The 72,089-nt window shown below is 37.4% G+C and overlaps 1 protein-coding gene across 1 annotated transcript; it reads right to left on the bottom strand.

Annotated features, from left to right (window-relative positions):
- Nucleotides 1–37,060: 37,060 nt before the first annotated feature.
- Nucleotides 37,061–63,332, bottom strand: znf644 (zinc finger protein 644). The gene is made up of 6 exons (XM_031901336.1): nucleotides 63,293–63,332; nucleotides 62,552–62,585; nucleotides 46,336–49,265; nucleotides 44,522–45,100; nucleotides 41,042–41,138; nucleotides 37,061–38,236 (listed from the first exon to the last, which is right to left on the bottom strand). The coding sequence occupies exons 1-6, from the start codon at nucleotides 63,330–63,332 to the stop codon at nucleotides 38,047–38,049; spliced, it is 3,870 nt and encodes a 1,289-aa protein (XP_031757196.1). The 3' UTR covers nucleotides 37,061–38,046.
- Between the last annotated feature and the right edge of the window lie 8,757 nt (nucleotides 63,333–72,089).

The following is a 72,089-nucleotide window of genomic DNA, read 5'->3' as shown; positions in this document are numbered from 1 at the left end:
GTCTATACCCCATAAATCTAAAAATCTAAGAAAATAATCCTGCATATTTGTATTCCTGCCAGTAATGTGTAAGGCAACCATAAAACTAAGGTTCAAGGGAAATATTGTTTTTATGAGAAGGAAGTTAACAAAATGTTTTCTCTATTTTATATGAATACTCAGTACATTTCTATGCAATTTGGCACCTCTACCCAACACAAAAAATGCCTGAAATGATTGAAAAAGTAAAGTTAACAGAATGAGGATCACAACAGAACAGAGGATCAAGTTCATCAGTAAATAAAATAAACTTTTAGAGTATGAAAAGACAGTGTAATCACCTCAACCAGAACTAGGTGGCAAAGCCTTATCCTTTGTACCCAAAAAGTAAATAGGGCAAAAGTCTACTACCAAAGCCAACACTAGGCACATCTTGTTATTTTCTTATGCCAGTCATGTCTACACAGCTCTTCTTCAGCAAAGTGCCAACCCAAGGCCACTGTGCCATCCATTTACCCCAGTAAAATCATTGGCTCAAACTGTTTTAAATATATCAGCCTAATCAAGGTTTTATACTTTTCCTTTGGGACAAAGCTCCAAAAACAACATTTTTGCCATGTAAATCAGTAGGGAAGAACATATATTTTGAGAATTAAATCCCATCTGGTGTAAATGCAATGCCTTAAATGGCTAACTATATAGTCACATTAAGGTAGGGGTGAGCAGGCGGTATCCACACTGGAAGGCCAAGACACATCAACCATAACTAAGTAATAGGTGCCATGCCATACCTGCAGAATAACCTAGAGCCTGTTTTAGCAGCAAGATTTATTTTTAATCCCCCACCTGGCAGGGATTATCAACACTTCATTGGTTAAATAGTGACAGATTTGTAACCAAGATGAATGATTGTTGCTTGGAAGCGTTAAGATGTTGGTTTGAGAACTGACTTGCTAAATGATTTAATGAATCGTTGGTAATTAGCTGTTAGGAGGCATCATAGATAACAGGCAGGTTTTGTGATTAAATAAAAGTCATGTATGAACAACTGTGTTATGCACTGATTTAGTTATATAGCACTGCTGGTCACACACCAAAAGAAATAAGGGAACTAGGGACACTATAATTGTATTCATTATATTCATTTATATGTAATACCTTATATATTTCATTTTAAAATTTGCCTACCTAGTGCAATACCACTTTATGATACTCCAGATATGCAGTACAGGTATCGGACCTGTTATCCAAAAAGCTCCAAATTACGGGACAGCACTTTAATCAAATAAATTAAATGTATTATATTATAACATTTTATTATTTTCTCTGCCATAATAAAACAGAACCTTGTACACTGTACTTGATTCCAACTAAGATATAATTGATCCTTATTGGAGCCAAAATAATCCTATTGGGTTTATTAAATGTTTAAATGATTTTTAGTGGATATAAATTATGGAGATCTAAATTACAGAAGGGCCCCTTCTCTGGAAATATCTGTATTAATAAAAGTAAATATATTAACATAAATTGATTGGTTTGCCATCTTAGTATCCCTTTGTAGATAAGTTTACTAATGAATCTTTTTAAGGGCACTAAATCCCATACCTGTACATAGTGCTATTTATGTGCTTTTGTTAATAAGTGCTGATATATGGTAACTGACAATAACCAAGCTGCAATGAGTTTCAGAGTTTGGGACGAAGACACATGGGGCGATTAGCTGCCGCAGCAACTAATCTCAGCGACTTAACCACCATAGACTAATGTACAAGTCGCCGTGACTAATCGTCCAATGATTTGCAGTGCGGTAATTAGTTGCTGCAAATTTTTAAAAAGTAGCTGCGACTAATCGTGTGTCTTTGCCCTTTAGGGTGCAACATGGGAAAATGGTTTTAGAGGCAAGAAGTTCTTTGCACATCTTTGAAATACAGGGCAATGAAGAATGCCGACACAGTACAGAACTGTTGGGTCTACATCAACACTAAGCACAAGCATTATGAATTTAAGCAAGAAGCTAGCAAACATATTGAATGGAAACATGTCAAATTGTCATACTTACTGCAGTGTTTTGTACTGACTGATAACCAAATATAAACGAGAGAACATTAAAGCAAGATATACCAAAGAACTGTATTCATGACTAGACAGAGCAGCACCATTTATAGATAGTTGGCAGGATGGCAAAGAACATCAACATCATGGAGAAAAAATTAAGATGGAGTGGTTAAGTGTAGCGATGAGCGAATCTGTCATGTTTCACTTAACCACAAAAACTCGCAAAACTGCTAAAAATTTGTAAAACAGAAAAAAAAATCGAGAAACGCTGCTACCGTGCAACATTTTTGACGCGCACAACTTTTTCTAAAGCAACCATAACTTTTTTTTACGAAACTGCAATGTATTTGATGTGACCGTGACTTTTTTGACGCGACCACGACTTTTGCCTCACTCACCATTTTAGCAAAGTTCAAGCGATTTTTACAATTCCAGTTTTTAAAATTTTTCTTTTGAAAGTTGTAAGACTTATTGAAAATTATGAAGAGACTGCAAAATTTTTTTTTCATTGAAAAAACCTAAAAAATGCCCAAATTTGAATTTTGATAAATAGGCCTCCCTGAGATTTAAAAAAAAACTTTTTAGGATAGACTTACCTCTATATGTAGTAAAAGGCATTAACTTTGCCCAGAAGCAGTAATCCATAGCAACCAAGATGTTTACTGTTGAACAGGTGACTAGTAAATTCTACCTGCATATTGGTTGCTATGGGTTACTGCTCCTAACCAAACTTAGTGCCTTTTATTACATAACCCCATTAGTCACAATTACTACCAGAATAATATATTTTATTGGATAGTAATATAACTATGTTAGTATAGCTGTGCTGAGTTCTAGCATTCAATGGTATATGATCTTAAATACAGGAATAACAGAACTGTCATCTGAGCTCTCAAATACAAACAGAAAAAAAATCTACCTGCAACAACACAATTGGTTATTTAAGGTGAGAGCATTGGGGTCACAGAATGCCCTGCCAAGTGATTTTGTGGTGGCAGACTCCATGAAGGGTTTTAAAAGTGACTTGGATGGCTTTTTGGACCAGCATAGTATGTAGGGCTAGTCATAGTAATCTAGCTATAGTAAATCTAAAGCCATTTCAAAGTAATCCTTTAACAATTCAATTCAATGGATGACCCTCAATGCATTTTAAAACTGATGGTATGTAGTGGATATTTTGGAAGTTGGAACAAATATAAAAAAACAATTACAAAAATCATTCTTAGGTCCATGGCATACAGAGGTTTGTGACATCAGTGCCCCCACCCCCATTAGGAAGAATGGTAGTAAAAGGCATGTCTCCCTCAGAAGCAACTTTCCATTCCTGATGACAACCTTCCTCCTGAGAGATTCTGTACCTTCCTTATGGTGGTAGTGCCTGAAGCATGCTTTGAATTCAAGAGAATGGTCAGTGACCAGTAAGAGGGCCACATACACGTAACTTCCTGGGCCTTACCCTCAATCTCTCTGTATTTTAATGAGATTCTTACACTATACATGGTCAATGCGCACATTTACTGGAAGAACTGTACTGAATCTGTCAGGCACCCATAAGGCCAACAGACATGGAATAGAGAATAGGATAACAAGTTGAAAGAAGTTTCTGATTGATTGTAGTGATGTACTTTAGTTGCTCATCGTATTATCATTTAAATCTACATGGGCTAATAGATGCAAGAACATTTTTAATAAATGCTTTAAAATATTTATGAGTACAATAGTAAATCAATAGTACAATAGAAGAGTTATGAGCTCTTTGTGTTACTTTTCTTCTTTTTTATTGAAAGCTGTGCAGTTTTCACTATCTATATAAATCCATGGCACTGGTAGAAACACAGCTATGCTGTACGCTTCCTTATAAGTATATGCAAGGATTTTTTTTCTTAATTTGTTCCATCCATGTTTAATTAGATGAAGATTATGAGAATGTAAATCATGTTGGGCCTGGATCATTTACAGTAATTATAGGACAACAATTCTTCATTTTTTTTTAAATAGGATGGATTGTTAAGTGACACTCAATGTACTCTAGACTTAACAGACTGAAAATTGAAACTGGCATACTTGCCATCCTTGTTATTGGAATTCTTTTTCTTCTTAATCTCTGGCAGCAGCACTTGCTTTTCCATTCCGGTATATGCAAATAGAGTGTCCTCTGGTGTTCAGTCCGAGGTTTGCATCTGATCAAGAAAAATAAAAATCAGAGAAAACAGAAGACCAAACCATGGGGGTTAATGCACATATGGTCTGCAGGATGAATATAAAGCAACAGGGAAAGCATTATCCTAAAATGAACTGTGATATCCCTTTGATGGCTTTATTTATTTCATATAGTCCCTGGATTGATGAATCAATTAGCAGTTTCAAACACATAAATTGTCACATTCTCTATTACAGCATATTTATCATATATTTATAAGGTGTGTTTTGTGCAATCTGAGCCAAGGTGTTAAGTTATCAGCAGTAAACTTGCCTCTGAAAAAAAGTGCAAGATAAGTAAATATGAAACATAAACATTTTGTAGTATGCAGAATGTGTGCAATGTGCATAAAACATCTTGCAATGTTAAATTATCAAGATGAGAACAACCACGTTTCTTTAGCTGCCCACGAGAATAAACATTCAAAATGCAACATTAAATAATGAGATCTGCAGAAATCTTGCACAACATAATAAAGGATAATTCTTATACATTTTATTCATACTGACTTGCTTGTTTTATAGTAATTCTGTTTTTTTCTAGAGAAAAATCTAGTTTTGCTGCAGAAAATGATGTGCATATTAATAATCCTTTTCAGATCTCCTTCGTGTCATGACCATGTGCACTGAAGAGTGTTTCTCAGTTCCTGAAGTCCACATGGGTAGATAAACCATCAAAACAGAAAGACAGTGCAGATGAGAAGAAAATTGAAATGACATTTGAATTGAAAGAAAGGAGGTTAGGAGACAGTAAAACAGGGAATACCAAAGATAAGAGAACAATAGAAAAGAGAGAAGATGAAAAAAGGAGGTCAGACAAGGCCCTGGGGGTTGAAAGGCAAGATGGGGCAGCTGTTTGCTGACCAGCTCTCTGTCACACCTTGCTTTCTTTTCTCAGGCATTCTTAAGCGTGTAATTATTATGAAATAATGGCATCGCTAGAGGAGCAACACCAGTCTCCAGCACATTACAAGCCGACCAGGACTCTGCACATAATTAGCATTTTGATGATTTCAAATAGCACTTCAACAAGAGAACTTAGATGGATTTGACACCAACTCTGTCTCCCAGTCCGCCATGTAGGGAGATGGGATGTTGGCGCCATATGGGAGTGATGATAAACATAGAACTGGGGCACTGGCTAGTTACTTTGGATATTTAAATAAACAAGAGACGTTCATTTAAACTGTAAAGCAAAACGGCATTAAGCAATGCATGATAAAAGTGATTGAAAACCATGCGGACTGTGCTGTAATACAAAGCTATATGGCTATAGGTGTATTTATATATTAAGTTAAAACTATGATGGCAAAAGAAACATAAACAATAAAATGTAAACCCCTTACAACTCTTTGAGTAATGATAATATGCAATGCATGGAAAGGAGAGACAAATGCAAATACAGGATAAGGCTACTGGAATTCTTAAGCTGGCCATACACGGGCAGATCCGCTCGCTTGGCAATGCCGCCAAGCGAGCGGATCTTCACCCGATATCCCCACCTACGGGTGGCGATATCGGGGAGGCATGTAGGCGAATTCAATCGAGCCGATGCGGTCCCCGATCCGACTGGATTTTCTCACCTGGCCGATGGATATCTGGCCAATTTCAGGCCAGATATCGGTCGGCCAGGCCCCTCAGTTCTGCCCCTACACGGGCCGATAAGCTGCCGAATCGGTCCAAGGGACCAATATCGGCAGCTATAATCGGCCCGTGTATAGGGTCCTTTAGTTTTAAAGTGATATCTGTAAACATCTCATAGATAGATTCTTGCATATATACATAAATACCTAGAAACACCCGAGACTCTTTGTGAAACTTATGTAAACCTTATGTGGCAGCTACTTTGTGTGTATGTATGAAAACTGCAGTATATACACATATAAGCCAAAAAGATAAAGTGTATGAAAGCTAAAATTAATTTATGTAATTAAACTGGTATGGCATAAGGATTTCTCATGGTGGAACTAATTAAGAAAATTGTTTAGCGTATACAAAATTCTCTTGAAAAGAACAGTCCGTTTCTTAAATAATGTGATCTTTCATTAAAGATGCCAACACATGTCATGAAATGGGAGAAAAACATTTTTATAACTGGGAATTTTTAGGTCAGATTTAAATTGTATAAATGGAAATTTCTAATTACAAGCGATAAAAAACTTCATACACACAATACTTGGAATTACTGTGGGCAGAACACAAATAATTCTGTTTTATTATTGGCAATAAACATAACATTTTAAAAAATGAAGGTACAGTGGCCTTTAGGATGACAGCAGGCAGAGTCTACAGAATAGCAAGCACACTTCCTGTGACACCTCATTATTTATATTGACCCCATATTTTCAAAACTGGCAGTGACGCCAGTGAGTGTCAAAGTGGTTGTCTTTGAATAGGGAGGTAAAGTTTCTTTTTGATCCTGTTTAAAAAAAAAAATGGCTTTGTATGGGATTTTGCCTTGTTTTATTGTGGCTGTGGCCTGGATTGGCAATCTGTGGATGCTCTAAGATGCCATAGACAGTCACATCACTATTCATGCCACAGACAGTCACTATTTAGTGGCATGGTGGGGGCTATTTGGGCCTCTGTGTACTTAAAACACCAGGGCTTATTTTGAATCCCAGTCCTGACCTGGCTGTAGGCCAGCTGCTGCATTTCACAAAATTCTTGCAGATGATTTGACAAAATCCTCTGTCCCCTTAATGGAGCTCATGGGAAAACAAACGGCACATGAAGTTACCTATTGTGCGCCACTTAGCACTCAGTAATTGAGAAGTAATGATATATTTGTATGGCTATGAAGGTCAAATCAGAACAAATCAGAACAATAAAAGCATGCGATCATGATCTTAGTTTATTTGTCATCCTTATGTAAAAAAAATAGACGTGCACTTAATAATTGTTAACATTTCCATTCAATGATTTCTAAACATATGCTGTAGCAGAAGAATAGAGGTTATATCTGCATAAAACAAGAAACACTCTCCCCAGGCTGAACTCCAGCTACTAATGGACTTCAAATGATAAACATTGCTAAACTCTTTATAGGCTTGTAGAAATGTGCTCTCATCTCCCCCTACATCCATAATTTGTAATCAAGAGCATAATTTTGTCATTTTAAAGTACTAATTATCTAATCATGACACGCCATATAATGTACATGTCTACCCAATTAGCTGGGACAATTATTAAAATTTGGAAGCCTAATTATGTCTCAATTTAATGCTGGCAAAACTCTTGTCTAGTTCTGTAATTAAAATGCTGTCTTTGCCTCTGCCTGGAGGGCAGCGGATGATTAGGACCTGTCAGGGGGTGTACTCAACCAAACCAGTCAAGCGTATGGAGCAACATGACCCTTCATTGTTAAGTGTGTCAACATATTAACCTGAATTCCCTTCAGCGCATAAAATCACATTTGGTGGAGCTATAGAGGCTAAAACATGAAGCAATTTATTAAAAAATAATACATGCCTTTTAATTAATGCTTTAAAAGAATTGACACATCAAGTGTTTGAAGTCACAGAACCGCTTCATCTAATTAGAAGCCCATAAGTGTTTGCTTTTGTCTAGGAGGGAAGCTCCTGTTTCTCTTATTCTTTTTCTAGGTTTATCATAGCTGTTTTTTCTCTTTCTAGAAACTCCTTTTGCGGCAAAAACGATTAAAAAAATATCTTACATTGAAAAATAACAATTAATAAATCGTTAATAAAGATTTATGAATAGTTTGTTTTAGCAAAAATATAATAACAATATACATATTGTACATTTTATATTGTTGGATTTGAGAAAATATTCAGGGATAAAAGGCATTTTTTTTTATCGTGGTCAGTTTTTAAGAATACAAGTTTTAGGTTTCCTTCAGTGAAAGAATTATGCGTGTGTTTTCGGAACTCCTATTTCAGAAGGTGTACATTGACTTTCTTTGTGTCTCTGTGATGTTCAGTGAGTACTGTAGCGTTCCAGGCCTCCCCAGTAAATTGAAGAAGACCTTTGCTTCCCTCCTGTTGTGTGTCCTTACTTCTTGAAAATGGTCTTGCATGGAATCTCCTTGGATGGCTCACTGGAAGCGCAAATCTGTGTTCTGACTTGTTTTAGTGGCTGACAGCATGTTTCCCTCCTGTCAGCAGCAATTGACTGGTCATATTCACCCTTGTACAGCAATTACGACAGCTCATTGACGGAGTGGTGACCCAGCTGGACCTGATAATAGAAACCTATTGATTTTTGTTGGCTTGGAAGATCTAAAACAAACCAATGTATTGTCATCAATTGCATTAGATTCTGACACTCATGGTGAATCAGAATTTCAATAGACTCCCACAGAAGTAAGTTGAGGTTGATCGAGACTGCAATACACTGAATATCTCTTTTTGTATTTACTGTTTACTGTTCAGGGGTGTTGTAGAAAAGGGTCATGATATAAAAGTAACGGGGACAGGTACAGTTCTACCAAAACAGAAGCACACATATTATCAAGTGCTTGTATATAGGATGCACAGTCATAGTATCGCTCTGTGTAAAATTCTTGCCCAACAGTATTTGATGATACTTGATGATGCCGCTTGTTTATTCTAAGGATCAAATAATTTTAATTGTCATTTTATGCACCTTTGTGTACAATTGTCCCTGATTCCATTGCCATTGATTTAAATGCTAACATCCCCAAATTCACTTTTGCTAATAAAACCTCAGCAGTGTGAGAAGAAGTCTTTGTCACTGTAGCTCCTGCAAAATCACCATGATAGTAATTGAGTAACTATGCCTACATGGTATTTCCATACATGACCCTTAAAATGTTAACTACTTAGTGAACTTGGGACAGCTGCTAGAGATATCAGACGCGTTTCAAACAGCAAATCTAAACCCAACTGACAGCACTAGTGTCAAACCATGTTTCTTATTCTAAAAAACAGCTGCCAGTGGTCAAAGGAATTTTGTTACTCTGTTTTTTCTTGAGACAAATTATATTAAAGTCATGGCACTGGTGGGGCTTATATGAGTACTGAAGAGAGGTAGAAGCAGAGACATGTGCATTCTTGAGAAGAAGACTGAAAATAATGAAAAAATCATAATATATTTCAAAAAGAAGTTTATTGGCTGGGTCTAGCTAAGGGCATCTTTTACAGGTAACGGCCAGATTATTCAACATATGACATTCTTGGGGGCAGATTTTAATAGTGTAGTGATGTCATACAAATAAATCTGTGGAGTGCATGGCCATCCAAGGAACCATGAAAAAGCCTTGGGGGGTTGCATCCGCCCTACAATTGAAAGCCCTGGCCTAGATAATATCTGTCAGTCTGATCATTTTCTTTGCTGACTCAGATGAATAAACAATGCCTTGTGGCACTGTAGTTAAAGATTTCATGTACATGGAGTAAGCAGTCCAGTTTTGGTCTCCATGACACCAACAAGTATTATAAAACTAGAAACAGTTGAGAGAAGGACAGTTATGTCAATTAATTAAGGGAATTAAGGATCTGAGTGCTCACTTGGCCAAGCTGGACTTGTTTGGTAGGATAAGGGTCACTTTATTATCATAGTATATCAAATATAAGGGGATCATACAATAAGCTGTGAGGCTCCTTAATCTGAAATAGACATTACAAGAGGACATGAGGGCACTATTTTAGATCACAAGTAATATTGTTTCATCTTAAGATACTGGTATTATTCATTATAATGTTAAATCAGGGTCCAATTGATAGGGGATTCCGCCTTCATCTCAAGTAGATCTTGTTTAGTTGTTTGAACTAGTAATGAGCAAATCAGGCATGGAACCGCTGTGAAATTCTGCATTTTGCCATTGGCAAATATTTTTACAAAACATCTGCAAATATTTGCCGCAACAAAAATTCATAGAAAAAAAACACCCATTGACTGTAATGTATGTGGAGAGAGAAAAAAAATCACATGAAAAAGTCTCAATAGCATCAGAAAAGTCATGGTAGCGTCAAAAAAAAGTAGCGTGTGTCAAAAAATTTGCACCTACTCAGATTTTGCTAATTTTTTGTGTTTCATGAAATTTTCAGCAAAGCGAAACAGGACAGATTTGCTCATCACTAATTTGAAAAGAATTTGAAAATTCCTGTACTTGTACACTCACTATGCATTTTCTGTCCTGCCTGGTTGGATGAAGGGGAGATAATGGCAGTAGGGAAGAGTATGGGAGGTTAGTATGTAAGGCATAGCATTAGAGTATTTATGCAGTAAGGAGGCGCATGCAGTGGTTTGTTAACTTTAAAAGATAGTATAAATTAAGATAATTTCCTCCCCCATCAAGAACAGTGATTATGTTGCAGTTAATAAAGTTTCTCACTGACAGTCTTAAAGGAACAGTAACACCAAAAAATGAAAGAGCTTTAAAGTAATAAAAATATAATGCACTGTTGCCCTGCACTGGTAAAACTGGTGTGTTTGCTACAGTAACACTACTATAATTTATATAATAAGCTGCTGTGTAGCCACGGGGGCAGCCATTCAAGCTGGAAAAAAGGAGAAAAGGCACAGGTTACATAGCAGATAACAGATAAGCTCTGTAGAATACAATAGTGTTTTATCTGTTATCTGCTATGTGCCTGTGCCTTTTCTCCTTTGAATGGCTGCCTCCATGGCTACATAGCAGCTTATTTATATAAATTATAGTAGACTTTCTGAAGTAAACACACAACTTTTACCAGTGCAGGGCAGCAGCACATTATATTTTAGTTACTTTTATACACTTTCATTTTTTGGTGTTACTGTTCCTTTAATATGTTTGTTCCTAGTGGTAACACCAATAGGCATGTGTCAATATCTCAGCCCTGCAACTTCACTGGCAGAAAGGCAGCCTTACATAGCCCAACAAAATTCCATGACAACTGGTATAAGACCAGATATTTTTATGCTTCCTAATGTTTTAGCTCACACATTTTGAAAAAAATACAGTATTTACAATACATGGACTTACAGAAAATTTGCCCAAATTCACACTCATCCTCTCTCAGTAGGACATGGCATAACACTTATTGTTTTTGTACACTAGATTGAAGTGATACCTGCCAGAGTAGTAGCAAGTCAGCACTATATCATTACCAGGCAGCTACATTCTCATCTTTAAACACAGTAATTGTTGGTTACCCTGAACAAGCTTCACTTCACAAAGTACCAGGGTTCTCACTACTCTAATTACTGCTAGTGATGAGTGAATTTTTTTGCCAGGCATGAATTCACAGTGAATTTACTAATTTTTCCATTGACAAATTGTTTCTCAAAACTTCCACAGAAATTTGCTATGGAAAAATTTGTCATGCGTCAATAAAAAATAGCGGGCAGGTCAAATTGGGCTTGATCGTGTCAAATTAGGTGGAGTTGCGTCAAAATTGATACGGCAAAAAAATGCGCGCACCAACAAAAGTTGTGGACGACAAAAAAAAATCATGTGACAAAAATATAACGCAGGCAAAAAAAGTCACGCAACAAATGCGTTCCGTGGATTTTTCACCGTTTCACAAATTTTTCTGTTGTTTCACGCATTTTTCTGCAAAGCGAAACGGGGCAGATTCGATCATTACTAATTACTGCTAAATGGGGATGCCGTCCCCAGAGAAGAAGTCTTATTAAGCCATCTGGCAAAAATGTACAAAACCCCCTGTGAGAAAAAGAACCATTGCACTAACTTATTAGCAAAGTCCTTTTAAAATTGCTTTCACAATTGAGACACTTGTGTTGGTTAATCAACAAGTACATTGTAAGAAATATTTTGCATGCTCCTATTTTACTTGGCTCCTATTTAGTGTATACTTCATTTCCTTACCTCTACCACCACCACTATGGTTGACTATACCTAAATAAAAGATAGTATAGACTTTTGTTCTTATTAGTAAAGGCATTTTTACCCAAGCTCCACATGAAGATATTTTCAGTGCATTTTTTCTTAAGGGGTCCCATATGTATATAGGTCCAAATTCTGATCGTAAAATGGTTGACATTGTGTCCCTGATTTGATGATGTGGGCAACTGCATACAATCAGATCAGGACTTTGCCAAAAATCTGGCCAATGGGGTATGGGCTTATATGTATCCACCTAAATACAGAAAAAGCTTTGGTGCTTATGTATGAGAAGAAGTAATTTACCTCATTTGTAGCATCTGCAGAAAGCAAAGAACTTATTCTTTTTCTGGAAAGTGGCTGAATTTTTCTGTTATTTTATTTATTAATTGTCCCCAACCTTTCTTACTCGTGAGCCACAGTCAAATGTAAAAAGACTTGGAGAGCAACACAAGCACCATAAAAGTTCATGGAGGAGCCAAATAAGGGCTAAGATTGGCTGTTAGGCAGCCTCTATGCCAGTGATCCCCAACCAGTGGCTCGTGAGCAACATGTTGCTCCTCAAGCCTTTGGATGTTGCTCCCCATGGCCTCAAAGTAGGTACTCATTTTTGAATTTCTGATAAGGAGGCAAGTTTTGGTTGCATAAAAACCAAGTATGATGCCAAACAGAGCCTTCTGTAGGCTGCCAGTCCATATAGGGGCTATTTAGTAGCCAATTATAGCGCTTACTATCACCTCCAGGAACCTTTTTCATGGTTGTGTTGCTCCCCAAAGTTTTTTCCACTTAAATGTGGCTCATGGGTATAAAAGGTTGGGGATCCCTGCTCTATGCACACTATCAGCTTACAGGAGGCTTTATTTGGTAGGAAATCTTGTTTTTATTCAACCAAAACTTGCCCCCAAGTCAGAAATTCAAAAATAACTACCTGGTTTGGGGGCACTGAGAGCAACATCCAAGGGATTGGTGAGCCACTGGTTGGGGATTACTGCACTAAGGGGATCTCTCAACGATCAAATGGACTTAATTCAAGGTTAAACAGACAGGATTGAAATGAACAAATTTGGTTGTAGTCAAACTGTAAGATTATGGTACACATTGTATCTTTAGGTAACATGTCTGTAATAAATATAGAGAATACTTTAATAATGGTTTAATGTAATTATATAAACTTTTAATATGTATAGGTAGTGATGAGTGAATCTGTCCTGTTTTGTTTCACCAAAAAATGTACGAAACCATGACTATTTTGACACAACTGGAATGTATTTTATGCAACCACGATTGTTTTGGCGCAACCACAACTTTTTTGATGCGACCACGACTTTTTCCTAACGTGACGATTTTTTTTGCTGCAAATGTTGACGAAAATTTTTTTGCAAAAAAAGTCCATCAATGGCGAAATGAGAAATTTCACTGCAAATTCAAGCCTAGCAAAACATTTTGCTCATCACTATGTATAAAAAGTAGTTAAGAAACTTATTAGATATAAGTAAATGATTTTAATGGGGGAGTGTCCAGAGATGTTGATGACTATATTCAATTTCTTGGGACTTTGTCTGCATATGAAGGCTATGAATACATACAGTACCCGTTAGCATGAAATCCATCAGAATATTCTATGTATTATAATCTAATGCAATAGAGGCTATGTTTTAGTCACACATGTGGCTGTTGGAAGTGGTTGCTCAAAGCGAGGATCTTATTTATTAATTGTACAAAATATTTAATTGACTTTGAAGCCACATCAATTATTTCAGTAAGAAGGCCAGACTACACACAATACTGGTCAGCATAAACTATACAAGGAATTATTATTTTTTCATTTCATTTGTACATTAATTTGTTGCCATTGTTCTGACTTGCTTTTTATTTAGTCAATCCTTTGGTCCTTTACCTCTGTCCTCTGTTATCTTCTCTGATTTCAATGGTACAACCGTCTTTCACATGTTAATCTCTATTTATTTTAAGTAGTCTCTTCATTGCTAGGTATTGTTAAGATTTCTTTGTAATGACATGAATACCCTTTCAAATGTAGTAAGAACATTGACATCTGTTCTACATGTTGTCATCTATTATGTGGGCTACATGGACCAACATGCCCTTGTAGCCGTTTGCAACCATGAGATACTGTTAAATTGTTGCAAATTTTAGCTACTACATTAGCATAAAATAGAGCCTAGTGGATTACATTGTTTAACATGGAGGAATTAACCAAGGCAGCATTCTACCATTTTGTCATGACAACTTGGCTCCCTTCTATATATATATATATGTGTATATATAATTTCTTTGTTTAGAGCATAAATATATATATATATGCTCTAAACAAAGAAATTTGTGAAACTGTGTTTGACATAATAAGTCAAGCATGTATATTGAAAGTCTATTTAAGTTCAGCCTAAAGAGCTATTTTTTTCTATTTTTATTTATAAAAACAGAAATGGAATTCACCTTGAAACTTAAAAAAATAGAAGGATTAGTGAAATCACCATGGGGAAAATTTATTAGAAATATTTATTTGCGTTTTGATTCCAAGATTCATAAAATTCACAACCCCAGAAAGCCAAAAAAAACTGAAAAAAATAGCTTAGTAAGGGAGAAATCTACTGTGATTTAAACAATGATGGCCTTCCCGGTGTTGTTGGACTACAACTGCCAACAAAATCCAAAGGACCATCAGTTAGCCATAATTCATTGAGGGGATAATAACAGATAAACTGCAGATCATAACGGCATTATACAATTATAATATTCATTTGTGATATTTTCTTTTTGCATTGTTTTACTGTTAATAATATTTATTACAAATATAATTGAATTAACATACCTCTCTTTCTCTCTCACTGTCATTATTATTATAAATTGAAGGATGTATTAAATCTAGTTTTGGATTCAGGAAACACAATTTCCTCCATAAATCCACAAACTTGATTCCAGTTTGCATACTGAATTTTAGCAAAATTCCCCTAAATCTGCATTATCTGAAAATAATTTGTTGTCTCTATGCATTCAAGATTTTGAAGTTACCATGCACTTAGGATTTTGAAAGAAAAGTGCAGGCATTCAGTTCAGTGAGTCAGCTCAAGTTACTTTATTATGATGATGGGTTCTTCTCCATCCCTATATTGGGGATCAGTACTTCTCAGTGCATTCTTTTATATGGAAGATACTGTAGTACAAAATGTGCCACATGTATAAGCCCAGTGTCTATCAGCTTGCGGTTAAAGAAATACATGCAACAACAATTACAAATTGAAAGTAAACTTGTAATTCCGCTGACAGAATGGTTCTCGGGAAGCTTACAAGGCAACTGTAAAGATACAAAGTCTTAGATAACAGAGAGAGTAGACAACAGCACCTTGCATATACATAACAATGCTATAATTACAGTCCTTTAGATCCTTTTGTGGATCAGTAAGAGATATTTACCCCATTTCTGTCTCCTTTTATTTTTGTGACTAAGCCGAGCAGATTTAAGTAATCAAACAAAGGAGCTACCAATGAAATCCACCACAGTGGCTGCAAAATGAAATCAATCCCCACAGTCCTTTGAAGTACAGTAATCTTGCTCTGCAACTAAGCTGGCAAAAACAATTTGTCCTAGAATGTTAGCAAATTGAAAGGCTGGTTTAAGCAGATCTACAGAGATTTTGTATTGTTTTTATAAGGAGGTAACAGAGAAGATTTAACATGTTTCCCACTGTTCAGGCACTAAATACTCCTATATATATGGCCTGTATGGGTTTGTACTATATTGTCAGATTATGTTTGCCTTAAACTTACCAAAACAGAAACTCATGTCCTGACATTATTTCAAAAATCAGATTATTCTAGAATGGGAGAAAAAGAAATCTATGTGGATAGTAAATATGAAAGTGGGAATATAGAAAATTTAGGGCAATGGCACATGGGGCCACTCACATGATTTCCAGCTTTATAAGGCAGCAAAATGCTGTCAATTTTCCCACCATTGAGCTGAGCAGCAGTTGCTTGGACTCTACCAGTGCAATCACTCGGAAAGAATCACCGTCAAACTCAATAATACACTGAACTGAGGGAAATAAAACCTAAACTGTAAACTGATATATATCAAAACAAAAAAAGGCAATATCATGGAAAGCATCAAACATCTATAAACATAACACAGTTATAGCCATCAAAGTTTGTATAATCAGATGTTTTTGAGCATTAAGGGCTGTTTTGCTATTTTATCCGTTTATTGATATAACTAAATATGTTGTTTTTTATTTTACAGTACATTTTACATTTTTCTATCTGTAATCTTTGTCTAAGTAATACATATCCTCTTTGGTGTAATCATTTTAAATAAACCACAGACCTCAATTACACAGATGATTAAATGCACCATTGGCTGGATTTATATACAGTACTGTGTGGGAATGAACTTGCAATTACCAATGCTCATAGAACACTACTGGAAATCCTAGCTTGCATTAGTTGCCAAAGTTAAGGTCCCCATACACGGTAAGATCCGCTCGCTTGGCGAGATCGCCAAGCGAGCGGATCTTCCCCCGATATCCCCACCTACGGGTGGGCGATATCAGGGAGCTTGAAGTTAAAAAAAAAAAAAATAATCCGATCGTTTGGCCCTGGGGCCCGTGTATGGGGGCCTTTAGGCTACCATTTAAATCATTGTTTTTCTTCTAAACATATACTTTTGGCACATTTGTATTGGCTTCCTAGTTTTTTTTTATTATATAAAGAATAGCATCTTACTTTACCTAGGACAATAAATTGTAAAACACTCAATTTAGTAAAATCCCTCAGTAGGAAAATTGCTATTGGCTGAAAGGAGAATGCAGTATAGTTTGGGGGTGGTTTCAAAATTGAGTTAACCAATACAACCAAAAACAGCTTCCAGGAAATCTAAATTTAATAACTTAAAGAATCTTAATGAATATATTGCTCTTTGAGCTTTAGTAAGATTTGTGCTTTTGGTTACCTTTCTCCGTCATTACAATACCAACAACATTCTATTAATAAGAATATTGCACATATAAAGTTTCCAAGACAAAGTGCTGTGTAAAACAATAATTATTCTAATTGCCTAAGTAATGTGAAATTTATTCTTCTGCAGCTCAATAACTATAGTCATTAGCCTTTCTTCTTACTATCTGTTATAACCTTGTGTATTCATTAATTTTATTTGGTGTAATATTTATATACAAGCTAACCAGCAAAGCATTCATTTACATAATAGTTTTAGCTTTGTATTTCAACTGCAAAAACGCCTGCTCTTAGAATAGAGATATATCATAAGGTCACAGACTAGGGCAGTAGATTCCCAACCAACAGCTTGCTCCCCTCAATATATGTAAACGCGCATGTAAAAACTGCTCCTGTGTACTTGCCATCTTTTGCAACAGTTTGTTAGTTTGGAGGCCTATCCAGATACCCCTTCTAGACTGAGCTGATTAGGGTACTCTTCCTCCAAGTGACAAATGTTATTTTAGCAGACAGAAGCAGAGAGCTGCATAATTCCATGTGTCATGGCAAGTGGAAATCTTAAATGGTTTCTATAGTGGTATGCCGAGATTATGCTAAGATGTAAAGGGCCCATAAAATAAAGGTACAGTTTGTTTTGTTGATGAGCTGAAGGACCAAGTCAAATATAAATATTCTAAGCCACCACAGCCAGAACAAGACACCATGGGGGCCATTTACTAAAGCTTAGATTTTTTTTCTTTCCCAATTCAGATTTTTAGCTCTAACAGATTACTAGAAGAGATTTATTATGCGTCCAAATGGCTAAAAATCCGAATCTAACAATTCACCAGCTAAAACTTGCCGAGGTCATGTAGAAGTCAATGGCAGATGTCCCTTCCCTTTCCTCGAAGATCCTTCTTTTGCCTTTAGAGGTTTCAGACATTTGTCACTGTTTTTTCTGTGCCTACTCAGAAAAGCTGTAGTTTTACTGTATGCGACAAGTTGAGAAATTCAGGATCTTTGCGACTTTTCTATGACTTCTCTCATGCTGATATTTTCAGACTTCAGACAGTAAATGTAAGACATTTGTGGAAACAAGTTTTTTCAAAAAGAGAGTTTCAGTAAATGTGCCCCATGTTGGCTCAAACTATTTACCTTTTGGTCATATTTTAGAAAGGATGGCACCTTCCTAGTTGATTGCAACTTCCCAGGAAAAAGTTACACCTAAAATATTCCTTAGTGCTACACACTTAGTTGTAGGGGTAGTTAGTGACCACCGGGATGTTCAGCCTGCCTTCATGCAGAATAAATCTGCTGAAATTGTGGGCACACATTAAAGATTATTGAAATATCACAAGAGTGTTACTGATCTGCCCAAAGCTCCTACGAAGACACAAAAAAACCTAAGTGCGCATACCCTGACCATATATTTTTGTTGCCTACATTTGAATACATTACAGGCAAATAGACATGTTAAAATCTGTAAATTGTGTCCTTCTAAATGATATATTGTGACATCAGACCATACCAATTATAACTTTATGGGACTTACACCAAAGGCTATGTTAATGCCCCATTGCATAGCTGAGGGACTGCTTGCATGGCCCTAACATGAGAAATTCCCAAACAAATGAGCTTACAGTAGTACATTAACAATAACCATGTGTTAGCATTGCTTTTGCTAGTGCTCTGATTACATACAAGTGACTAAATACCAATGTAAGAGCCTTTCAGTGCTGATATCAGGGCTAACATTGTACTGTCAGAAAGCAACAGGTGTTCTGAGCTCTAACACCCTTAAGTAGTCAGACATGTTTTTCCATGCTGGAACAAATCACACAACACACAACATGACAGACCAAATGTCTTTGAGCCTTGGTAATTCTTATTCACCTTATTCCAAGTTTTAGTGCATCTGTTTGCATTACTGTAGAGTATTACAATATTATATAAAAATCATTATGTATTTATAAGTATTGAGTAAGTTGTCTGACTCCAAAACTGATAAAGAGCCCGTCGGCTTGAAACATTGCTCTGTTGCCAGTTACTGCAATAAAGGTATTTTAATATTTGTGGGAGTGATGTTCATTTCAGTGGGATGCCTCTGTATCTCTAGCCTGTGGCTGATCAGTAAATGAGACACTTTCTGACCCAAGGGGCTCTAAATCAGAACCTCTAAGGCAAAACTCAGCAGCCACTTTAATCCTCTTTCCAGCTGTATCACTCTATGCAAAGACAGTTTGTGTAGAGAAGTATAAAAATGCAGGCAAAACCAGAAATTGGATGAACCGTTTGATGATTTTAAATCTAACAAATCTTGCAGAAAATATGAGCATAACCTCCTTAAACTCCCAGGACATTTGTAAAACCCTGCTGTATGTAAGTCCTATGAATATGGACTATTTTACCAAAGGTATCTGGACACCTGCCTATCCAGCATTCTAAATTTCATTATCTTTGCTGCTTTCAAACCTCCCCCTGCTGAGAAGTCTTTGCACATGGACATCAGAACTTTGTTGGTGGGATTTCTTTCAGTTCAGTAACAAGAGAAATAGCTATAAAATCACTGATATCCCTATAAAAACCTAGTAGAATAAAAACCAAGCGATCATCCTATGTGGGCTCAGTGTATGCCAGTATCATTCTTCCATTCCCATCTCACTACACAAATTCTGTACAGTTCTCACTTTGTCCAAGAGGTAATTATCACACTGAAACCAGAAAGGGCACTCCCCAAACTGTTGCTACAAAGTAGGAAACACAAAAATGTTGAGTATAGCATTAAAGTTTAAAGTACATTCTACACAAATATGTTAAGAACAGTCCCAGACTATTATTACTCCTTAGAGTCTGCATTACCCGTTGCACATTTAGGTAGGTAGTGCTCTCCTGTAATCTGCCAAATCCAGACTCACCTATCTGCTAGATGGTGAAGGACAATTCATAACTCCAGACAAGGCCTTTCTACTGCTCCAGTAGTGAGCCCAATGTTGACAAACTTTACACCATGCCAGCTGGTGCTTTACATTGGCCATGATAAGGTTAGGTTTGTGTGTGACTGCTCACCCTATAAAATCCAGTGATACCAACAAATAATTATTGTGCTGATGTTTCCAGACACAGTTTGCGTGAGTATTCCATTTGGGCATCTAATGATATTCAATAATAAAAGGGTTGTCTGCTCTTGCATACAGTATATACCTTTGGCTAAACAGTGTTTTCAAGAGCAGTGACTTCACTGGAATAATTGGTGGCGCAGACAAGCATTTGTGATGAAGATGGGGCAGGTCTGGATTGGACTTCAAAATTGGCCCTGGCATTTCAAGTACACAGAGGCCCCAAAAGCTCCCCACCAGCCTGAAGTGGTTTCCTTGACACACCAGTCCAGCGTCAGACTGGTCCACCAGGATACCAGGAAAACTCCCGGTGGGCGCAGGTGTCAGTGGGCCCTCTTGCTTATTACTATTTGGCCAATTGTATGGTCATTCCTTATTTCTGTAAGGGAAAAAGAGATGGAAGGAGAGAGAAAAGAGACTTGGATAATAAAGAGGTTGAGGGAGGAGAGAAGGAATAATAGTTTAGAAAGTGGGTCTATGGACCAAGGTTTTCTGGTGGGCCCCCTGGTATCTCAGCTCTACACTGCACCAGTCTGACAACGGCTTGCGCTAATACCTTCTTGTTAAGTCATATTGCCCAGGGTAGGTACTCCTGCTGTTCTTGAATATAGCCTGGCTATTTATCTTCTTGTACAGGTATAGGACCCGTTATTCAGAATGCTCAGGACCAAGGCTATTCCGGATAAGGGATCTTTCTGTAATTTGGATCTCCATAGCTTAAGTCTACTAAAAAATCAATAAACTAATAATTAAACCCAATAGGATTGTTTTGCCTCCAATAAGGATTATTTATATCTTATTTGGGATCAATTACAAGGTTCTGTTTTATTACTACAGAGAAAAAGGAAATCAGTTTTAAAATTCTATATTATTTGATTAAAATTGAGTCTATGGGAACCGGGTTTTCCATAATTCGGAGCTTTCTAGATAATGGGTTTCCTGATAAGGGATCCTATACCTGTACTGCCTTTGGCCTGCCCTGACCCATAGTCTGCAGAAATAAGAAAAATCACATTTGGATTTTCGTGCTTTTAGAGTTTTTTGAAACCACGACTAAACTTATTTCCATGAATGTCATTTGTTAAAAAATTTGAATTAAAAAAGCATGAAAAAATAAAAAGAAAAACACAAAAATCACAAATTTTTAGTATTGCCACACAAATGCAACCATCAAAAATACCTGAAAACCTCTAAAACCACGAAGCAAAGAAAGATCTTCCAATAATAAAAGGGACAACTGCGATTGACTACATGATCTTGATAGATTTTAGATTACATGTTTTTGTTTTCGGATTTGTTGCGGTTTGTCACATAAATCATGAAAAAATATTTTAGGCCAAAAAGTCATGAAAAAAAAAATGAGCAAGTAAAATAATGTGCTATTGTATTAGCAAGCAAAGGCTTAAATATAATAGTGACTCCAAAATTTGTAAATTGCAACTGCAACGGCTGCAAAGGTGACTTGGTATCAGTATTTTCACATCTAACGAAAAAAATGTTTCCAGCCCCTTAAATACAAATTCTCCTTCTAAAATAAACTTTGTTCTCGGAATGATTCTAACTCAAATTCAAAATAAATTCTAAAAAGTTATGCTTTCTTCTACTCCCCTAACCTTTCAGGAAGCCGCTCACATACACTCACATTTCCCTGCAAACCAGACTCAGCACTGGGGAATGAATATGTAAAGCTGTATAGGGGTTACATGTCATTAATTTATGGGAATCATTATTAAGTTTGAAATTGAAAGAGCTCAGCAGCCTGGCTGAGATAATTGTGGGCTATCCTATTAATAAAGACTTTCTTCTGTACTTTGTTTATTCTGGGACGTAAACCCTTTGTTGTGTGTTCCATGATTTCCATTTTAATAATGGCTGCAGAATGTATGTAAATTCTCAGCACCAGGTGCCATAAGATCTGTTAATTGACAGGCATGATATGAAGACTCAAGGGGTTCAACAAGGTTGCATTCCAGATTTCCTTTTTATTCAAACTCAACATTAATCCACTTACTCTGGCCCTCCGGGGAGAGGATTACAGTCCTATCTCAATTATTAACAGAAAGGTTGACCTTTTTTTTATAAACAGATGATGCTGACTTTTTTCCTCTACAATAGTTGCCTACAAGCCTCCCGAGACAGATATTCCTGTATTCCCTAAGCGAAATGTCGCTTGGAGTTCGCAGTTTATTGGGACTGGACAAGGGTTTTTAGACCTGAAATGTAAACCTGATGCCCATGTTGTTAGATTAAGGATTATAAACTTTTTTGAATATTTATTTGTTGCCGTATGAACAACTGTTGTAAAGCTTTGTGATATCCGTGTCACTGCAAGGACATTGAGACAAACCAGTTAGAAATACGTTCTATACAAGGGGGTTATAGAAATATATTAAGCATATAGCTCAATCATTTTCAATTAACTGGTGATGGTAACGGACCAATTCTATTAAGAATCCTTATTAGATTTGTAAGTGTACTGACACCTCTGGGACAACCCCCTGCTATGCCACACCCATGCCTAATGACATTTTCTTTTGTTCCACAGAATGAGTTGCTTCTGATGTTTGCCTTATCCTGCTATTTACATACATATGCATCTTTATGCATTTCATACAATTTCTAGCTTGTTGGTTTGGGTGACTGCACCGGTGCAATTCAGTGTAAGTTAGTCCCAAATCTTCTCAGTAGATATATACGATAATGATATCTATATAATTTATAGACATATAAAGAAGTATATACTAAGATAAATGAGATCACTAGGATATTAGAAACCATGTTAATTGTGTCTCCAGAATGCAGTTTAATCCAACGGTGGTCATTTAAAGCACTTAAAACAAGGTGTGCCTCTCATGATTTTTATTGTGTAGCTTTTATGGCTAAATTACACAGTGTACATTACAGATAATTCACTCTACCATTTAAAATTATATTGAACCAATAAATGTATTTCTTTAGCTGTACCAATGGTGTGTAGGAAGCCATTTCAGTGCATTGTGGCTGATTCTGAGTTTTTTAGAAAAAGCCAGCACTTCACAATGGAACTGCTTTCAGATAAGCTATTGTTTCAATGTAACTGAAGGAGTTCTAGGTGGGGCATGGGAGCATTTTTTTTTTTAGAAATGCAGGGAGCTGTTACCTTGTTTCCTTCCCATTGTTCTGCTGATCGGCTGCTGGGGGGACGGAAGGGAGGGGGGTAATATGACTCCAAGAGCACAGGTCACGTGGCTGTGGCACCATGGGAAATGAAGAATATGGCTAGCCCCGTGTGAAATTTCAAAATTAAATATAAAAAAACCTTTTTGGTAGTAACTGATGCATTTTATAAAAACATGGTTTCCTATGACAGAATTGTTATAGAATGGGCAAGTCTAAGCAACTTTTCAATTGGTCTTTATTATTTATTTTTTATAGTTTTTGAAATAGCAGCTTCAATTTTATTTTTATTGTTATTGCTTCTTTTTCTATTCAGGCCCTCCTCTATTCATATAGCAGCCTTGCATTCAAACCACTCTCTGGTTGCTAAGGTAATTTGGACACTAGCAACCAGATCCCTGCTGAAACTCCAAACTGAAGAGCCGCTGAACAAAAAGTGAAATAACTAAAAATATATATATATAATAAAAAATGAAGACCAACTGCAAATCGTCTCAGAATATTACTCTCTACGTCAGTAATCCACATCAGTGGTTTGTAAACAATGTGTTGTTCACTGTCCCCTTTGATGTTGCTCCCAGTGGCGTCCCATTTTTACATTTTTGGCTTGAGAGTTTTGGAAGCACAGAGACATAGATTTACTCCAAGAAGAGCCTCCTGCAGGCCAGCAGTCCACATAGGGCTACCAAATAGCCAATCACAGGCCTTATTTGACATCCCCAAAGAACTTCTTTTGTGCTTGTGTGGCTCACCAACACTCTGAGTGTGTCTCACAAGTGAAAAAAGGTTGGGGATCCCTGCTCTACATTATACTAAAAGTTAACTCATATGTGAACAACCCCTTTAAACTGCTATAACACTTTCAAAAGTTTTCTTTTTAAAGCCTGCAGTATATTGTTTACCTTGCTATCATAGCCATGTTTAAAAAAATACACAGTCAAACATATAACTAATAAACATATAACTAATAGACATACAGGTATTATTCCTTTAGTATAATATACATATTTTACACCATTGTTGGCAAGTAACAGATTAAAAACCTGATCTTGCAGTCAATGCTGTACAGCTCTACAGGCATAATTAGAGCTGTATGAATGAACATATACATACAAATTCTATGTAATGCAACTGTAATGCTAATGTACCACAGAGCAATTTAGTCACCTGCGATAGCTCTCTGCTACCATGGGTGACTAATGCCTTTCCACCGGTAACAAAGGCAATCACTGGTGGAAAGGCCTATACATCACTTTGGTTTTCTGAAGTCACACAAAAAAGGCCTTTCCACCAGCAAATGCCATCACCGTGGGTGTCTAATTTCTCCAATATGCCTTTCCACTGGCAACAAAGCAGAAAGGTATGCATGCTGCTTCATTTTTCTGAAAGCATGCAAAGTTGCTTGTAGGAGGAAACTTTGCGTGACTTCGGAAAAACGTAGCAGTGCCTATGCCTTTCCACTGGCAAAAAGTGCAAAAAGGCATATGTGTTGCTTTGTTTTTCCAAAAGGCTTTTCAGACAGATTAATCGGCCACAAGACAAAAGGCAAATAAATTAAAATAACCATACTGCAGAACTTCTCTAGTTGATTAAAATGGGTCTGCCATCTCTGCAGGATGCTCCTGCCAAAAGTTATCCCAGATATAAAATGTGCTAATGGTCCTCCTATCCTGGTGAAAACTGGGCTATGTGGGTCCAAACCAGACAAGCAGAAACCCTAATAGAAATAACTAGGCGATAAAGGACCAATTATACCCAAAATGGAAGTTTACCAAATTAACATATATTGGTTTTTAAATGAATATACTGTAAGTTTAGTAACTTTGCAGCTGGTCTTTTCTCAGTATTTGCCTTTATTTCAAAGATGTAAGCTAGAAGTGTTATGAATTAGGTTTTGGGAGTCTTAACTAGACCATGGCAACTACCTTCTTTTAGGAGAGAAGATCTGTGCCTCAAAAGGTGCCCCCAGAAGTCCTGCATCTTGTTTTTTAAAAATTTACAGCACATGCTCTGTGCCTCTGTCAGTTGCCTGAGCTTAGGGACTGGCTCACAGTATATGGTATATACAGAATATACATTTTATAATACAAGGTTTAATACCAATTAATTCAAATTGACATTATATGGCAGATAGAAAGCAGTGTATTCAGCATCTGATTTTTTAATCAGTCCCACTGTATGCAGGGATAGACCGAATTTCAGATTCAGTTCAGTATTCAGCCATATCGAGCATCTTCAGGAGGACTCGGATGAATCCAAGTGCCTGGCCAAAACGAATGCAAATACTTAAAATCACGCAACTTTTGGTCCCACAAACAAGGAAAGTTTGAGATTTTGTTTCACTGCACTGGGAGCAAAAGTCATGTGATTTGGTTTCAGATTTAGCTAAATCCTTCATGGAAGATTAGGGATTAGGCCAAATCCCAAAACAGAGGATTTGGTGCATTTCTAGTTCAAATATGATTTTCTGGATAATTTCTGACGCCCCGAAAGCTTAGCTTCTCAACAGCTGCCTAGAACACACTGAGCATGTGCAGTGTCACTGACACTCAATAGATTGTGAACTGTTGACAACTATGAAGGCCTGGATCACTACTGTTATAAAGCTGCTGATTCTTTCTGCTGGCACGGTTGGTTCAGTACATAAAATACCGCATTTTTAGTCATATTGATTTTTAAGCTTTAGTTCTCATTTAAGACTGCATGCCCCCAAACATTTAAATGTACACCAGAATGCGCAATTCAAATTTTTTTGTGTTGCTCAGTATACTTTAAATCTAGGGTGCACACCCTATCATCCTATAGATCTTTGGTTCTGTCTTTCTCTCCTTGCACAACCTGTGTAACAAAAGGAAAAGCACATTTTTTAAAGATATATATCTATAAAAACAAAGAAAACTACATTTGTTAAGAGCTGCACAATCCATGGCTATTAAGTCTGCTGTAAGCATTGTTTAGAAGCAATACATATTGATGAGCCCCATGCATTACTATAAACGTGACATTTGGTAAAGCTGGAATCACATTGTAATTATAAAAGAAGGAAGCGACTTTCCAGCCCACAGTGACTTTGTGCCAAGTCCTCAGAGGACGGTTTTGTACTGTGAGTTCATTTTGGTAAACGGATGGGTCATTACTGCATCTTCTTTTCTATGAAGGAAAATTGCCCTTTCCCCAGAGACAAGAGGAAGAAAAGAGTTCTTTCTGTAGCAGCTTAAGGGAACATTTTACATCTAGCTCTGGCCGCTGGCTCTTGACCTGACATGATTCCTGAGTCTGAACCAGTTGCCAGGGCTGATAATTGTCCAGTATTTGTGTTTTTCACATTACAAAACCTACATAGAAGCTGTGCAAGAAGAAAAAATAAAATGAACACAGGACTTTCATGGACTGGGATTTTTAGCAGGTTTTGGCATCATGTAAGTAGGCACAGTGCCAAAATACGTGGACAAATGATATCATTTAGCTGTTTCCTGCTTATGGCTTGATTCAATTCTATTTCATACAGTTTTACAGACATGAATAGTCATTCCCTTCAGTCCCTGTTCCAGTGGAAGCTTAGGTGTTTTCTCACAATCACACACACTATGGTCACCAAATACTGCCAAAAACACACGGGATTGTTGACTTCTGATAAAACTGACCCTATGTGTGTTTTGTGAATGTTCTAGGCTGTGTGACAGCACTGTGTAACATGCCAGTACTATATAAATACTAATAATTATATTAAAATGACACCTTTAGTACATTACCTTTATTATAATTTACTGTTCCTCATGAAAGCCATGTAAGGCATGCAACCAGCTATATCTTTTATACAGCTTTCGTGAAGATTACATGGGGGAAGTACATATTTCTGTTACCCTGCGTGCACCTTGAGACAATTATATATAACATATTGTCATATATAGTAAATAATGACCACCTATTGTTAAATATAAGCAGATTATAAGTCACCAAGATGTTCTATGACCATATCAAAGTATGAGGCTGAAGGCTTAATGCTTTTATACAGGTCATAAAACTTCAAGGTGACTTTAAATATCCCTATATTTTACAACAGGGAGTGTGCGTATTTATTATAGTACACAAGTTTCAGTGAGTCGTCTCACACAAATTACATCACTAAGCACCATTTATAAGGATATTCATGTATTATAGAATACATTGCACAATCTTGTGTAATGTAATATATATATAGTCCTATGTGTGGAGCATTCACAGAAAATAGTTGCCTATGCCTGGGTGCTATCTTGGGGCAATTAAAAGAAAACCCAGAACAGACGCACTACTCCAGGACTTCATAATGTGGTGAAAATAAAAGAACATTATTTTATTGTCAACGTTTAGGTCCCCTTTTCTCAATATAAAGGTCCTCGAGATGTATCATGTTTGATAAAGGGATGGGAGTCCCGAAAAATTACATGTCTTATATATATATATATATATATATATATATAGTCTTGCAAAGAATCGGCACTCACCAGTATCGGGCACAGGCTGGGTGCTGACAAAAATAATACATCAAACTCAACAGTAGAAAGCACTCACAGCTACAGCATCAATCAGGTCAGTGATTTATTTCAGCATACCATCTATGCGTTTCGATCACCACAGGATCGCCATCAGGATGACGATCCTGTGGTGATCGAAACGCGTAGATGGTATGCTGAAATAAATCACTGACCTGATTGATGCTGTAGCTGTGAGTGCTTTCTACTGTTGAGTTTGATATATATATATATATATATATATATATATATATATATATATCCTGATGAGGATCCTATATGGATTGAAACGCATAGATAGTTTTGTTTAAATAAACGTTACTCTTTTTGGATATACATGCTGTGAGTGCTTTCTATGGACTTTGTGGATTTTGTGGGTCAGCACCCCGCTGCTTGTAGGACTGGTGAGTGACGATTTTTTATATTATATATATATATATATAAAAGAAAAGAAACAAAAGGAGCACTCCCTACAATCAACTGCCCCAGGTGCTGGCCAGAAGTTTATGTAAATGAAGAACACACACAAGAACAAAAAATCTTTATTAATCCAACTTTTTGAACACTGATGTGAAGAAGAACACATTTAGGGGCACGAGTACGAGTTTGAATCCCGAAATGGGAAAAATTTGGATTAGATAATTTTTGATGATTGCAAATATCACGAAAATGCTTACGAAAAAATCGGAATAGTCACGATAATATCATATTAGCAATCCTAACGAATGATCGTAAACAAAGGGAAAACGATACTGAAGCTTGAATGAATCCGAAACTTTCGTACTCGCCACAACATTCCGATTTTGTCGCAAAAAAGGTACAAAAAAGTTGTGCAATGTACGAAAGAGTCGCAGAAGATACGCACAGTACAAACCAATACAATTTTTTTGTATTCGGACTCAATCATACTTTTTGCCCCTTAGTGTACGAAACGTTGGACTAATAAAGATTTTTTGTTCTTTTTTTTTTTTTTTTATATCCCTGTGTGTTGCACTCTGTTCTTCATTTATATGAAGCAAAAAAGGTTTCACGACCAGCACACCCTTTCAAAACTATCACAAGTTTATTGCGAACATAAAAAATCCAAAATTTTGGTCCTCAACAGGACCTTTCTCAAGGATGCAATATATAGACATACATGAAGTCTGTATTTGAAGCTATTTGCAACTAGTTGTCCTGTACAGTCTTGTAACACATATTACACAAGTTTAGTGGGTAGGAGCTATTCACCTATGCATCTCTCTGGTTTCTCGGAGCCAGCTTACCATTGCAATCATTTACAAGCATTTTGAAGACAAAAGATGTGGCAATTTAAGTACAAGGCGTCTCCCACTGGGCTGTGTGAATAATGCTGGGAGCATGTAGGCCAGATGGCCGATGGAGAATCTTCTGCTAAAATACATCTTTATAGTAGATTCTGGTGCTTTGCACTTGATATCATCATGACTCTGCCATTCTATTTAAATCACATTAGACTTTCTTTTATTCGCAGTGCCCCATGTGAGTTTGTGCACATAGCATGAATGTGCATATCACTGACCATATAATGTGCCAGAATAAGTCATTTTAATCCCTTTTGGGACTTCAACCCCCTAGTCATGCATATAATAGACAAAATTCTTTTTTATGTCCTATGATTGATCACATACATAATCTTTCTGATTGGCAAACATATTATACATTTCATATTGCTATTATTACTGACCACTTTCATACTGAAGACATAACAAAGGAATATGGATTGCTTATTAGAGAAGCTTTCCATTGAACCTAGATATCTATTTAGTGCATTATAGAAAGCTACAAATTATAGCAAAATGGATTTAAAGAAAAACAATTCATTACGTAACAAGCCATAAAATATCCCGTCACAAAGAACATATAATCTAAAATTAAATTCTATATAATAAAATTGCAATAAAATGAGACAAGTCGATAAATATAATAAAATAAGCCAGTTTTTAAATTTGTAAGTTTTAGTTTTTCCAATTGCAATAAACTCAAAATTTTACTAAACTCGAATGTTGGCTCATTTATTAAAAAATCTGTGAACAAAAAAATCTTTGTTGCATCAAATTCTAATTCTTCTCATCATTTTCAGTGGGACTACAAACTCCAAAAAAACGAGAATTGAGAAAAAAAAAACACAAACATTTTACCTACGACAACTCCTATTGGCTTCCTTATGAATTAACTTTTTACATTCCATTTTTTAGTGCTTAATAAATATTAAATATTTGAGTTTTGAACCATCATTCAAATTTGGGAGTTTTTGTGCAAAACAAATTCAAATCATGGAAAACTGTTGAAATCAAAAGTTGCTAAATCAGCCCGAGTGTCAGTAAGCCATGACTTGATTCAAATCAATAACATAATAAAAAGCTAGTGAATATAGCAATGTGTGGTTAGAGATGAACAGGATAGCTTTGCAATATCTCCAGTGTCGAAATAGCAAGTACAAGGGTATATTTGAATGTTTAACAAATACAGTAGTTGATGCGCATTGGTTCAGCAGGCAAAACCAACCAACTCTCAGCACATCCAATTTTTTAAGGTTAACAGTTTTTGATAAGAGATAACACTATTTGAACAAATTGTAACAGCTATGGGACGTAGCGGGAACCTTCTTTGGGCATGGAAAATACCCTGCTTACCATTAGATCCAAAAAGGTTAAAAATGATCCGTGCGAGTCTGGAGAGTATGTATAATAAGGAACGGGAGTTAGTACAATACTGACACATGGCACAACTACACCAGCTTCCACAGAAATCTGTTAAACACATTACGTGTCCTCCTCCTGTCATGGGTACACAGGGAACAAACCCCTCTAGGAATTATAGATCATTTCTAACAACAGCATATTGATAAAATATAGACTGTTAATATGTTTAAAAAATACAAAATGAGTCCATTTCAAATACAAAATGAGGATTGTCCCCCCCTATTCTACATTTATGGCTTTCTCTCTGCATATTGTAACCTGCAGGAACCTTATACAGTCAAATCCCAATTTTACATTTTTCAGAGGACTAGAAAAAAAACATATATTCTGGGTAAAAGTAAAATGGGTGTACTTTGAGATAACTCTTAGGGGCTGATTTACTAACCCACGAATTCGAATCCGAATTGGAAAAATTCCGATTGGAAAACGAACATTTTGCGACTTTTTTGTATTTTTTGCATTTTTTTCGGCGCCTTTACGACTTTTCGGAAATTATCGCGACTTTTTCGTTACAATACGATTTGCGCGAAAAAACTTGAGTTTTTCGTAGCCATTCCGAAAGTTGCGATTTTTTCGTAGCGTTAAAACTTGCGCAAAAAGTTGCGCTTTTTTCGTAGCGTTAAAACTTACGCAAAACGTTGCGCCTTTTAAGTTTTAACGCTACGAAAAAAGCGCAACTTTTTGCGCAAGTTTTAACGCTACGAAAAAATCGCAACTTTCGGAATGGCTACGAAAAACTTGCGTTTTTCCGCAAAAATCGTATTGGTAATGAAAAAGTCGCAATAATTTTCCAAAAAAATCGCAAAATACCGATCATTACGAAAAAAACGCAATCGGACGCATTCGGCCCGTTCGTGAGTAAGTAAATGGGCCCCTTAGTATGCTATAGAATGTACTATTCCTAGCAACTTTGCAAAGTTTTCATTATTTATAGTTATTGAATGTTTTGCCTTCGTTGCCTACATCTTTCCAGCTTTCACATGTGGATCACTGACCCTCTAGCCAAAAAACCTTTGCTCGATGAGGCCACAATTTTATTTTTATTATTCATTTTTATTCCTTATCTTTCTATTTAGTCTCTCATTCACACCACTGCCTGGTTGCAGAGGTAAACAAGACCCTAGCAACCAGATAGCTGCTGAAATTCCCAACTAGGGAGCTGATGAACAAAGAGCTAAATAAATGAAAACTACAAAAATAAAAACCAACTGCAAATTGTCTCAGAGTAGCAATGTCTACATCATATAAAGTTAATTTCAAGGTGAACAACCCCTTTAAAAATCAGTTTTCTCATAAATAACTTTCCAAAATAACAGCATGAAACAAGCCAAGTACTTGGCATAACAGAACGGGCTTTGTCAGCCAAGGTATTTGCCAAGCACTTCCAATAAGCTATCCAGGGACATTTCAGGTGGAGAAACAGGAAGGTAAACATTTAGGACCATTTTTTATGGGCAAATTTCCTTATGTTTGAGGTTCTCCTGCTCAACTCAATGTATTTTTTAATCCATCTTTTAATATATTTCTTATATATATGGAAACAGAGCAGAGCAAGATTTCATGTTTTATAGCAAGTTCCCCTTAGGTTTTTTTATTTGAAAGTGAAAGTTTACCCTGAGGTTTAGAAAACCGTTTGAATCTAAGTTTCCTTACATCCTAGTAAAGTCTTACTGAATTTGTAATTTCACAATCTGAAAAAGGCTTATCATAGCTGCCTATGGAAAATCTCACTTTTCGCTAATGTAGTAAATTGTTAGGAAAACACATTTTACCTGTGTAAAAAATTAATAGTGATAGTAATAGTGTTTAGAATATTGCAGTGCTTGCAGAGCCACCCCCTTAAAGGACATGTAAACCCCACACGTAAAAATTTAATCAGTGAACAGCCTCTTTGAAATCTTTCAATACCTGCCACTCTGGTTGTCCAGAGGTTAATAGTAAGGCTGCAGCATCCCCTTAATCACTTAGATTTCCTTCTCCTCCTGTAACCCACTCGGCCCCTCCCTCGGGAATTTGCTTTGGCTGTTGGCTTGTGGGCATGCTCAGTTGTTCTAAGCTCAGATTACTAAACACGCCCCCCAGTCTAGCAGCCAGTGAAGAGATGGCATTGCTGGTTCCCATAGAAACTCAGCTCTAGCTGTCTGCTCCAGTTTTTTTCTCCTTTCTCTCCTGAGTTCAGCTCAAGCAAAGCAGAACTTTTATCAGAGACAGTTGTGCCTGTGTGAGCCTGTATTCTTGATGAAATGTATGCTGAATAAGGGTCTGTGTGTGTATGCAGTTTGCAGATTTAAATGTAACTGATTATATGTCAGAGGGAAAATGGCCATGGGATGAAAACTGCTATTTGCTTTAGGAAAATGTGATGGTGCTGGCCTACAATGTATATCAGTTGGGCACGTCCCCCCCCCACCCAAATGGCATCATTAGTACTGCATATAACCCCTCTGTTTTCGAGCACCATCACATTTTCCTAAAGCAAATAGCAGCTTTCACCTGGTGGCCATTTTTCCTCTAATACATAATTGGATACATTTAAATCTGCAAACAGCATACACACACAAAAACTCTTATTCATGCATACATTTCATCAAGAATACAGTCTCACACAGGCACAACTGTCTTTGATAAAAGTTCTGCTTTGAGCTGAGCTCAGGAGAGGAGGTTAGGAGAAAAAACTGAAGCAGACAGCTAGCGCTTCTATGGGAACCCGCAATGCCATCTCTTCACTGGCTGCTAGACTGGGGGGGGGGGGGGGGGGGAGTGTTTAGTAATCTGAGTTTAGAAAAACTGAGCATGCCCACAAGCCAACAGCCAAAGCAAATTCCTGAGGGAAGGGGCCAAGTGGGTTAGAGGAGGAGAAGCAAATCAAAGTGATTAAGGGGATGTTGCAGCCTTACTGCAGAGCCAGAGTGGCAGGTATTGAAAGATTTCAAAGAGGCTGTTCACTGATTAAATTTTTGTGTGTGGGGTTTACATGTCCTTTAAGTACATGGGGCATTTTTGTTACCTGCTGGTCCTTGTGAATTATAAATAGGTATTAGGGATTTGGCAGAAATCAGGCCAAAGTGAAGAGGTGCCGAACACGGATACTCTGAGCTGTCTTCAGCAATCAGCACCTCCAAACAGGTCCCTCACCCACAAGTTTAACTGCAATTGGGGTCCAGGCAATCGCCATTGAAATAAATAGGGCACAATACTTTGCCCAATGTTTTTGTAAATAAACACACTTTTGATACATAGCTAATTCGGGTTAAAAAAAAGACACAAGGTCCCCAGTGCACATATATTGCCCACATAGTATCACAATAGCCTTGGATATTATGCTTGTCTAAGAACTCATCCAAGCAACTGTTAAAGGCATTGGCAGAGTCTGCCATCACAACATCACTAGGAAGGGCATTCCCCAACCTCACCATGAAAAACTACTTACGCTGCTTCAAATGAAAGTTCTGTTCCTCTGATCTAAAGGTGGGGGGGGGGGGGGGCTCTGGTACGCTGGTCGTTTTTATGGGAGAATAGAACATCCCCAATCAGCCTATAATCCCCTCTAATGTACTTGTACAGAGTAATCATGTCCCCTCACAAGCACCTGAGAAAACAACCCCAACCTTGTTAGTCTAACCTCATAGTTTAAATCTTCCATCCCCTTAACCAGTTAATTGCAGTCTCTGCACTCTCTCCAGTTCATTAACATCCTTCTTAAGAACTGGAGCCCAAAACTGCGCTCCACTCAGTCCCTAAGATGAAGGGGCCCATTCATTAAAGCATGATTGACCACGATTGAGAAAAACTCGTATTTTTTCTAACTTCGTAATTTCATAATATGCACGATAATTTTGTAAAAATTTCACTTTTTCGTGGTACGTTCGTTATTCCAGGAGAAAGACGAACCTTTCCCAACGACAGTAAAAATTTTGTTATTCATTCAAGCTTTGTTTTAGTGACTATCTTTTCGCCAGGTTGGGTCTGTAGAGTGCCACTGAGTCCTATGGAAGGCTTCCAACATCATACATTTTGTTTCAAAGACAGAAAGATTTTTGCACCGTTTACGATTGTTCAGATACAAAAATTTGCGTGCCTTTCAGATCGCAACAATATTTTCGTATGACCAAAAAAATAATTTTCGCACATCAGAAATTATCAAGGTTACTCCAAATTTTTTCCAATCGTGCTTTTTAGTAGTAAAAATTTGTGCTTGAAAGAATGGGCCCCAAAGTGTTGGCTCTCTATATTTAAGCGTTGGATCTCATATTTAAGCCATGCACAGATCTCAAACAATACATTAACGATGGAATGACTTTATGAGGGAGAGAGGTAATTTAAAATTAAAAATTTGGGGTCAAGAAGACAAACAAAAACCATTAATATCACTTACGGATTCTGACACAATGCATAAGAAATGATTCCTCAAAACTAGTGGGAATTAAGTGCCTAATTAATATAGCAAGGGAAGCAGATCATTTATTAGGTATGGGATCCCTTATCTAGAAAACTGATATCCAGAAAGCTCCAAATTACAGAAAGGCCATTTGCCATAGACTTCATTTAAAAAAAAAAAAAAAAAGTATTTCCTTTTTTCTGAAATAAGACAGCAGCTTGTAGTTGATGGCTAAGCTGCATAAATCCATATTGGCAGCAAATGCATTCTGTTGGGTTAATTTAACGTTAAACATAATAAAGTCCCAAACTGTATACCACCTATAACTGCACACATAAGGTGGATTTTGGTTTTTTATGCAGTGACATGCACTCACCAATGGCTCCCTGCATGGCAGGTTCAGAATGGTACTGTTTTCTTCTTCACCAGCAGACAATAAGGTAAGGAACCATATACTCATCTGAATCAATATTCAAGTAACAGGATTAAAAATTCCCTTAACCAATTAGCCGATACAAGATTTAACAATGGGTTAAACATGAAAGTAGATGGCAATATTAAAAATCCTCTTTTGTTTACACACCAGTGTGCAGAAATGGTTAATTTGCCCCATGGAAGTATGTACGTTGTATGGGTAAGAACAGGCTATGTGACATTTTTAGGTGGTGAGACATACCGCTGCTTAGGAATATTCCCTAGTCCAATATAACTCACTACATTTGCAAAATTGGGCAAAGGTCTCAAGTGGCATGAGCCAGAACATCTTTACAGTATGTCTGCGATTCCAAAGAGAATAAGGCCAAGTCAGGTCACCTCCAAGATTGGCTTATTTAGTGTTTAGTCAACTGTTGCATCACAAAGGGAGTGGCGTACTCTGTTCAGGCCTATTAGCTCAAGATTTTCCAGAGAAATCAAGAGATGCCCAAATGAGCTTAGTTATATACATGATTCAGAAGGACACTGTTTTGGCCCTGTATATGGCTACATAAAGACATGACATCATACAGTAGGCATTCAGGCTTTATCATAGGCCTATTATTAAGTGTCTCTTCTAGACACAAAGTGTGCAAGGACACATTTTTGTTTGAAGATTGATTATTCCTTCAAATAAACATTTAGATTTATTCTGCATCTATCTACAGTGTGTCCAGTGCCTGCCATAATATTTCAGGTCTGAAGTTTTACTCCCAGGTTTGTGCATCTGAACCCCACGCCAAAACTGACCGTTTACTGATTTATAATAACAATGAAACTGTGCCCCTGTATGGCAACCTTTAGACTTTCTGGGTGAACCTAACTAGGAAACACATAACTGGAAATATTAGCTAAGCCCATGCATAGCTGGATATATTTAAGCACAATAATGTATAAAATAAAGAAAATGAACAAAATGTTCCTGTGTATTTTTTAACTATGTATTTTTTAAGCCATGTACATTGTTTTCAAGCAAAAACAAAGTTTTTATTCTGATAATTTATATACCACACAGTTGCATAGAAATCCAAGCAGTCTGCAACATGCATCGGAAAAAATAGCAATGTGTCATCAAAGCTGTCATGGTCATCAATTTAAAGGGGATCTATCATGTGATTGTTTTATCACAATATTTATGTAGAAAGAAAACATTCAGTCGGTGGCCTCTACTGGCAGGCATATTACCATATGGACTCACTGCGATACAGGGCACAGGATAAGTATTGGAGGGCACCTAACAGTTCCAAAGCAAGGTAGCCTGTACTTGGCATTTACCAGGTTACATCAAGAGTTCTGCTGAAAGGGTGCTGCTATCAGTCAATAATTACAAAAACATTTGCACCCTTGCCTGGTAAAGAAATGTAGACTAAAATCTTGGAAGGCAACTCATACAGCACCCCTGGCTTTGGAATCATTTAGGTGTCATGGATGCATCAGTATATCAAAGAAGATTGATAGAGAATGAATTATCGATTTCATATAAACCATTATGTCGTAAATGTATACACAAAATCATCAGATCCCCTTTAACATCTACAGAAAGGACATTTTTGTAATTCATACAAATCTGACCAGAAAAAAAGGAGTGTGTTCATAGTAATATTGAATATTTTTTGAAACTCATTATGTATTGCTTTCTTGGACTTTTTTTTAGTAATTAGTTTTTGAGTCGATGTTACTGAAGTTAAACACATTTAAACTTCAACTTTCCATCCTCACAACACATTTATTTTAATATTTCGGTAAGTGGGCCCTTAGAGCATAGTGTTACACAATGTTCATACACAATCACATCCAAAACAAGTTTTAAAATTTAATTGTAAACATTCTTGTATTTTGAAATCTTAAACTTCTGCTAAAATGATCGAATGTGAAGCTAAACGTAACATAAAAACACCCTTTAAGTGTGGTGAGAAAGGCATATTTACAAAATGTGTGTTTAATAGAGTACTAAGGTGCCAAACTAACATAAAATATTAAAAGAGAATAGCAAATGATTTTTTTTCTATAAACAGAACTTTGCTCAAAATCTACATTTAAAAATGTCATTGGGTAGATACATCTTTGTTGACAAAGTAGGAGGTAGCATGGATGCACCAGTTAGTGAGAAATGCAACTGAAATAAAGGATTTCCTTACAACAAATAGGTTCCATTAATATATATACACTTTTCAGAAAGATCTGTTAAAACAATTCACCTTCCACTTTTTAGTACAAAAATTTGTGTAATAAAAAACACATACATCTACGCATAAGAGTACTGATTGCCCTATTTGAATGGAACAGTCTTGTGAAATTTGCAGTACATGGTAATACTTAATGCCCTAAATTAAATACACTGAGTATCTGTTATTAGAGAAAGTAGTTTAAATAAATGTTTACAAGGATCCAATTCTTTTTTTCCCCCCCAAACTGGATGTCAGTCGTTACAAAAACTGGAAAAACACTATTTCAAATTTTTTCAACTACTACATTGCGTTGTATTACACTGTGTGTGTAATCAACAAAAAATAATATACAATTTAGCCAAAGATGAACTGGACAGCTTAATGTAAATTAAAAGTCTCTGTGATGCGGCAAATCAGCCTTTACTGTATCCATTGTGGTTTAAACAAACTTATCAACCTTTTATTTTTAAAAAAGTTTCAATGTACACCAAACAAGTCTTGTGGTTTTTAACATAATCTCGGTTCTATGATGTTGCTTCCATTAGAATAGGAAATGATGGTTCAGAGATTGAGGGAGGTTTCTTTAGCAGCGATTCCACTTCAACCATACCAGCCCCAGTCCTTGGAAGATTAGCATTAACTATATGGCGTTGCAAGTGCTTTATCCAGTCTTCTTGAATAGACAAAGGCCCACGAAATACAAGTCCACAAAACCTGTGAATGGCAAGGATCAGTAGGTTAAAGGGATTCTGTGATGATTTTTATGGTGAACTTTTTATTTCTAAATGACACTGTTTACATAGCAACATAAAGCAGCACCTAAAAATTCTTCTAGGCCAGTGCTGTCCAACTGGCGGCCCGCGACCCCCCTCTGTGTGGCCCCCCACCTGTCTGGCTGCTTTGATGGCTTACCTTTGAGTAAGCATTAAATGGTTTCAGTACTGAGATTAACTGGCCCCCTTTGATGGTTTACCTTTGAGTAAGCATTAAATGGTTTCAGTACTGAGATTAACTGGCCCCCTTTGATGGTTTACCTTTGAGTAAGCATTAAATGGTTTCAGTACAGAGATTAACTGGCCCCCTGCATGGTTCTCACCTCAGATTCAGGCTGTAATCCCTCTGTATAATTTAAACATGTAATCCCCTGTGTTTTTCACACCTTTTAATACCTGCATTGTTCAACCTCTGCAGTGTTCACACCTCAGGCTCAGGCTATAATCACTCCCATTGTTCACTTCTTCACACCTCAGACATAGGTACTGTAGGCAGAGTATGGCACATACAGCCAGCATAGGGCAGGTAGAGTATGGCACACACAGGCAGCATAGGTCAGGGAGGGTATGGCACACACAGGAAGGGTAGGGCAGGCAGAGTATGGCACACAGAGGCAGCATAGGGAAGGCAGAGTATGGCACACCCTGGCAGGGTAGGGCAGGAAGAGGATGGCACACACAGGCAGGGTAGGGCAGGCAGAGTATAGCACACAGAGGCAGCATAGGGAAGGCAGAGTATGGCACACACAGTCAGGGTAGGGCAGGCAGAGTATGGCACACACAGGCAGGGTAGGGCAGGCAGAGTATGGCACACACAGTCAGGGTAGGGTAGGCAGAGTATGGCACACACAGGCAGGGTAGGGCAGGCAGAGTATGGCACACAGAGGCAGCATAGGGAAGGCAGAGTATGGCACACACAGGCAGGGTAGGACAGGCAGAGTATGGCACACACAGACAGCATAGGACAGGCAGAGTGCTGCCTGTGTGTGCCATACTCTGCTTGCCCTATGCTGCTTGTGGGAGGTGAACCTGGCAGGGGTTTGTTGTGGGAGTTTGTTAGCAGTTGGAAATAGCCATTAAATGGTCCATAAGGTGTGTAATTATGTACTGGGGGTTGCTCTGCTATCCACAGGGGAGGAGGAGGCATATGGAATTTAAGGGTATATCTTAATATGACATAATTCTTTCACATATGAATGATGGTTGATATCCCCACAGTAAGGACCAATCATTTGGGATTTTGCTGTGCTACCACCATTGTGATAAAATAGGTGTGGTTTGAAGTGGGTGTGGTTTCAAAAAGGGGAGTGGTCAAAAGTGGCTTCCATTAGCGGTCCTCCACCATGTATGCTAGAGAAATTCCGTCCCTCAGCACCGTAGAAGTTGGACAGCACTGTTCTAGGCAAACAGTGGTTAAGAAGTGCATCATCAAAAGAAGCCTACTACACAAGCAAGCTGGCGGGTATATATCTGCTCAACAGAAATTGTGCAGGAGAAACATCCTGGATTTGCATGTGATAATCTTTAACTCTACAATATATTTGTGGGCTACAAAAAAGACTAAAATGTTAGGCACCCCCAAGTAACTTTAATGGCTTACCTTGTACCCCGGGCTGGTGCCCCTGTTAGGATTTATATAATTTATATAATAAATATATATAATTTATATAAATAAGCAGCTATGTAGCCATGGAGGCAGCCATTCAAAGGAGAAAATGCACAGGCACATAGCAGATAACAGATAAAACACTATTGTATTCTACAGAATTTATTTGTTATCTTCTATGTAACCTGTGCCTTTTCTCCTTTTTTCCAGCTTGAATGGCTGCCCCCATGGCTACACAGCAGCTTATTATATAAATTATAGTAGAGTTACTGTAGCAAACACACCAGTTTTACCAGTGCAGGGCAACAGTGCATTATATTTTTATTGCTTTAAAGCTCTTTCATTTTTTGGTGTTACTGTTCCTTTAGACTGCCCTTCTATAGCTTAACTCTTAAATACCTGATGTCAAATGTGACACTGTAGAAAATTCTTTTTTTTTTTTTTTTGCATGAATGAGAAATGTACTACCAGTTGCTTGTGCTGATAGGTAAGTCTCCAAATAAGCAGATCTTTGCCTAAAGTGGGCATCCACTTTGGCAAAATCAGGCTGTTTGGTCCCTGGCCAACAACTGCATAGTAATAAATGATGCTAAAGTAAGCCATGGAACCAAAAAGCCCTTCACAATGCAAGAGATGCAGTGTAAAGCCTTTTTAAAAGAATTCACATGCTACGCACACAGCACAGCCTTAAAATCCAAAAACGAAGGACTCTTTAGCTTCTATTTAGCATTTCTCATCCTGACTATGATGGTTTTTCTTGCTGCTTTTTATGCCCTATTCACTCAGTTCTACCATCTTATAATACCTTGCACTGAAAAGCCCTAAAGAGACTGAAACAGGCTGCCTGCAAGTTTGTATGTAATGGCTCTGAATTATACCTGTTATATATGTTATATAAAGTAAAGTCAGTAGAACATGGGTGAGTTTTTATGTATTAAACTCTAACTGACATTTTGATAAATCTGCCCATTTATATTAAATATGTATTACAGTATCGAAGTGTGACAGTTTAACTACTACATCACAGATAAAAATGAGTAAAATACAATAGAAAAACAAATTAATACCAAGCGCACTGAAGAAGTTTTTCAAATGTAGGTAAAAAAAAAAACAATTTTAAAACCTGTTTGAAAGAACTACCTGCATCTTAGGATGTAAACCTCATCAGCACCATGAGACATTGCTAATCCTTTCTTCTTACTTCCAGACCTTGATCTTGATTTCTTTTGCTTGAATTCTGTACAGAATTAAGGTATTATATTGACTACATTAGAAAGGATAGACATCAATGGATAAAATATGTGAATATTTGTCCTTAATTTATAAAGTTTTATTTGAAAACAACAAAAATTTTCCCTAAGCAATGTTGTTACTTGTAAGTACTAGTCTTGCATAAAGTGAAGCTCGCCCTACATTGGCCAAACAATCTAATCATTACCTAATTTAGCCACCGTGACAAAGGGGTACAAAATTACACCTATTAGGAGAGGAGCATAGTCTTTGCAGTACAAAATTTTCTAACTTTCCCAATACTTGATGGAACCCTAATCAGCTATCAGTCAGGGTTTTGTAATGTGGCCTTATGCATAACCCAGTTAGGAGTGTCAATATACATGTCAAGGCAACATGTTAAACTAACCCATTGACACTTTTACGTAAGGAGATGGCATTGCAAGTTCCATGGCACATGATTTCATCTTTGCACTTAAGCCAAAGCATCTGAAGGTTAAGGGTACACAAGGCAAATTAGTTTTTTTTTTTGCCTAAGGGATTTTTAGCTCAGCAGGTAAGAGACAAGATACTCAGAATCACCCCAGAATGCTACTTGAAATTGCTAACTAATGCAGGCATGGCCTGTTGAAACTTAAACAAATGAGTGGCATTTCAGATCTTTTTATCACTCGCCTGCTCAGCTGGAAACCACTTGGCCTACAAGGCATTCTGATTTGTTCCATGTGCCAATTCCCTAACAGTAAAACCCTCAAATTAACTACCAAGTGCAACAATGAAAGAATGTGTTTTCAAATACTGCCCAACATTTTACAATAATGGTCTTGTGAACCTGAATGCACGAACATTTTCATACTGGCCATATACCTACCAGAAACATTGTACAAAACAAAACAATTATTGGCACATGTATGATGACCCACCAATGCAGAACAATATCCATAGTACTATGGATATTGGTTGTTTCAGTCATCAGAAAGGTCTCATTTCACCTGCCAATACACCATGTTGGCTAGTGTGTGGTGCTCCTTTTTACTTGCTGATGTTATCCAGAATAATAGTAAGGAAGTCTCTCCATTTAGCCATCGGCTCATCAAAAAGCATACTTATTGACCTGCTTTTGGCCCTTTTTATATAGTTTTTTTTTTTTTTTTTTAATTCTGCCAGAAAACAACTTATAATGTTTGTAAACCTTTTCATGCTTGCATAAAGGCATCCATTATCTCATATGTATGCTGCTATGTGCTTTCTAGCAAACAACATATATACAACTGTACAGCACTGCGTACATAGGTAGCGCTTTATAAATAAAGATATACATACATACTGTCTTGCTTTATGACTGGGATAGCATATATACAGATTTATCAGTGCTTTGCCTCCAACAACTAAAATTATTTAATTTTGTAATGGAGGTTCAGGTATATCATACTTTTTAACGGATTCCTCGATGACAAACTCTTTCATATACCTCCCTCCATATGACCTAAAGTTTACCCATTCAAATAGATGCCACTCTGCTTACTTCTATAAACATAATTTTCTTCAATCAGCAGAAGGGGTTGACTGATTAGATCAGAGAAATATGGCAAGATTGTAAGCTATTTTGGGGAGGGCCCTCTTTACATCTTGTACTGGTGACTGGTTTCATGGTTTTTTTTTTTTAATATATAGCTAATGTATACACCAATTTATTCTAAAATGATGCAGAATATGTTGGCATTTTATAAATACATGTTGATGTACAAACTGCACAGTATCTAGTTGATAAACCCACAGCCTACTTGCTGTATTGATTACCTGATCAATTATATTTTTGTTAGATCTGGAAACCCATTAGACAAAAAGCTACGAAATATGGAAAGGCCAATCTCCCATAGACTCCATTATAACCAAATAATTCAATTTTTAAAAATTAAAATATTTTATATTAAATATTTTTTTTTTCCTGTAATAACAAAAAAGTACCTTGCACATTATCCCAACTAATATATAATTCTTATTAGAAGCAAGACAATACTATTGGGTTTATTAAGTGTTTAAATGATTTTTTAGTAGACTTAAGGTATGGAGATTTAAAATATGGAAAGATCCCTTATCTGGAAAACCCCAGGTCCTGAGAATTCTGGATAATAGGTCCCATGCCTCCATAAAAAAATACTGTCTTTTGGAGCCCATAGGCGTGCTGCAGGCATGAAACAGCTTGAATAGCAGCATCAAAACTGTGGGTTTCCAGATGGACAGCCATGCCCTAAAGTATATAATAAGGTATCACCAAAAACCTAATTTATATAGAGAGAACTACATATGTATGTAGCAGCAATAAACATTAAAACTTCTGCTAATTTCAACTTAAAATGCAATGCCCAAAAGACAACCTGTTATAAACTATATACATATATAGATTTTTTTTAAGCTTCCTGTTACTCTGAACAGAATAAAAACTCTAGTTGACACTGTGGTAATTAAAGTGTTTTACCCACAAGACTGTAAAAGGCTCTGTACTAAATTAGGCTGCTGATGAAGGCTGGGAGAAAAGGTGGTAAAACACAGCACCAAACAGCTGTTAAACAAAACATTGTATTCAATGCCTTTTATATTCATTACTCTGGATGCGCAAGCAGTAATGAAAGTTAATGATCTGAAGTTTCTTGCAAAATTCTTTGTGCAAAGCAAATGATCAACAAACTAGTTTTACTTATCAAAGAAGGAAAAAAATCAGCTCTGAAGTTAACAAAACAAGAATTTGTTAATTTGGAATAAAGTAGAATTTCTAGTTTCTAAACATTTGATTTACTATCTCTATCTTTGATTTATTCTACAGCTTTCTGTTCCTACTTTAACAGATTCTGTAATTACAAAGCCAAAAACTGAACAGAACTGTAGATGAAATAAAAATATTTTAGCTTGCTAAAGCCACAAGTCTGCGCAGTTTGTGGGGAGTCTAAAAGCCAGGGTGAAACAATGTGCTTTATTTGTTGCCTTGGACACTTCTATAGCAAGTTGACTGCCTTCTTTGTTCAACGTGAAAGCAATAAATAGGACTTGGCATCAAAAATGTATTCTGCCTATTTTTTCTATTATAAAGCGCTAATTGATCAAAGTTCAGTTTTTACTTTTACTACCTTCCTTTTCACCCGTTGTAATCAGAAGAGTTTGTTTAAATTTGAGAAAATGAATTCTGCATAAAAAAAACTTCTCAAAGCCTGCAGAAGGGATACTGGAAAATAGTCCATTATACAAAAGGGTTTATCTGTGAACCGGTAATGTGATTAACTACCTTCTTCTCCCACAGCAGCTCTGAAAAACTACAGAAAGTTGAATTTAAACTGGTAAAAAAAAAAAAACTTATGGGATATGCCAATGGTTAATTTAAAAAAAAAAAATTACCTGCATGCATAGCATAGTCCATTGATTTGTGCTGATTACACATCGACGAACAGTCTTCATTTAGTGGATGAAGGCATTTTTGAATGAACCTTTTTCTTGCAGTTTGACTGATCTTTTGAGCGGAATGTTCTACATTCTTTCCTTGACCCAATCTTTTCATTTTAAGCAGTTCAATTAGTGAAAAGGGTTGATCTTTGTCAGCATCAATGTTTGCCTTATTACATTCATTTGATAAAGGCAATCCCTCTACATCTGATGTTGCTCCAAGCTTTAAGCCATTATGGCGAGCTTCAAGAGGCAAAGCAGTGCTAGCTGAATTGTTACTGGAAGGTTTCTGAGCTATAAATGGTTTGTGAACTGGACGTCTGTTACTCAGTGCTTTCAATATTTGTTCATATTTTTCTTCATTTTGCAGCATTTCATTAAGAACACAGATTGGTGACTTGTTTGCATCCCACTTAGTTTTGCCAATTCTTTTTAAATGCCCACGAACATGATTTGATAATCCGATTTTAGTATCAAACCATCCTCCACACAGTGCACAGGTATGTTCGGACGGACTTTCTGATTTTTCTATTGCTAAAAAAACAGCATGAAAACAAACATTACATTACATTTGTTTCAAAATATTTAGCAGTCTACTAAGAAGTAAATTAGAAGTCTATGTTTATTATTTTTGTTGTTAAACCAGGATAATATAAGGGTGTGACTACTAAAGCACACACACTAGGCACAACTCAGTACTAGAACAAAAAAATGTATTCAAAAAGCTAGTGCATTAGTAAGTAACAAAATTGCACCCTATTTTTGAGCCTTCATGAGGGTGCCACAAACAAAGGCCCCAGGGTAGGGCTGATAGATTGTTAACCCTGACTAAGGCCCCGCAGTACAAAACAATTCCTTTAACTTGTAGAATAACATTTCTTTTTATAAAATATATTTTCAAGTTTCTAGTAATATCGCCTTATGCTTACATTATTTATCTTATGGTACCCAGGCAGTAATGTTTGGCTTGGATAGAGTATACAGCTTGGACTGTATACAAGCATAAAACACACATTTTTCCTCTACTTACAACATAAAAGTATCATAACAGTCCTTTTTAATTTTTAAGTACATAAACCTTTTTAAAGGTTTTTCTTTTTTCTCTTCAGTGACAATGTTAGGAGCGAAATTACTTAAACATTACTCTGTGCGGAAAGCTTGGAAGGCAGGTTTATAATAGACTACCATGCAGAGAAGAACTGGTCAGCCTGGGCAGAAAATCTCATCTACCAATGCCTCCCAATGGAATGGCTGGAGGAGTTATCTTCTAATGTAAACTGACAGGGGCTACACAAAAAGACCAATTCCTTCCAGTCTACCTTTAATTTGTAAGTTCAGCCCTATGCCAGAAAGAAAAATCTTTGCAACCACATGTTCAACGAATGAGTGCGAACCAAGGGGATCAGCTCATGTATGAGCTGAAGACACACAGGAACTAAAAAAGTGAAAGCTGTAGTTTAAACATATAATAGATACCATGTCTCAAAAGTTACTTCAAGAAACTGTTTTGCAAAGACATTACATTTTGTGAAGTGTAGTGGTGTAGTTGAAGTGTATCTGAGTACCTGTAAATTCTGACAATTTAGTCATCAGGAAAACTACAAATGAACAACACCCCCATTTCTTGTTTTTAGAGGTGCAGAAAAAAATGGTGTAAATTCTAGGAAATAGTAAAATCTAATATATTATGCATTATAAACTGGGGGAACCACAAATAAACCAAAAATCAAGGCAATCCATTCAAACACTCCAGTCAAGTTCATTCATACCTTTTCGAACTCGTTTCGTTGGTGTTCCAGTTCTCTTAAAGTGCTGCATTTTATCACTAGTTGCAATCTGTTCTGGTGACACCACATGTCTAGCTTCATACGTCAATCCTGCTCTGTGAAGATGCCCACGAACATGATTTGACAGTCCAACCCCAGTTTCAAAGGTTGCAGGGCAATAAGGACAATTTTTCTTTTCCAGAGACAAATCACTCCAATGGAATATAGCACTATGCTCTTGCAGCACAGAGTCATCATTTTCAAGATGATTAGCACCAGGCATGTCTTGTATAAATACATCCCCCTCCCCATCTTCATAATACTCAAAGTAAAAACCATCATTGCTATTATAGTGCAGGGTGGATTCATCACCATGCTCATCGTTCAATTTCTCCTTGAATACAGGATAAACTGATTGCTTTCCTGTATTATAAGGTCCATCAGGAGGTTCTGTATATTCATATATTTCATCATTTTCCCATGAATCATATTCATCTTTTTGTTCAGAGGGGTGAAGTTTTTTCAGGACAACAAAAGTCATTTTTTTAAGGAAATCTGGATAACAGTCTAAACTTTCTTCAGTGGCTGAATGTTCATTTTCTGGTTTAAGCACCTTTTCTACAGCTACCCGCCTGTGATCTTTAAAAGCAACAAATTTCCTTGGCTGTAAAGACTCAGCATCTATAATCGAGCAATCATTCTGAAGATCAGTGGATGCTGAAAGCAACTCTAAAGTACTAGATGAATCTTCCTTTTTTAAATTTAATGGATACAAATCATTAGACTTCTTTAACATTTTGAAATTCTGACCGTATCTGTAGCCATGATTCGCTCTGGCATATTTCGGTTTTGTAATTTGTTGATAATACCTATGTTTTTGGTCATTGCTAGTAAAGAGAAGGGATTTATTTGGGGAAATGGATGGACTACAAACTACAGACTGAGCAGCACTTTTCCTTGCTTTTTGTATTTTGTGCTTTCGATGCAACTTTGTAAAACTGTTTGTTTGGGATACAGAACCATAATGGCTTTTCATATCCTGTTTTAAGACAGAATTCTTTGGAAATGAAGAGGAAGGTTTTATAATGTGTTTTGTTTCCTTACCAACACTTAGAAGTTCAGAATCTGTGAAATTCTGTAAAAGGGAACCATTAAAGTGATCAGGGGAAGATGACTGATGAACATATTCAATGTGTTTTTTTAAATTGTTTCTAGTAGAAGCAGCAAATGGGCACATCTTACAGATATAAGTTGCAGATTTTTTGGATGAAAGAAAAAGAGAATTTTTTAATGAGGCTTTTTTAATACCTTTTCTCTGGGGTATATCTGAAGTGAGACTTGGACATTTTACCACTGCTCCGTGTGCAGCACTTCTGTGGCACTCCAGTTCATTTTCACTAACTGCCATAAAGTTGCATTCTTCACAGCAATAGTACCTTTTATCTTTCTCGTGGGTTTTGGCATGCTGCACAAATGTCTTTGGACAGTTTGTTCCAAATACACATTGAGGGCACTGCAGTCTCGCACTTCGGCCTTCATCCTGAAGTTCCTTCAATTCTCTTATCTCCTCCATTAGCTTCTGCCGTCGTTCCTGGTGGATAATCATATGTTTAAGAAGTGAATTACGGTCTCTAAATGTTCTCCCACATTCTCTACAAGCATATGGCCTTGGAACATTAAGATGCCGAAAGTGATTATTCCCATCCAAATGATACATCATATGTCTATGAAGATGTTTCTTCTCCCTAAAATTTACATTGCATTTTGTGCAAGGATAAAATGATGGCTCTTGATCATTAGTGCAAGTTGGTGGTGACAATGAATCACAATCATTATTTGGAAAAAATGACCCAACATCATCAGGTGATGCTTCATCAGAAAAGTCACAAACAGGGCTACACATATAATGCGTCATAGCATCTATCGCTTCATTTGGAAGATGTTCTTCCGTGTCATCAAGATTGGATTCAGACTTGACCTTCGTTAACTCAAAATTGTGAGGGGCTAGGAGTTGCTCTTCATCGCTCTGTTCCATCATATCTAGATTTAATAACTTTTTCTTTGAAATATAATCATCATTATAAGCATCTTCTGAATAGCAACGAGTTATCTTACTACCATCCATTTTCCTCTTCCTTTTTTTCTCTACTTTTACAACACAGTTTTTTTCAGATTCTCCAGCTGCGTTTTCATTATTTACAAGTTCTTTTTGACCATTCATATTGGTCTCATTTCCTGTTACATAATCATCTTTTCCACAACCATGTGGATTATATACCTCTTTGACTGGCATATTTTTCCTATCATCACACACATCTACAGGCTCTATTAAAGTGCTATCCAATGTGAAAATATTCCCATTAGTTGTGTCAGAACAAATAGAAGAGGTAGGAAGTTTTACAATGGAATGGGTATCTTTCTTTGTATGTGCTATATCAGGTATCAAAAATAAAACTTGCTGACTTGAAATCTGCGCAGTTTTTATTGTAGGCTGTTGGAGATCATATACCACCTTCAAAGATGAACACAAATCTTTTTGCTGAACAGCGGATTGTTCCAAGGTTTTTGAAATGCTATCTGTACTTATGATGGAAGTAATGGTTGGGGAGCAAGAAACTGGTCCATTTATAGTAGCTTCTTTAGTCAAGGAAAGGTTTTCACTAGTTATAGTAGGATCACCAGCATGTATGAATAGAGAAGGCTGGACTCTGCTTAAAGCTTTTTCAGACCTGTCCCTCTGTAAGTCTTCTGGCATAGTCAGTGAACTATTTTTCTGGAAAATGATTTGTCCTGACTGTATACTTTTAAATACTAGATCATTTTCTTCAGAGTTGAAATTGGTGTCCTCTTTGAGGCGTTCTTTAGCACCAGAACTTTCAGTATTTATCTGGGATTCTTCCATCTTGTTAGTCTTCCCATTAACGAAATAGGTTCTAAAAAGCAAAATAAAAAAGCTAAGTGTAATTAACCAATTCACAATTCAATAAAAAAAACACAATGCGATATTCTGTAAACATCTTAACTCCACTTAAGGTATTTACTATACATTTAAAAATTGTTCCACAAAAGAAGTCTGAATACATATGGTGCTTCACTGTGTTTATAAACATAATGTAGTGCCTGTGAACACCATTAAAGTGAAAACTGACCATCAAGAAAAAAAAATCACCTACATGCTCATCTACTGCACAAGGTAACCCTAGGTCAGTCTGAATAGCCTTTCTGATGCTACAAATACCATATTTCAGTAAGGCCCAACAAGTTGCTTAGGCATCCCCAAAGAACTTTTTCATGCTTGTGTGGCTCACGAGTAAAAAAAGGTTAGGGATCTCTGCCATATCTGGTTGGCATTCAAGTTCCCCCTGATAAAGGAGCCCACCTCAAAAATTTGTGGTCCTTTTGTTTGACCCAGTAAACACAGGGGTTTGTCCCCTATTTTGCAGCATGCAATCCCCTAGCTAACAAGATATTTATTATGCACTATATGTAGTGGCCGTGGTGCAAAGTGCATCGTAAGCCCTGTAATTACCACCTGCTCCAGGCAGACATTAAATACAAAGTACTGTACTGTCGTGCTGTGCTCTGCATGTATGTACTAAAAATGGCACAACACACAGGCAACCAGGTCAGTACATGTGCAATTTGTATGGCTTGCTAATAGGAGTACTTTTGTGCATATACACTCGAGTTTTACCACTCCATAAATAAGCCCACAGAATTCCTGTGTTCGCTAAAGGGTATATTAATTAGGGTATGGTTATTAACAATGAAGATAAACATCACTGTTCATGTTGCCCACAGCAAACAATCAGCAATTAGACTGGAGGGGCCACCTACAAGTTACAAAAAAACAAAGATCTGATTGGTTACTATGGGCAACATCACTGGTGATGTTTGTCTCCTGAATAAAGAACTGGGTGGATTCCCCTGAAAGTCTGAGCTGATGTTCATCCATTAATTGTACTTAAGTGCAAATATTGTTTTATTTTTCTCAAAATTACTTAATTTGATTTGTCTATAGGAAATTATTGTATTCTTGCGCTTTACCTTTATAAATGGATGATTACAATCTTCTAAAATGAAGTATTACATTTATATTTAAGAATAAAAAAATACAATCTGCTAGGGAAGTTGTAATTTTTTTCAAGACTTACTTTAAAATGCCATTTTACACACACAAATGCATAGACACTTTTTCCTTTCACCATTCCCCTGAATATTTAAGAAAACTTAACATTCTACTTGAGGCATGTTTCCGCAATGAAAGATGATCAGTCAGTTTTAGCACCCCAAAATGGTGCTAAAGTTGTACTCAGCAGGACATTGCATTGCTTGTTAAATCTAAAAAATATGGCATATATAGAAGGTAGCACAGCATAAACAATAATACCAACATCTTTCAAGCAAAGTTGAGTAAGGGTTATCTAGTTGCAAAAATAAATTTTGCCTTGTGGGAACTTCTGTATAGTGAAATGTGTAGTTTGTGTCACAACTTATTATAAACCAGAGGTAGACAAAATGTATGCTCATTCCAATTCAGATTCTATATTAGCGTTTCTCAACAGGAAGCAATGCTGCTAACGAAGTGGTAAATTCAGTGTTAATGAGTGGCTTCACTGTTACCACCTCAGAGGTAAAACCTTACATGCGCTATCCATCTGTTCTAGTGTTAGGGGTTTAGTGAAAGAACAGACGCTTCTCCGATTTAAAACAACTTCACTGACGGCCCTGAACAGCAGGGTGGAAGACTATAGGCAAGCATGAAACTACGCATCTATAATCTGTATTAATTATTAAACCACTATTGTCTGCTGACCCTTATGTATATTTATTAAATAGGAATAAATGCAAAAGTGTAACTTAAGTACAAGATAAATTCAAAACTGCACTTCCCAACAGTATAGTATTTAAATAGGCATTTGATTTTTTTATGGTGGTGAAAAAAAACGGTGCAATATGCAGAGTCTATTTCACTAAATTCCTTTTTTAAAACATCCAGGTTTGCAACATCCTCAAATTCACCTGAACTGAATCCAAACCCTCAGTTTAAAGTAACCTGAAAGTGCGGGAAAATGGAATTTCCAAGGGTTACAAAGATTTATGAGCAATTAAGAGCTTGGTCTGGTTTTTAGTAAAATAATTTGTAGGTTGACTTTTGCCCAAACACAAAAATGACAGACACTATGCATCCTTACTTGATTAGTATACAGAAATGCAAAGACCTACTTATTAATGTTTTATGTGGTTGCTTACATAAATAGTAACCCCAAATATTTTGTTTTCTTTGTTCAACTCATCTGCCCACTAAACAAGCTAAACCATATTTACGAATAATTTGATCTTTTTGCGACAACAGAACAAAGTCACTGTGAAATTTATCTCACTTTGTTTGGTTGCTTATGACAATTATATAAATATATTTGCTAATTTATCATTTAGAAAGGAACATAGGTCAGACCTTTCTTTAAGGTGGCAGATCATTTAAATGCTTCAAGCTATTCTTACCATCTCATAAAGTTTAAACATCAGTATTTTTGCAAACTATCAGCACTTGCTATAACACCCTTGCTACACTGCATCTTGAGGTTACTACTGAAGAAAAGAGGTGATAATTGCATATTACCATAATTATTCTGCAATTCCTCTAAGAAAACAGGCTGGGTCACAAATACAAGTTAAATCTCTCCACCTTGCGGTTCTCCATCATAAATAAAACAATTCCCAAGTAAGGATGTGAATGCCAGGTAAATAAAAGCCAGGGCAGCACTTACACAGTTTATCCATAGGGCGGAGCAATTATGTTTCAAGAAAAGGAAAAGCGGCCTAGGGAAAATGTTACGTCTAAATTGCCCCCAGTGACATAGGCTTTCCTTGTCCTTTAAACTTCTACATTTTTGCATTTGGCAAAAGCTCTGAGGGCCACCTAGTCACCCATGTGGCTCTATGCTTACTTAGACTGCTTACTGATTAAGCTTGCTAGAGAGCACCTCAACTGTGTACATAAATGTTCAGAAATCAGAAAGTGCTCAGATAAACTACCTTATTCCCTAAATATAAAAAAAAGTAATAAAAAGAGATATGTATTAATACTATGTGAGAGATGTACTTTGTATTTTATTGTTTAGAAGAATGATGAACCTGTATTACCTCTCTAGGCACATCTCTCCTACAGATGCCCATGTACAGTTTTTTTTTTTTATTACACACACATATATATATTTTTTTATACACATACATTGATGTCTACACTGTTTTGTAATTTTGTATCTGTTGGAGTACATATTGTCCTTAAAACTTGCAGTTAGCAACCAGTGGCTCGGTTCCATTGAAGGGACAGATACTAATATGCCTCCGATTTTCACAGAATCTGTGCAAAACAACCCTTTTTAAATAAAATAATTTTTGTAGCATGGTTCTGCAAATTACAGAAGACCCTTTATCCAAAAAACTAGGTCTCAAGAATTCTTGATAACACATTCCATATATCTATGAAGATTCTCATTCATCCAGGTCATGATATACAGTATCTAGTAGAATTAAGACTAAAACAACTGGACTTTTCTGAGTTTTTCTTGAAAACGTTTCACCACTCATCCAAGTGGCTTCGTCAGTTCAAATGACTGGTAGGGAATTCCCCGGTATTTAAGCCCTTGATGGTAATACAGACATCCAATCCACAATGGTACCATGGACTGGATCATACCTTCTTACACCTGTCAGTTTCAGCTAACATCTAACTGAATAAGTTCAATGGAACCATTGTGATTGGATGTCCGTGACTCTACTACCATCAAGAGTTTAAATACCGGGGAATTCCCTACCAGTCATTTGAACTGAAGAAGCCACTCGGATGAGTGGTGAAATGTTTTCAAGAAAAATTCAGAAAAGTCAAGTTGTTTTTAGACTTAATTCTACTAGATACTGTACATTGCATATCCATCAAGATTCCTGGTACCATAAGCAGTGGCCGGGGGAAGGCAAGATTTGGGAAAATACCTATAACTTTTACATATTTAAAGTGATACTGACACGAAAAAAATACTTTTTAAAATATGAATCTACATAAAAAGTTACCTATAGGTCATGTTGATCATTTTTCACTGATTATTTGTTACTTGAAGTTCCTAAACCCGACTGTTTTGCCAACCTGACTGTCCCTTCTCAGCCTGTCAGTTATAGATTCTAATGTTAACAGACCCCTGCTGCACAAATATGGCCGCCCCCTCATAGAGAAAGATGGGGGATCAGATAGGAAATGTAAAAGCCTCAGGAAATACATTTATGGCAAAATTATAAAGCTCATGCAAAGACAATATGAAAGATGTAAAAAAGGTTTAATTTCTGGTGTCAGTATCACTTTAAGATATACTCAGAAGCCAAGTCTGGGGGTAAATGTAGGGCTAACAGTTAATCTTTGATCTAAGGCTAAATTACTTATACAGCAATGTGTTTATATGCATATTCTTCTGATCAAGAAAAAGAATAAACCTTCGTTAAAATGAACGCAATAGGCTCGGAACACAAAAACTCAGGTTTTTGCAAAATACATTGATATAATATGCGACAGACAAGCAGAAAGATGGATAAATAGAGACTGTTTTTAATTATAACTACTTTATTTATACACACCTCCAAGTTTTGAAAATGAAGAAAATTCACACTGGAACTGAAACATTAGTATGCATTTTTTATCGCAACTATCATACCAAATGAATACATTTTTGCAGTTGCAAATAACCAGCAGTTTCCTCTAGCTGTGATTCAACACTAATTAAAGCTGCTAACAAGTTTTTACTTATTACATGCTCAATTTTAAAGTTACATTTAATGGTAGAGACACCAGTTTGGTATACATTTCAATAATTACCAAGTCACACGTTTATAGATAATAAATGTAATATCATCTGAATAGTTAAAGGATTGTAGTTCTAAATGACAGACTATTTTACTGCTTTTAATGGTCGTGAAAAACTGTTGATTGGGAGTCCATGTGCAGGAATGGGATCTATTTTCCAAAATAGGGGCTTAAAGGGGTAGTTTACCTTTACGTTTACTTTAAGTATGGTATAGAATTGCCCTATTCTTAGCAAATATTTCAATTGGTTTTTACGTCTTATAGATCTTAGCAACCAATAGCTGCCAAATCTCCAGACTGGAGAGCAGAAATAATTAAAAAGAAACAGAAGGGTTGCATCAAATCCACTATTTTGGGATTCAGCCGAACACCAAACCATTCACAAAAGATTCTAACCAAATTTTAATTTGCATATGAAAAAGACCAAATCTGAAACCAAATCCTGGATTCAGTTTATTTCTAAAAAAAATTAAAAATGAAGACACGGAGCTTGCTGGTGCATGTGCAATTAAAGATACTCCGGAATTACCTTCAACTGTGCACGAGCCAGCAAGCTCCATGACTCCAAACTGAGCTGAAGAAAACCCAAAGATACAGAATATAGAACCTGCTAGCTTCATTGCGCTATTCTGAATCTACAGGCCAGTTTTACAGAGGCACTTATCATTGAAAAAGACTCTGAGGGGAGGGAGCAAGAAGGGGCTTAATGGAGGGCAGTTGATGGGGGTTTTTGCCTTGGGGGGGCAGCTTAGTTATCCTTTAAGTGACAAGGTGACCTTAAATGCACTCTTTTATTTAACTGTTACTTTTTAGAACAGTTTTTCTTTCTTGCTTAATATACTGTTACACATGGAGATTGTTGTAAAATGCCACATGGTTTTTGCAGCTTTTATTACCACAAGGGAAAGAATGGACATCATTTTTAAACTTTAAAAAAGCATCTACTAATATTAACTGGTACTATTATTAGCCTAAACCACGTTCTACTGGTCTCTTTATTACTTTAAATCAGACACACGTTCATATGCTGCCTGTCTGCTAACAAATTAGCACTGATGGAGCTTTCACAAAGAATTACACCCTAGAGGTTAACTGATCAGCCCTTGATGTGGGATCCCATGTAGAGACCCTGGTTTGATTCCACATGACAACGTCTTGCGACCTGGACAAGTCACCTCACCTCCCGGTATCCCAGCATACTTAGTGTGTCTATAATTGTTGCCTTGTTTGCTATAAAGTGCTTAGAGTTTTGAGTGCTATACAGGTATGGGACCTGTTTTCCAGAATGCTGGGGACCTTTTATCCAGAATGCTCAGGACCAGGGATTTTCCAGATAAGAGGTTTTTCCGTAATCTAGAACTCCATTACTACTAAAAAATATTGAAATATTACATAAACCCAATATAATTGTTTCGCCTCCTATAAGGATTTAATGTTATCTTAGTTGGTATAAAGTACAAGGAAATGAGTAAATCAGTGTGAATTATTTGATTAAAATGCAGTCTCTGGGAGAAGGCCTTAGCGTAATTCTAAGCTTTCTGTTTCCAGATAACAGATTCCTTATCTGTATAAAAATTAATTCCTTTCCCCACAAGAAGTCATGGAAGATAAATCTAACCTGATTACAGGTATAGGATCCCTTATCTGGAAACCAATTATCCAGTAACCTCCGAATTACAGGAAAGCTAGCTCCCATAAGTGCAGTGGCATTGTGGGTAGATTTGTTGTGGGCAACTAATCTCCCCGCCTGCCACTGCCCTGAACTCCATTTTAATCAAACAATTCTAAATTTTTAAATATGATTTTATTTTTCTCTATACTAATAAAAACAGTACCTTGTACTTGAGCCCAACTAAAATATAATCATTACTGAAGGCAAAGCAGTCATGTTAGGGTTATTTAATGTTGAAATGGTTTCTTAGAAGACAATGTATTTAGATCCAAATTTCCATGTCAAACATCCTTTGAGTACAATGCTATGCTATTACTCAGTTCTTTTGCTCCCACAACTAGATATGAGCAAGTCACACTGACAAGCTTGCCACTAAAATGTTCTTGGAGAGTTTTGTCTTTTTTTAAAAAAGTTTCAGGCACTCCCTAGTATCTAAAGCAGGGATCCCCAACCTTTTATACCCGTGAGCCACATTCAAATGGAAAAAGTGTTGGGGAGCAACACAAGCATGAAAAAGTTTTCTGGGGGTGCTAATAAGAGCTATAATTGGCTACTTAATTACCATGGAATGTTGCCACTGAGAGCAACATCCAAGGGGTTGGGGAGCAACATGTTGCTCACGAGCCACTGGTTGGGGATCACTGATCTAAAGTATGCACCCAAGCCTTTATAAGTCTAAAATTGTTTACCTATTAAGTGTCCCTCCCGCGTAGCCAACGAGGCCTTGTATCCTCTTTTTCACCCAAAATTAAAGGAAGTACTAAAAGAACAACAAAAAAATATAAAAGACTAGTTTTTGTTGGGGAAAAAAAGTAAGCAGCAACCTTTATTTTATGCACTCTGAGGTGCAGCTTAGGGTGAAGATTTAGGGCTCTGGCACACGGGGGAGATTAGTCGCCCGCGATTAACTCCCTGTTCGCGGGCGACTAATCTCCCCGAGTTGCCTACCCCTGCCATCCCACCGGCGAACATGTAAGTCGCAGGCGGGATGGCAGACGCGGCGGCGCGATTTCGGAAATCGCCCCGCCGCGTCTGCCATCCCGCCGGGCGACTAATCTCCCCCGTGTGCCAGAGCCCATACTGAGGAACTAGTAGCAGCTACTTTTTCATGGCTACTAAACGCCATAAAATACCCTGCTATAGACAATATACTGAGGAACTGTCTCCGCTAAAACACATGTAGAGACAATAATCAGTAAATGATCAGCATTGTCTATATTAGTAACCACAAGTAGCTGCTACTTAACACTGCAAAGGTGCAACCTGAAAAGCTGCTTATAAAACTTTCAACTAATGACTAAAGATAACAGTGCAACTCTGCAGCCATCCTTGTTTGCCAAAATATACATACATATATTTATAACATATATGGGGGGGGGGGGGGGGGGAGACCTGCTTTTTCCAGTATCCCATTATCCACAGAGTTCAGAATTACTATCTCCCATAGAGCCCATATTACTCAAATAATTCAAATGTTATATATTTAATATATGATATTATTAACACTTATGGGAGGCAGAACAATACTACTGGGATTAGTTAATGTTTAAATTATTTTTTTAGTATACAAAGTATGGTGATCCAAATTATGGAAAGAACCCCAGGTCTTCAGCATTATGGATAACAGATCCCAATTCTGTAGTACACAAACTCAGCAATGGTATGAAAATGCCTAAAGCTATATCTGTGGAATGCACAGAAGCTGGGGGTTTATGGATAAGAGACCTTTCTGCAATATGGGTCATCTGCTAAACAAAACTTTGAACATACAAACTTTAAATTTAAACATACCCAACATAATTTTTTGCTACCAATATGAATTCATGAAGCTTAGTTGGGATCAGCTACAAGGTACTGCTTTATTATTATAGAGAAAAAGGAAATGTTTAAAAAATTGAATAAATTGCTTAAAATGGAGTCGACGGGGGATGGGCTTCTCTAATTTTGAGCTTTCTGGAAAACAGGTTTCCAGGTAAGGGATGCCATTCCTGTAACAATTTTGTGTTTCACTAGGATACATAAAATGGGCTTTGCTGCCATCAAGTGGACAGCTAAAAAATAACCCCATTTATAAATTTTACTGTTTAATAGATAAAAAGTTGACAGCAACATAACACACATAGGTATACATATATCGACATTACACACTACACTACATAAAACATACTATACACATACATAATACATAATTTATAACTATATAAAAAGGTATACGTATATTCTTATAATAAACAAAAGCTATAAATATCCTCTAATACAAATTGTGGATAGTCATGGGACTTCTTAGGAATTCCAAGGGTGAAGACACATGTACTTTTCATGGCTACTAAATGCCAGAAAATACAGAGAATTGCATCTACTAAAACACACATAAAGACAATTATCAGTAATTGATCAGCAAGAAAATATTGTTGTTTTGACATCAGTATAGATTAATACTCACTTGATTAATATAATTTACAACGTAGCTTCTTCCCATAGCATCCTTTTGTACAGTTCTTCGAACGAATATACGAAAACTCACTCAAAGAATAATTCAATCTCTCTGGTGCCATTATAAACAGTTTAGAATTTAGTGGTGAGCACAACTTTCCCTATTCATTGCTATAGTTTATACAGAAGCGGTGGCCAGCTTCAAGTTGTAGCTCCCACCCTTCCCAGCTACAGTCAGGTGATCCCAATGAGCCAATAAAAGGGCAACCATTTGGGGGTTTTAACCCTGAAAGCAAGCAAGTTGCAGGTAAAACTCAGTCCCTGTATTAAATGTATTGTGAAGCAGTAAAATTCTTAATGAATCAGATAAATGTGAGTGTAAGACTGGCCAGACCAGGGATGACTGCCTTAGTTGGCCAGCTTGAAGTATATTGCAATATATGGACAAACAATCCCGGTTACTTGAGGGGGAGGGCATGTCTTGGTAGCTTAATGCACAGAATGTCTTAATGTCCTGTTCACGCTGATAATGGACGAGTGCAGAGTGGGCACTGAGAGCAACATCCAATGAGTTGGTGATCAACATGTTGCTCAAGAGCCACTGGTTGGGGATCACTGCCTTAGATACTACAGCTCTTAGTTTTCTCTCTTTTCTATGCACTGCATGTCATATAGGCATTTTACTGGCCAAATGTACCCCTTGTGTTATGTCAGTTACTACGCACAGTGTGTGTCACTGGCATTTTCTCCGCTGGCAATTTATCTGCTAGCTAAAAAATGCATAGTGTGACGTTAGCTTTCACCACATGCTACATAATGTTGGTACAGAAAAAAATAAAGTACATAAGTGGCAAATATTTCTCTCACAAAATACCATTTGTTTTCCTCCTGTTTACCACCTTAAAAAACACAATCAATGTTCATTAATTTGACATTTCTTTTCATCCAAATGAAATCCAAATTTTCTTGAAAGTAGAATACTATGCTTTGATTGCAGTTTTGCCATCAGTTTTGCTGATTTTCTACTGTCTCAACAAATCTTCACTTGGTCTATTTTTCCAGTGGAGGGATTTCTTTGTGACTGCTGCATTTTAAAGTAGTGATCACCTGCCAAAGCACTTTTAGGTGACTGTCATGCAAAATTAAATAGGGGCAATTCTGCTTTTTGTCCCCTGCCAATATAGCAACAAAATTCTCCAAATTGTCACGTGCAATTACCTTTAAGCCATGCACAAGTAGATACTGGTCCTTGACTTAAGGTGGCCATACACGAGCAGATCCGCTCGCTTGGCGATGTCGCCAAGCGAGCGGATCTTCCCCCGATATCCCCACCTACGGGTGGGCGATATCGGGGACCATTTAGGTAAAAAAAATAATAATCCGATCGTTTGGCCCTGGGGCCAGACGATCGGATTATGTGGGCGCAATGGGGCAGTCGGATCGGGGACCACATCAACGAGCCGATGCGGTCCCCGATCCGACCAGATTTTCTAACCTGGCCAATTTCAGGCCAGATATCGGTCGGCCAGGCCGATCTGCTCTCCCCATACACGGGCCGATTAGCTGCCGAATCGGTCCAAGGGACCGATATCGGCAGCTATAGTCGGCCCGTGTATGGCCACCTTTAGCCTGGCTGAGCTGACAGCTTATTGGCTCATGTATGGGGCCAATGGCCTTGCTGAGATATATCTGTAGGACTGAGCCAGATTTGGAACCTTAAAGGAACAGTAACACCAAAAAATGAAAGAGCTTTAAAGTAATAAAAATATAATGCACTGTTGCCCTGCACTGGTAAAACTGGTGTGTTTGCTACAGTAACACTACTATAATTGATATAATAAGCTGCTGTGTAGCCACGGGGGCAGCCATTCAAGCTGGAAAAAAGGCACAGGTTACATAGCAGATAACAGATAAGTTCTGTAGAATACAATAGTGTTTTATCTGTTATCTGCTATGTGCCTTTTATCTGCTATATGCCTTTTCTCCTTTGAATGGCTGCCCCCATGGCTACACAGCAGCTTATTTATATAAATTATAGTAGACTTTTTGAAGTAAACACACAACTTTTACCAGTGCAGGGCAGCAGCATATTATATTTTAGTTACTTTTATACACTTTCATTTTTTGGTGTTACTGTTCCTTTAAAGGGGGAGAAAAAACAGTTGGGTGAGGACTGCATCTAGCATTGGAGGTGTGTCCTCACTGAACAGTACCCTCACATGATCCAATTGTGGACAGTCAGAACTGGCCTAGAAACTTGTGTTTATAGGCAAAACGGAGAAATTTGCAAAAATGTTTGCTTACAAAGGTGGGTAAAAGAATAAAGACATCACTGAGCTGGCACATTACAGCTTAGCTTGGGAAAAGCAAAATCAGATGCACATTTCCTTAAAGAGTGCTTGATTCTGCTTTAAATGGCCAATCTATGTTGTCATTCAAAACAAGGCCAATGAATAGGACTTAAGCTGAACATACATTTTGCCTATCGGAAATCCACTGGTTATTATTTCCTGATCGAAACAGAAGTTGTGCATTATACGTGTGTGGGTGCAACAGTGTACTATGCTTGTCACTGGCTATAAAATGTGTTAGTAGGGAGAGCTGAATTAGCTGTAGGAACAAAAGTGTCGGTGCTTAGGAAGTGGAAATTCCTTACCTTAATAATAATTTGGAAGTGTAAAGCAGATATTATCAGACATAACTTTTGGTACATACAGGCCACCTATGTTCCACTGAAATAAAATGGGTTTGCAATGCTTGCTCCATATTAATAAATCTGGCAAGGTGCCTCATTAATGTCTGATCCATTAGTATATATGGATATTTGCTGATGAAGCTTAAGGCAGAAGGTCCTAAGCCGGGCATTTGCTTTTTAAGTGAAGTCCTGGCCACTGTGGGACAGCAAGGAAATATTGGGGTTCGATGTAAATAAATGCAAAGTCATCTAATAAAGACTTAGCAACATACAAGCAATTTTTGGATGTAACAAATTTAGGAAAGAATCTAGCATTCCGGAATGCCAGAAGATATCAAGATTAGCACCTTGGTAGATTCTGAAATAAGATTGCAGCATGCATACAAGAACTTGTAAAATTCTAGCACAGGGAAATTTATTAAACACAAACATTCAAAAGGTCTATACAAAGAACTCTCCTCTTAACTTTCCTTCCCTAGGATGGTGCTAGTGACATCTGCAGAGGCGTGGAGAAAAGGAGAATTCAATGTAAAGTTATTTAATGCCCTATGAAGACAGATCATAAAAAGCAATTCCTCAATTGGTTCAAAAACGCACAGCATGTTTTTCTAGAAATAATTAAAAAAAATTCTTACAGTGAGTTCATTCCATAGGTGTAAACATCACATGTTTAAAAATAAAAATAATGCAGAAAAATATGTTGCCTGTCTGCAACCATGGAATAAAATTACTGCTGTGGAAATCCTGTCACTGTGAAACACAAATTGAAGCTGGTCAACTAAGGGTTTTCTTTCCCTTGCTCTGGATCACCATGGGCAGATTTATGTATGTGACAGTAACACCCTGCTAGTCTATATTCACTAGGTCACAGAAAGGTTCATGTAACTTCCTCACAACTGAAATAGAAAAGACCAAAAAGGATGCCAGGCATTCAATACCTCAAAAAACAGAACTCATTTTAAAGGAAACAGTATAAACTGGCACGCCACAAATTTTTTTTTTGTTACTAAGGGCATGGAACAGTCCATTTCTAGGTCTTTACATAACCCCACTACAACACCTCCTTTAGTATCTTGTCCATTCCCACACCTTGAGTCTCAAGCCTTTCTCCTTGTAGATTGTAAGCTCTTTTGGGTAGGGCCCTATTCACCCCTTGTATCAGTTATTGGTTGCTTTATATGTTACTCTGTATGTCAAATCTATGAAACCCACTTATTGTACAGCGCTGCGGAATATGTTGGCGCTTTATAAATAAATGTTAATAATAATAATACTTCTGTTTGACATCTAAAATCTGTAGCTGGGGGATGGTGGGCTTCTTAGTGGACTGGCAATTTGTTTAGATTGTACGAGAATAGCACATTTAATTGAAAGTAGTATGCGACTACTTGCAGTTTCCGATGTTTCCTTGTTTGTTGCAAGAAAAAAAAATCATATACATGTTCCTAGTTCAATGCACAAAAAGTCATTTGAGAACAAGCCCTGATAGTGAAGAACAGATTATATATGAGCTCTAAGTTAGCGACTATATCTTTTCAAAATATATATTTAAGTTATTACTTACACTCTGTTCTTGTTATGCCAAAACGCTGAAGACCCTAGCAAAAAAAAAGAAGAAAATATTACTGTATTGTATTACACATTATTCTTGGAGGTGGGGCTGCAAAGGTTGATTTGGCAGTCAAAGGTTTTTATACATTATAATAGAACATTATATATAAAGGATCCAGTAACCATAGAGAGTCAGTCTGGCAGAGAACGAAATCATCCTGGACAGAATGATGCACTTAATCACAGGCACCTTGAGACGCAAAACACATAAGGTTAGCCCTTTTTAAGATTTCTCTTAAATAAACAAACATACTTAAATGCACATAGCATCATTCTTTCCAAGATGGTCTAGTTTTGTGCCAGCCTGTTAAACTATGAAATAAAGTAGTCAAAAAATGTTAGTATATAGGGGAAGTAAAGGGCATTACACATTTTCTATAAAGGACATACTAGTTCCACTTCTGTTTTTCCTAGGAGAACATAGGAAAAAAAGTTATTTTAATGACAACAAGCTTTCGTCAGTTTCTCTCTATTTATTACTCCCTTTGTTTTTGGGCTAGAAAAGAGGCCCATGCGCTTCAGAAAGCTCTGTGGGAGGATATCTAAAAGGGAGAAAAAGAGGGAGTTATAGGACGAGGGGGGGGGGGGGGGGGAGTTAATTTATGTAACTTGAACCAACCTCCCAAATAACATGGTAGTAAGTACCCTTAAATAAATAACCAATAAACCAACTTTAAATTATTAAGTATTCAACCTTTTGGATAAGAATGGAAGGCATAGTCTTGCATTGTCATGTTTTACACCCCCTTATATCTCCCTCCAGGCCAGCTATTAAATAAACAATGTTCAGCCTTGTTTTCATATACAGGTATTTAATTCCAGATATAATGGCCCCCACCCGATCAGCCCCTAAGGGCTCTGGCACACGGGGGAGATTAGTCGCCCGCGATTTAACTCCCTGTTCGCGGGCGACTAATCTCCCCCGTGTGCCAGAGCCCTAAAAAAGCCGACCTATGTATTGCCACCTTTACAAATTCTACTAGAAGTCTAGTTCAGAATAAAAATTATCTAGCTGGGCTGGCACTTAGTTACAGTGGCATACTGTACAAACATCATCGTTCCTTTTGTTTTGGGCACTAGTAGACTTGAGAAAATGGGAGAAAAAGCTACCCAAGAGCTAAAGAGGGGCATCAGCAGATGACATTTTTAGTTTGAACAAGCTAACTGTGACCTGATCGTCTGCACAAAGTGAACCCCCAAAGATATTGCCAGGAACTAAGCACATCATAATAAGACAATTTTACAGACTTTGTAAAAGATGTAAGAAGGCTTCCTAGTTTCCTGAAAAAGTGTTCTCATCTACTGGCGAGCAATGGATGAAAGTTTTGTGCTTTTCCCAACCAGAATTAAATAACTGATGGAGGCACAGCTCAACTGTTTGTGCTATGAAAATAGAAGTCTTCTTTCTTATTAACTTTAATTTATTAATATAATATATGGATTTAATGGGCTTTAAAGCCAACCATAAGGCTATCCCACTGCATCCCCTAGTTTTCTAGAGGAGGAAGAACATTATGCCAGCCATCTTAAAGGAATACTGTCATGAGAAAACATGTTTTTGTTTTTTTGTTATATAAAATCTGCCCTTGTATGATCACCTTTGTGAGAACAAAGAGTATGTCAGATTTACACAGATAAGATGGGTCACTGGAGGATTCTTTTGCATTTTAAAGTATGATGTAGAGAGTAATAGTCTGAAACTATTTGGAATTAGTCTTCATTTTTTATTATTTGTCCTTTTTTAGTTATTTCATTTTCAGTTTAGGAGCTCTGCAGTTTGGAGTGTTACCGGGTTATTTGGGTGCTAGGGTCCAAGTTACCTTAGCAACCAGGTTTGGACGAGGGACTGTTATGTGAATAGTAGAGGGCCTGATTAGAAAAGAAATTTACAAAAGTTACAATAACAATAAAACTATAGCCTCACAGACCAATAGTTTTTTGGCTACTGGGATCAGTGACCCCCAGTTAAAAACTGCAAGGTGGCAAATAATTTAAAACCTATAACAAATAAACAATGAAGACAAATTGAAAAGTTGTTTAGAATAGGTCATTCTATAACATACTAAAAGTTTAAAGTTGAACCACCCCTTTAAGGCAGCCGCTAGCTGGGGAAAAGGTGTCTTATTGAGCAATATTGCTTTAAGATTACAGCCTTAATGTTGGAAGGATACATTATTTTGGGATTTGTAGTCCAGTAACAACTGAGTGAACTGTGTTTGAGCAGTGCAACAGTGTTTAGACCCCCATTATTACAGCAATAATTTATGTCTTGCATAACCATTATATGGTTCACACATAAAACTTATGTATGTGTATATATTGCACATGAAAGGAGTCTCTTTGTTAATCACACTTGCTGAATAAGCTGTCTGGGGTTGCAGGTTGGATGGTGAACTGAAAAATTACATCACACCTAGTGCATTTCACCACTATAGCTTCCACTGAGGCATCTCTGCACGGGTGAAACGCATCAGGTATGATGGATTCTTCCAGCAAAATTTAAATATACATACACATACAACTACTGGCCTGTAGGTACCCGTTAGAACCACAGTTCTCATCACACCAGCGCTGCTGTCCTCAGGTCGAAAAGAAGTTAAAGGAAAACTATACCCAGAATGAATACTTAACCAACAGATAGTATATATTATGTTAAGTGACCTATTAAGGAATGTCACCTAACTGGAATATATATATATATATATATATATATATCAGTAAATATTGCCCTTTTAAAACCTTTCGCTTAATCTACCATTTAGTGATGGGCTGTGTGCTCCCTCAGAGATCACATGACCAGAAATAATGCAGCTCTAACTGTAACAGAAAGTAGTGTGGAAGAACTCTGTCCATTCATTGGCTAATGGGGCCTAGCATGTATGTGTGCCTTGGCTTGTTTGTGTGCACTGTGAATCCTATGATCCCAGGAGGTGGCCGTTAATTATTAAAATGGCAATTTTCTATTTAGGAGTACCCAATAGCACACACTACTAAAGTGTATTTTTATGAAAATGGCTTATTAAATGAAGTTTTAAAGTTAAATGAGTTTTACATTGTTTGTTTATGCAATATGTTTTTATAGAGACCTACATTGTTTGGGGGTATAATTTTCCTTTAAATATAACCAAGTATGTAGTAAAAAAAAAGGATGGCCTATGCAGTCAAATACGTCTATGTTTACATACCCTTAAAGGAGAAGGAAAATTAAAAACTAAGTAAGCTTTGTCAGAAAGGTCTATGTAAATACAGCCATAAGCACTCACAGAAATGCTGCACTGAGTTCTCTCAGAGTTTGTTGCCTCTGTTTTCCAGTGCCAGAGACACACAGCTCTCTCCTGTCTCCTGCTCCACCCTCCCTCAAAAATGCTAAGAACTCACTCCTCCCCTTAGGAATGTGGATCTGAGCCAATCAGCAGGAAGCTTCCTCATAGTTTTATACACTGAGCATGTACACCGGTCTTGGTGCAGGAGGGAGGCATTATGGGAATTTTGTTTACAGAGCTCGGTGGTTTTTTTTTTTTTCCTATGAGGCTTCTGATCATCTGAACGGGAGAAATACGGGGAGACTTAAGGGCACTATTGAGAGAACTGAAGGTATGCCTGCAGCTTGAGATTAACTCTTTATTAGCCTTTCCTTCTCCTTTAAATACACCTTCAATTAATCATTGTTGCAGATGCAAGTAACCAAAGCAACTCTAAAAAAAATGTTTAATTTTTGCATATCTCATGTACCCCTTTCCATACTGAAACAAACTGTTTACTTAAAAATATATATATTCCCTACCTTGTAATTTGAATAGCCATATGCTTATTAAACCTACATAACAGTTTCACTGATTCAATCAATTGTGTTGTTTTACTACATAAATACTAGATCTACTCTGAAAATGCAGGAGCTGAGTCCTTTTTACAGTACAGGTCTTGGCACCATAATAAGGAAATCCATTGTACTGGTATTTAGGCAGACCCTGGTTAGGGGGTTAGTTTCTGGAACATAACCCACACTCTGAATAAGGCAGAACACTGTATTTTGCCCTCTGCACAGGAGTCTGGTGTAGGTGATCATGCTGGTGCATTCACAGCCATATACCGAGCAAGTGTTGCGGTATTGCTTAATATGCATCACCCAATCCTAGGTCAGGCAAACACTAAGGGGCACATTCACCAAACATGAGATTAGAGTTTTTTTATACCTAAAAAAAAATCGCCCATGTTCTATTTATTCCTATGGGACTTTTGGAAGCGTATTTATCATATGGTGAAGTCTTTCACCAATTAATAAATTCACTTCTAAAAATCCCATAGAAATAAATTGAATGTGGGAGTTTTTAAGTATTAAAGGACATGTCAACCCAAACATTTTTTTTGCCAAATAAAAGAAAACATAATTCCAAGCAACTTTCCAATGTGAATTTATTGAAAATTTTTAGTTAGTTAATTGTAAATGTAATTCATAGTGAAAGCAGCATTTGCTGAACTCCTGGTTGTTACGTATTAAACAATGTTGCAAATGCCAGTCTCCTCCAGCAAGACAGGTCTGCTTCCTTGTGTTTCACTGTTTCAAATGCCAGAGCCACCAGGGCAGATCATAGAAAAGGACTTGAAGACACTAACGTCAATAGCAATTTTATATACAAATAAGTCAAAAACCTTTGCAAATTTGTATTGAATGTATATTGCAAAGTTGCTCAGAATTCAGCTTTCTTTTATTAGGTAAACAATTATACTTGTCCTTTGAGCTCTAAACTCAGACCACAATGTGTGTGCCCTAGCATTCTGCCCACATACCAGGAATAAGCTTCAGTGACATTTGTGGAGTGCAGGTTCTGTTAGCCAGCATGATCTGGTGGAGAAAACTATACTTTTAAGAATATGAAGATTAGTAGCAGCCTTCCAACATCTAGGGATCAAAGATTAAACTGTGGTGCCATTTTGTTCCTCCTATCTCTCTCTACCCTGAATTTTAAATATCTAATTAGGATTTTTAGCATCCTAGTAACCAAAAGGAAAAAGTAGCTGGAGCAGAAAATTACTTGTAGCTTTGGGTTTTTAACCTACAGGCTGAACTAAATTATCCATAGACAGGACTGGCACACTGATGCAATCCAATATACCCCTGGGGTTTATTATGTGGTTCATTATTGGGTATATCCAGGTACTGAATTGCATCCATGTGCAAGCCCTGCTTTCAGATAATATTTTTGGGATGGGGTGCAAAAGCCTTCCAGAACTGAAGCACTCTGGAGAAAGGTTGGCAGGGTGTGTCTGTGGGTAATTGAGTTACTGAATCAAACATATTGCACAACCACCCATTTAAGGGCAATTCAGTCAGCAGCTTCATCAGACACTCTTCAGATCACCTTGGATCGCAGTCTGCCAGGACAAAAAGAAACTATTTAAAAGATGAACTTCTCTGGAAGTCACTATAAGATTGTAATACTTCTGGTTAAATTATTTAACCCCCAATGAACAATGCCAAAGATATAGATATAGTTCCTACATTGCACACTTTAGTGTATACGCACGTTCAACATAAAAAAAAAAAAAAAATAAGCGAGCCACCACTATTAAACAGTAACATATCAACTCATCAAACTGGAAAATGCCCATATTTGTGTTATGTATAAATGAACAGTAACATATCAAATTAGGTCAATTACATATGAAGAAAAAACTGAATACCATATATGCAGATCCTAGTTATCTATAGAAAGTTATTAAAAAAAAAAAAGTATGTAGAGGTATCCATGAATAAACTGCCTTAGAGTTGCCCCACTAACCACACAGCACTGACTGCTACACCAGTTGCATCACTTGTGAAAGGATGGTATACACAATAAAGATTAGGAGGAAAATCCTTCATAACCTAGTCACCATGGGTGCCTTGCCTGTGATATATACTGCAATTATAGCACAATGCTTGAGATACAAAAGGGATTCATAAATGGTATTTGCAAACACAAAGATTTTGCTCTTTTTTTAACACATGTTGCCCTTTCTGGTACAGAAACTTTAAATGACAAAAAGTCCCAACAGCAACAAACACCCTGAACTATATGGCAGCAGCCTCCAACTTGGGACCTGGTAACTATGGGTTCTTACTGCCTGGCACAGAGGGGGTGCAATGCTGAATTAAACTGAACAGGTAGGAATAAAAGGAGATTGCCTAAGGCTTTGTGTGTGCAGAATGGAAGACAGGGCCTCAGCATAGCTGCCACACGCCATTGTCACGTCCAGCTGTGACTGGCAGCTCACCACACACAGTGCAGGACCCATCCACGCATATTGGCCATCCTTCCAGTCACATTCATTTGCTTGGGAAGCCCTTTGATCACAATAGGTTGTACATGCCGGAGAGAGGCCTCTGAGGATACTCTGCTCTTTGGGGAAGCATGCTGATGTTGCTAGACAAAAGACGGCAACGGGTAAAAGGACATGCGGCACTCACTTTCTTCCCCCTAGACGTTACCCAAAATCTAGCAATGGCGGCCGCCAGATTGTACGGCCACCTTATATTTATACCCTTCCTCACCCTGCGTGTGCTGGGATTGGCCGCGGACAGTCATGTGACTAAACAAAACCGTCACAGCTAAACCTAAAATGAACCCTTTGTCCACGGTAAATCCAGGAAGATTCTTCCTCCATCCCCTTTGTTGCCTCAGCAGTCTCCTCTCCCACAAAGGCACCGCTAAACCCCCAGGCCGCCATCGCTAACTAAGCCTACCTGCAACGGAGGGTGGGCTAACTAGGCAATTCCAAAACTAGCGTTATCCCCCTCCCCTTCCAAACATCAGCCTTCCTGCTACACCACTCTACCGGGCGCCATGTTGGCCCGTAGAATAAATCGCTTGCCGGTGCCAGGTTCACACGCTGCATGATGCATTGCATGGAGGGGCCGTACGTTTATTTAACCCCTTAGGTGGCACTTGCCCCAAAGCCCCAGCTCGCTAGGTTGATAAAAAGCTTCCAGGTGTAATGGAAGGGTGCCAGGTCACTCACCTCAGCTATCTTGGCATCCCGGCCGCGGCTCGCACACAGGCCTAGCCGTCGGCTGCCCACTTTTTTTTTTTTCTCTCTCTTCAGTTTTGGACTAGACTAGACGTGGAGACAGACGTTCCCCTCACGTGACCTGATTCCCCTCCCACTCTCTCTCTCACCCACACTCTCTCAGCCACTCTCTCTCTCTCTCTCTCTGGCGCTGCTCCTTCCCCTCAGTGCCGCCGCCGGAATGCGGAGCGCGCATGGTTTGGGAGGGGGGCGCCGTGGGCACAGTGATTGGGAGAGGTGCGCAGAGTGGTACTGCACAGGGACACAGGGTGAGCTGCTGGTCGGACAGGTTTGGCACATACCTACAAACTCCGGCCGGAGCGGGGCTTGTTTGGGCCCCACACACCCAGATAATAAGGCCACAATGAATGCATGAACTTCCACCATGAATGTAGTTCTTCTCCTGATGGAAATATATTTCTGTTAGTTTACGTCTGCCCCTTGCTTGATGCGACATAGTGACGTGGGTTTTAAATAGAATAAGGTTTTGCACACAAGAAATACAATAAATTTTATATATATTTAAATACAATATATTTTGTATGTAATACACAAAATGTTTTGTATATTATATAAAAGACTATATTTTTTAATACTACCACTGTACTTGTATTTCTTGTGTGCAAACCCTTATTCTATTTAAAATTGCTGTTTTTGGTGCCCTATATGGGGGTACCATTTTGGGGTTTTTTTGCACCAAATTTCTATATTGTTGTTTTTCTGCATGCTAAGTCAGTGCCCTCCATTCATGAAAATTTACTGCATATTGATGTGGGTCTCAGGTCTGCGCAACATTGTAGACCAGGGATGAAGAAGGACCTGCTCTCCCACTGCCAACTACAACTCCCAGCATGTTTTCATTTTATGTATGTATATCTTTATTTCTAAAGCACTACTTATGTACTCCATGTTGTACAGTAGAACAATAAATTAATAAAGCAAATGTGGTTATTACAATAATAGATTCGTACAAAGTATGATAACAAGTACAAGGTATAGTTGCAATAAGTTAAAATCAAAGCGACAAGATGACAGAGGTCCCTGCCCCATAGAGCTTACAATCTAAATGAGAGGATATTAGTGCTGCAGGTTACAGTGGGTGACACTGCAATATAAGTGCTAGTTCAGGTGCTGTGCGAGTCCAAGACTGGGGGAGGATTCTCTTAGGAGGAAATCAGGGAGGGCATTCCAAATGTAAGGGGCAGAAAGGTTTAAGGCGGGAAACGGCAGTAGTAGTGGGGGGTACAACCAAACGGTTGCTCTGCGAGGAGCAGTGGAGTCGGCCAGGAACGTATAGAGACACAAGGGAAGAGATGTAGTGAGGAGCAGAGGAACGGAGGTCTATGAAGGTTAAGAGAAGGAAGATATTCTTTGTTTAACGGGCAGTATTTAAGACAGACTGTGGGGGGGGAGGCAGTTAGTAGCAGCTTACAGTAGTCTATTAGGAATACAAGCATGAGCATCCTGTTATAGTTAAAAGAAAGAGATGGATTTTGGCAATAAAAAAAGTGACAGGTTTTGACAGTGGTGTTAATATGGCCCGAGAAGCAGTGAGAGAAGTCTAACATCACCCCCAAGCAACATGCTGAGTTGACAGGGTTAATGAGCGTGATATCGAAAGAGATAGGAAAGGGGTGAGTAGGACCAGGCTTAGGCTGAAAGATGATCAGTGTTGTTTTTGGCTCAGTTTGAGGTGGTGTTGGTTCATCAATTGGAGATGGCTAGGAGGCAGAGACTTGAGTTTCAGTTTCAAATGTTAATGAAGGGGTCAAAAGTATTTTTGAATTTCTTCAGCATACAGATGATATTTAAAGCCAAATGAGTGAATGAGATCTCCCAAAGACAACAACTGGCCAAGCCTTGCGGTATTCCTACATTAATTTATTCTACAAGGTTTTGTTTGCATAAGAGACGAAGGATCGGTTAGAAAGATAAGAAGGGATCCAGGATGCAGCCCGATTATGGATACCAGTCAATGCAGAATTTGCATCAGGAGGGAATGTTCATTCGTATCAAATTCAGCTTATAGGTCGGGGAGGATTAGTATAGGGAAATGACCTTTGGCTTTGCCAAGCTGAAGATCATCTGTAACTCTGCACAATGCAGTCTCAGTTGAGTGCCAGATTGCAGCGGATCCAACAGATTACGGGTGTTAAATAAGTTAGTAATACGGAAGGACACAATATGTTAGAGAGACAGGATGGGTTCAGCATGTGCTTTTTAAGAATTGGCTTTACACAGGCCTGTTTGATCGGAAAGGGAAAAGTTCCAGAAGCCAGAGAAGAACTGAAGATGTGAGTAAGAGCTGAAGTAAGTTTAGCAGCACAGTGTTTAAAGAAGAAGGAAAGTCATTTTGGAATTTTACTGCCAATAGAATTGCCACATTAGTGACACCTAGAACAATATATTTATTCTGCAGATAGCAGGGAATAAAGAGAAAGGAA

Source organism: Xenopus tropicalis, chromosome 4, assembly GCF_000004195.4.
Source record: "Xenopus tropicalis strain Nigerian chromosome 4, UCB_Xtro_10.0, whole genome shotgun sequence".
NCBI classification, from domain to species: domain Eukaryota; kingdom Metazoa; phylum Chordata; class Amphibia; order Anura; family Pipidae; genus Xenopus; species Xenopus tropicalis.
The sequence above is the reverse complement of the archived record's forward strand: the minus strand, read 5'-3'. Positions and strand labels throughout refer to the sequence as shown.

Bases quoted from the DNA above. Each gene is read 5' to 3' on its own strand.
- znf644 (XM_031901336.1), bottom strand. From the start codon at position 63,332: ATGACAATGCAAGACTATGCCTTCCATTCTTATCCAAAAG. The intron at 49,266-62,551 runs GTAAGTAATAAC...TTTGCTTTTTAG, and splicing joins TGGCATAACAAGAACAGAGT to AACCTATTTCGTTAATGGGA. The intron at 45,101-46,335 runs GTATGAATGAAC...CTGTTTTTTTAG, and splicing joins AACGAAACGAGTTCGAAAAG to CAATAGAAAAATCAGAAAGT.